This window comes from Trachinotus anak, unplaced genomic scaffold (assembly GCF_046630095.1).
Source record: "Trachinotus anak isolate AG129_WGS33_773 ecotype Australia unplaced genomic scaffold, CSIRO_AGI_Tana_v1 ptg000019l, whole genome shotgun sequence".
Lineage (NCBI taxonomy): Eukaryota > Metazoa > Chordata > Actinopteri > Carangiformes > Carangidae > Trachinotus > Trachinotus anak.
The window spans coordinates 8,652,866-8,724,954 of NW_027273870.1; the positions used below are offsets into that span (position 1 = coordinate 8,652,866).

At 40.0% G+C, this 72,089-nt stretch overlaps 3 protein-coding genes across 6 annotated transcripts in view; 2 read left to right on the forward strand and 1 right to left on the reverse strand.

The window, feature by feature from the left end:
- Positions 1-13,784: 13,784 nt before the first annotated feature.
- On the forward strand, positions 13,785-20,165 carry LOC139635993 (plasminogen-binding group A streptococcal M-like protein PAM). Its single transcript, XM_071503619.1, has 3 exons — positions 13,785-13,863; positions 16,984-17,118; positions 17,787-20,165. Exons 1-3 carry the CDS (start codon positions 13,785-13,787, stop codon positions 18,365-18,367), a joined length of 795 nt encoding a protein of 264 aa, XP_071359720.1. The 3' UTR covers positions 18,368-20,165.
- A 23,666-nt stretch (positions 20,166-43,831) lies between these two features.
- Positions 43,832-56,631, forward strand: lrpap1 (low density lipoprotein receptor-related protein associated protein 1). Its single transcript, XM_071503916.1, has 8 exons — positions 43,832-44,133; positions 45,474-45,618; positions 47,808-47,938; positions 48,674-48,794; positions 50,493-50,648; positions 51,470-51,552; positions 52,087-52,263; positions 53,696-56,631. Exons 1-8 carry the CDS (start codon positions 43,972-43,974, stop codon positions 53,762-53,764), a joined length of 1,044 nt encoding a protein of 347 aa, XP_071360017.1. The 5' UTR covers positions 43,832-43,971; the 3' UTR covers positions 53,765-56,631.
- Positions 54,538-72,089, reverse strand: part of dok7b (docking protein 7b) — a 28,199-nt gene continuing 10,647 nt past the window's right edge. For 2 of the 4 annotated variants that reach the window (XM_071503914.1, XM_071503911.1), the window contains 8 exons: positions 67,413-67,532; positions 63,898-64,008; positions 62,454-63,337; positions 58,314-58,385; positions 58,035-58,083; positions 57,162-57,305; positions 56,798-57,022; positions 54,538-55,875 (listed from right to left, as the gene is read on the reverse strand). In XM_071503914.1, coding sequence (XP_071360015.1) covers positions 55,748-55,875; positions 56,798-57,022; positions 57,162-57,305; positions 58,035-58,083; positions 58,314-58,385; positions 62,454-63,337; positions 63,898-64,008; positions 67,413-67,532 — 1,733 coding nt within the window. In that variant the 3' untranslated portion in view covers positions 54,538-55,747. The remainder of the gene's footprint in view (positions 55,876-56,797; positions 57,023-57,161; positions 57,306-58,034; positions 58,084-58,313; positions 58,386-62,453; positions 63,338-63,897; positions 64,009-67,412; positions 67,533-72,089) is intronic. The other 2 variants (XM_071503912.1, XM_071503913.1) reach the window with 2 other exon arrangements.

Consider the following 72,089-nt stretch of genomic DNA (forward strand, 5'->3'; position numbering starts at 1 on the left):
TGCTGCCAGCAAGGGATAAACTGGTATTTGTTATGTCAGGAGCTGATTTAGCTCAGAGTTCTCCAGAGTCTTAAACTGTTGTATCCTCTTCTCCTATCGGCATACAAAGAAACATCCCATCTCCAGTCTGTTGCAGTCCTAATGGCTTTTTAATGACAAACTGTATAAACACTGGAAAACATATTTGAATTGTGTTATTACCATTACTGATGGGTGAGAGAATGTCAGTACTGAACCATCCAAACAAGAAAAATCAAACAATAACTTTGGTCTGAGTCTCGGTTCAGTGGGTCATTATTGTGCGAGCGCTCTGCACTTCAACACAACAGCTTAACAGAATGAGAAAACAGCACCGCAAACTAAAGTGAGTTGACAACAGGGAGGCAGATGTGGCAGCGTTCCCCTTGTCTGTTTGACAAAAACAGCAATAACAAGCATCAGTGTAAACAATGAGAAAACAACACACAGACGAATGAAAGTCACCCACAGGGGAACCTTAATGACTAAATAAACAAAAGGAATGACAAGAGATAAGAAAACAACTACCACTGGGACAAGCTGGGATGACTGTGTGTGTATGTGCACATTATGCATTAGATCACATATTTATAGGGTGTTTTCAATCATGTATGCACGCTCATATGTCTACAGCATTACACTTCTTTGCATTTGATTAAACAATTATATGCTCCACAGCACAGGGTCAGAGTGCAGTTGAGTGTAAGTGTTAGCAAAGGCAATGCACACTATTGGCCTTTAATATACAAAGGAGCATTATTCTGCATTTAATGCAAAACCGGCTCTAAATGGAAATTTCTGTGATGTTTAAGATGGAAAGCATTATTTATTATTATTATTATTTATTATTATTATTTTTCAGTATGCCATTTTCAATTGTGAGTAATTTAACTGTCACAACAATGTGGTGTTGTTTTTGATTTTTTTTTTGTTTGGTTGTATTTTGCAGAAGGGCTAAAGATAAGGCAGGTATGTACTGTAAGATGACAACAGAATGAGCAGAACCCATATTAGAAAATAGAGCTGTCAATCACTTTCTCAGTAAGTTGTATGATATTTTTTTAGAAACCTTCCATTATTTTTTGTTTGTTTGCCAACTTCTCTTATTCTCTCTGGTGTGACCTCCCTCAGCAGTACAATCTGTCTCTCTTATTCTCCCTCCCACACTACCTCCCTCCATCTCTCTCTCACCCATTTAATTCACTCACAGGCTGATTGAGGGTTGGACTGTTTAGGGGTTGGTAGTCACTATTACAGATTGATTAAATCAGTCAAACCCACCAGGATCTGTCCACAATGGCCACAACGGCCAGTCCAACTCTGATGCCTGGAGCACATTGGACAACGCCTAGGTGCTAGCTGTTAAAATTAATCGAAACTCTCTCTCTCTCTCTCTCTCTCTCTCTCTCAACCATGAAAAGCTAGCAGGCTCAGAAAGTCTGTCTATGGATCTCCGCTGCTTCATTTAATCACATTCTACACGTTTCAGACGTCTAAGCAATCAACATCTCTCTCTCTCTCTCTCTCTCTCTCTCTCTCTCTCTCTCTGTCGTTGAAATCAAAAATCCCAACCAAAGTAGGTGAACAAAGCAATTTAACTGTGACTTCAATGGTAGTAATGTTTGAGAGGTCAGATCAACGTGTATAAAGCCACCACCCTCTGACCAATCAAATTTCTTGGAAAATGGCATCACCATTCACAGACGACCTCGTGCAGCTCGATGCGCAGATTATTAAAGCATCTCTGAAGAAGGCAAAAGTGTTCAGAGACAAGCATCTTGGGCCGTATGTTGCCAGTGCGACACATCAGAGAAAGTAAATATATGTTACTTATTCCCGCTATAATTAGTACATTTCACAGTTGTGTTTTATAAGCAACCCAGTAGTTTAACATTAACTCACTGGCGTATATCCTGCGCAAATGCGGCCTGTTGGGAGCTGCCACTTCCATCAGGGTCTGATGAGACACCCCCTTCCACCCCTTCCATTAAGAGACGACCCTCATTATTGCAGAGGGACAGCTCCTCAGCAGGAGTTCGCTCCAGTGTAGTAGGCCACCTGCTGTCTTCTTCATTTCATTAGTGTTGGCTGCAAGCACTGTCAAAGCCTTTTCACTATGATAAATTTGCATACTGATATTTTACTTATTAAAGCCTAATTGAAGCAAAAAAGCCTTTTGCCTTTTTTGACATAAGATATGAAAGCAAGCTTGCTTAGCACTTTGAATTATGTTTTTATATTTATGTTTTATTTGCAGCTGAAAATGACGTAACCCATAGGTTTCAGAGCAGCAGTATTGAAGCTCAGAGTTTGCTGCTCTGCTGTCGCCATCTTGGCAGTGCCTGCCTCCGCCTAACTGCCAGCTAATTCAAAAATGGGCAAAGAGGTGGGCATGTGTGGAGCTGAGACTTCGGTGCATGCCCTCAATTATGCAGAACTTGAAGCCTTATTGAAAATTTAAAGGAGTGAATTATATAAAAGTTCACTCCTGTACAGTTGTCATGAAGGGGGAAATTAGCTGCAGAGACCATTTTTAGCACAAAAGCCGTATATCAAAAATGAAGCAGCACAATGATAGCTATCAACAAGTCTTAGCTGAGCTTCACTAACATTATCAGCATCTCATTCTGAAATCAAACTGCTGGAAACAAAATCTTTCGGAACCGCACAGCACAGTTTTCTATGAACATTTCTTAAATAATGCCTCTCTTGTCCTTGGCTAACATACTGTATAAATACCACAGATTGCATACAGCTGCACTGTTGTGCAGCAGTATGCCAACTGAGTCTGCTTGACGTACAGTACTGATGTCACATTTTCACACGATACATTCCCCCTCACACGCTCAGAGTGACAAAACAAATCTGCTGAGGCCACTGCTGAGGAGAGCTGTGATACTGATTGAAACTCGCATTCCTAACATATACATGTATCTTACGTTGACTCACAGCAGTGCAGATGAGCACTATTTCTCAGAGCAGACACTTGGAGTTGTCATAGCAGGAAAAGCACAGGTGGTATGAATAAAATTAATGATGGCTCTGTTCCATTTAAGTGTCCAAGTCTATATCAGTGAGCCAATAGCAAGGTGCTGGAGCAAGCTTTGTCATCAAAATGAATTGCAGCCCTGCAGCCATCATTAACATTTTTAATTACACCTGTGCTTCTCTTGCTGTGACACATCAGAATGGAAAGGAGCTCTTGCCAAATTGCAGAGGCGCTTCTGTTTAAACTAGAGCAATATGCAAAAAAAAAATGGCACCTGTATGTTTTCTATGCGTCTTAGTCATTTGCACAAACAGCATTTTAGCATTTTTTTTTAAAAGCTTGTTTTTCATATGAATGCACCCTGTAAATGCAGAATGTTTTCAGTTAAATTATGATGAAATACAACATTTTGTAAAATAAACAATATTTTTAATGGTTTCTTTGACATTTGTTTCTATCCACTCAACAAAACATATTCCACTCAGTTCCAACTTTATCTCTGCTTAAGTGTTTCTTTTTCCATGTCTGACTGAAACTTAACATTCATGTAACATTCACATTATTACTCTTAACAACATTAAGAGTAATAACATACTATAAGAACATACAGTGACATATAATGTCATTCTAGGAACTTTATATATTCACTGGAAAATAGCAGCGCTCCTGTCTAGCACAGCTGCTTCAGTGCTCTCAGCTACCCTTTAACATTTATTAATAAAGCATTAAGGTTTAATTCCTCGGGGGAATTGAACCGATGGCCTTTTCAGTCACAACCAATGTGCTCTGTTCCAACCTGCAGTACACTGATTCAAACCTCCAGGGACAAAAGGTAAAGAGCACCTCAAGGGCAAGGACTCCAGCTCCTCTCGGCCTCATGAAACTGTCATGACTTATCCCTTTGACCACTCTTTTTTTGTTTCATCCCCTCCACTGTTCAGCTTCTGTCCTGTCTTACCTGTCCTGTCCTCTCATCAAATGGCTGCTCCCGTTGCAAAACAACCAGATCAAATGAGCTCCCCAGACCTCACTCCTGAGTAATTCATTAAGTGAATTTACAGAGCCACCATTTGATTAAACTGTTTAATGGTCACATTAGGAAATAAGTGAAAATAATCAATCATTATGATAATTAAGAGAGGAACCCTGAGTCTACACATGGCGCAGGTTTGTTTGCAAAATGAAAGGACTAAGAGATGAGAGGTTTTTGACGAACAGTATTTTTTTTTCATGGCAGAAATAAATGTAAGTTTGAGATGAATTAGATTAATGACCTGCTTAATGGCGTCTGCTCTCCAGGCAGATTGTGGCACTGATATGTTTGAACAGCTCATATGCTCCTCTCTCTCCTGTCTATATTGTTCGTCTCTTTCAGGATTGAATTGGATTTTTTGAAATAAACAGCTTTCAGTGACTTTCTGTTATCACTCTCACTCAAAACGCGGTGGAGATGTCAGCCGTTGACACTCGCATGAGTGTTAATTGGATGTGTGTTGGAGGAGCTGCACTGTAAATGTTAATTCCTGCTGAGATGACAATCCAACCAAGACAAGTATCTCACTGTCCAACCTCTGTCAGCTTATTTAAAGCGTAAACCCTGCACTGTACTGCATGTCCTGAGGCCAGGGTTTAGACAGGAATAATGCATTACCAAGGCAAACACCACACACCACACACACACACACACACACACAAGCTTTACAGGATGTCCAACCACAGAAACACACAAGATAGCGCTACTCATGATTACACTTGTAGGTGTAGTGAACAAGACAGATGGTGTGTCCTGAGGATTAAGCAAAAAATATATACTGTGTGTGTGTGTGTGTGTCCGTGCTCATGTTAATGTAAGTTGTGTTAAAGTTGTGTGTAGCACTGTCAGACAGTGATATATGTGTGCCGTTTTCATGTGAGCAAGATGTTTTGTGGAGATAACAAATTCACAACAATGACACTGCCTAGTCATCAGATGGTATTACTATGAATTATGGGACAACATCATGAAAGATTACACATTTAATCTATCTCCTAATATTTGGCAGAATGAGGCAGATGTAAAACAGATGTTGTGCTTATCCTCATCCTTGTTTAAAACTGACAGCTCTGGTGAAGGCATCTGCCAAGGTAAGTATGTGTGTTCCATTACATTTTAGAGATTTTAGGTGGGATTTTTTAGGTTTTTTTTTTATATTTATCTGAAGTTCTATAAGTGATGAAATGATTCAAATCCCAATCAGCATGTTAAAAATCTTACCAGCTGATCTCCACCAAGCTCTTTTTAGTAATCCCCTTTCTGCATTTACATGTCGTGCATTTAAGAGATGCTTAACCAGGGTGACCAAAAACTTAATCCAGGAGCAAATTAATCTTTGCAAGAAAGTACAAACCTTACATTTATGTATGAGGAACCTCATTCTGATGTTTCTTCCATGGCAACAAGACCTACTCCAAAAACTATGATGTCACAAAGGTATACCTTTAGAGACAGAAAACTAATGGGAGACTGTGAATTAAAGTATTGGTTGTCTGAACACTTACAACAGCCTAAAGTGCATTCAGAAAGTGTTTAGACCCCATTAATGTTTTCACATTTTGTTATGTTGCAGCTTTATGCTAAAATAAAAAAAATCCAAATTTTCCCTTATCAATCTACACTTAATACCTCATAATGACAAAGTGAAAATAGAATTTTAGAAATTTTCTCTGGAGCTCAGCCAGAGTGACCATCAGGTTCTTGGTCACCTCTTTTTACCAAGCCCCCTCTCCCCCTAGTGCTCAGTTTGGCCAGGTGGCCAGCGCTAAGAAGAGTCCTGGTTGTTCCAAACTTCTTCCTTTTAAGAATTATAGAAGTCACTGTACTCTTCGGAACCTTCAACCATCCATCCATCCATCCATCCATCAGCTATACCGCTTGTCCTTTGAGGGTCACAAGGGGGCTGAAGACAATCCCAGCTGACATTTGATGAAAGGTGGGAAATATACTGGACAGGTCACGACTCTATTACAGGGATTGACAGCTGTGAGACCTTATAGAGACAGGTGTGTTCCTTTCCAAATCATGTCCAGTCAATTGAATTTACCACAGGTGGACTCAGAAACATAGAAACACCTCAAAGATGATCAAGAGAAATGGGAGGAACCTGGGCTAATTTTCAAGTGTCATACCAAAGTGAATATAATCAAATTGATTATTTAAACCTGTATATGAATATTACCCGATATTACGAGGCTATCAAATAACATATTAAGAATCATTCATTTGATCTAGCTCTGAGAGACAGCACATCTAGGCAAGGACTCAGTGTTTAACTGGAACTGTTTTCACTTTGTCATTATGGGGTATTGATTGTAGACTGACAAGGGAAAAATTGAGTTTATTTTATTTTAGCATAAAGCTGCAACCTAACAAAATGTGAAAAAATTGAAGGGGTCTGATGACTTTCCTGACAAGGGACCTCTTGTGGTTGTGCAAACGATGACTGTCCTCTCACAGAATCTCCAACCTCCTGCTGCCATCAACAGTCATTGGTTTCTTTTAACCATAACTACAAGCTTTCCCTATTAGTTGTTGTTGATTACTGGTATTCTGCACCCCTGTCAAGTTGCTACTGTTGTCAATTTCTTACTTTTTGATGTCACTGCACTGATATCAGTGTGTTTACAATTTGACTCTTGAGTTGAAGAGGAGCCACAGCACATTAGCTATCAGGGTCTTGCATTGTCAATTCTGCCATGAAAGTGGCTGTGTATTCATCTCAGCACAGACTCATGAAATAGATTTTTATCATGGCCCTAAAGTCTCATATCACATCTACTGTATCACATCTAACTTGGGCAGTGCATGGAAAGGTAAAATTGTTGGGATTCTAACACATCAGCTACCACAGTTGTTGTGGTGTTTAGTTTCAGACCATTTCTTTCTGATCTTCTACTTTGATACTTTTTGGAAACAAACCTCATGAATGCTTCTTCTCTCAGCTGAAATCCCTGTGGACAGATGATGCAATCGTTTGAAAATATTATTTTTATGATAGGCTTTAATCTCACCTATGAGACTGCCAAATAAAACTGTTGCCCTGCAGCAGAAAAGATTATTTACTTCTTTAGTAAATTTCTGGGCCTTAGATCTCTGCTTGCATGCGGACCGTGCAAAATTTGCTTTCTCAAACCTTCCTTTGAATACTTTAAAACACTTCACTGTACTTGTAATTGTGGAAGTGATTACACACAGTTCTCACTACATGGTTTCCTCTTACTGAATGCAAAATTAATTTCTGCTTATTTTTTAAGGTAATTTCTTAAATAGATTCAGCAATATACGAGCCATTGAGTGTAGAAATCTAACACATGACCTCACTATTGCATAGGCTAATCAATCTCTGCGGCCGCACAGTCACCCTGCAGCCCCCATCGTTTTACTCTCTTTTCTCTTCCCTGAATTTATCTTAATTGAATGATCATGTGTGGTTTTATGGGGGGTTGTGACAGTAATTTCCTAGAGTCTCCAGTAGCAGGAAGTTACTGCGTCTTCCTGGCTTCTGGATGTAGTGTCATATTTATCATACAAACATGAAAATCTTCTCGCACTCTTGGCCAGGGCGCAATCACAGTGTTTCTGAAAATGTTTAACTATCCCTTTAATCTTAGAAAAAGCACTCTTCTCTCCCTCACTCCTTTCTGTGCTATTAGTAGGGCTTGAAATTAATTTTAGATTCAGTGCCAGAGACTGAAAACTGGATAATAAGGCCGTTTGCTGCCATACAGTAACATTAGCTTGTCACTGAAGTGAGGCAGTGCAGGCCCCGTGAATGAACAAAACAAACTTAAATCTACAAAGCAGTTTAGGAGAGGTTATGTGGGCTGTGTTTGAACTAATATAGACAAATGAGGTGTTATCTGCGGGAGTGTTACCTTTGATCTTTTTGGAAAAGTGACAGCCAGAAGTTACTGTAGCTTGTAGTTTGAAACTGTCATCATCCTCTGGCTGTAATGCACATTTCAATCACGCTGTCCAGCCACCATTAATGGGCTCCTCAACACAACACAACACAACACAACACAACACAACACAACACAACACAACACAGGAGAAACAACTTTATGCAAACTACAGTATTTTGATCAGAGGCAGCAGAGAGATAAATCTACTGTATTCTACTTCAAGTGGACACAAATCCTTTTTTACAGTTTGTGTATCAGCATTTTCAGTATTCAGCATCACTGTATGGCAGATACACAGTCACCCATCAGTGAATCTCTATTTCTGAGCTCAGTCACATGTATTGACCTTTTCACTCAATCAAAGCTCTCCATCCTCCATTTCCCTCTCAGCTTCCTCCTCCTCTTCCTCTCCCTTTTTTTTTTTTTTTTTTTTTTTTTTTTTTTGCAGGCACATTCAAAGCAGGAGTTTTACTGTGTTTAAAGATGAATATTTTACAGCATGGAGCTTTTGAAAAGAACAGCCTGCAAACCAGTACTCACTATATGTAGCTCATGCAGTTCACAGCTGCTGATAAAAGTGGATCATGTGGGTGGGGGGGGGTAAAGTAAATAAAGATATAGACGTTTGCAATGAGGAACCCACAGGGGGACTACGCTTCTGCATTTCTTTTCTCTGACCAAGTATTTCCTCTGGCAGTAAATGATACTTTGTTAAAACACCAGTTTCTGGCGCTATTAGACTGTTTAACTGTTCAAAAAAACAAGTCAGTTTCAACATGAATGCAGCCAGTTCTAAAATCAGGTTTGATAGATTCTTTTTTCAGTAATGTCTTTAGTTTAAGTCCCGTATTCAGCCTTGTAATTTGATTCTATTAAGATGCTTTCATTGCAAGTCTATGATGCATATGATCACATCATTTGGTCGGAGGATAGTGAGGGTGGGAACATGTGATGAAGAATACACAGAGATGCTGTTTGATATGCTGTACTTGCAAACTTATTTCCAGATTCAGACAAACAGATACCCACAAAGGACACTGCAGGCATTACTGTACATGAAATAACAAATGACAAAAGACAGTGAAGGAGTATGACTTTAATGCAAGGTGTCTCATGGGGAACATACACACAGACACACAAATGTGCATACATAATGAATTACTGTTGAATTCAGCAGAGAGTTGACAAAACAAGGCAGGGTTGATTGCTGTACATGAGCTGAGAATGAAAAGCGTTAAATTAATTTTGCATCTACAGCCGGGGGAATTGAATGAGAAAGTCAGCAATGGCAGAGAGAAATTTGGTTAGAGGAGGAAAGCTTCAGCAATCACACGTCTCCCGCTGCCACTCATGCTCCATTGTTTCTCTCGTTCTTCTTCTACTCCCTGCACATTCCGAATCCATTCCTCCATTTGTGCAGTGCTCCATCCATCTCAAAAAGTCATCCAATTTTGCAGTTATTTCTGTTTTCACACTCCTTGATCTCAGTGTCAGCGATCCATTCATCCACCTCTTACACAAGCACACACACAAACCAAAACTCCGCAACTGTAGTGGATCAGCATATAGTTTCTGTGCACTCAGCACAAGTTAAGTTCAGTAGGGAGCAGAGGGAGTGGGCAGACACACTGAGACACACTGACTGATATTAAAATGCACAGACTCATTTATATGTGTCTCACATCTAAAATATATTGAAGAGCTATCATTTTCAATTATATCGAGGTTGTTATATTTATCAGTGCAGTCTTAAGGCTCACAAAACAAAGTCTAAATCAGGTTTCATGGTGAGATTTTAGTCTGGAAAAGATCCACTGGTAACTGATTGTCATGCTCACCGCTCACATATGATAGTTTACAGCATCTGTGTTGTCCCTGACTGACTGACTGACTCATCATCATTTCTGTTGCAAACAGGTTCTATTAGGGTGGTGTTTATAGCCCGCAGTGTTGTCAACTTAGCGCATTGTTGCTAGATTTAGAGTCTTTTTTTAAACCTGGTACATGCTGGCCCGAGCCACTCTGGTTTCCCAGCTGCTCGGAAAATGCAAGGAAATGGAGGAGCGCTTCCAATAAACTCAGCATCACCTCCATTACGGCAAATAATGTACTTTTAGTAAATGTATTACTAAAAGAGGCTGAGTAATAACTAAACATAAGACACTCTGAGCAGAGAGAGCAGGAGAGAGGGAGGGAGAGAGAAGTTATCTGTAACTGCTAAAGAATAGCATGTCAACAACAAAAACACCAGCAGCCCGAAATGAGACATTACGCTTACTACAGCACAGTAATAAAAGCCCTATTAGAAATAAAGGGCTTCTGTCCACTGAAACGCTAAAGGTCTTTAAATTTTAAACAATTACAGGAAGTCTTGAGTCTATATTAACGCGTAATGCAGTTACTTTAACACAGCAAACATACTGATGAACCAGTGCCTGTTCAAATGTGAATGGTACTCGACCTTAGTCATTAACTTGATCAAGTTTACATCTGGACAGCAAAGAAAACACACTTCACACATGGGACATGCTATATATATTCTTCACATACAGCAGTGCTGACTTAAAGGCTGTAAGGTTACATTAAGGTAAGGTGGGGTGTAAAAAGTGAGCTCGGTTGAATAGACTTTTTTGCTCCAACGGATATGTGAGGAAATGTTAACATGATACCCTCTGCCAAATGAGGTTATGCTGTAACTTACACTTTCTAAGGTCTGCATGATTTCATTATAATGTAATGAATGGTTTAAAAGTTGTCACTAGATGGTATAACTTTCATGACAAAGGCTAAGAATATATACTTATTTACACTGTACAGAAGGCCTTCTTCTCTTCCACAGGTTTTATGAACTCTGAACTACAGTTCTCACACGGCTGCCAGGACCCTCTGTCACTCTGTGCCACACTCTCATTGAGTTCTCCATGTTCACTCTGAGGATGTCTGTCAGTGGTGCTGGCGCTGGCAGTAGAGGACGGACTTGACACTGGATGATCATCTTCCTTCTTAAAAGAAGCATGACTTGTCTTGCTAATAGGAGGAACCAGCAGAGGATCTGGCTACACTGTGTGGCTTTGATTCAAGTTGCTGATCTACATCATTGGGCTTTAGCGGATCAGACTGTCTGTGAGGGTGTACCAGAGACTGGACACTTTACTCCTTGAGGAAGGGAGACTGTGGTGGAGACTGGGCATCAGTCACTTTGGAGAGGTTGGGCTGGCCATAAAATATATCTGCATCGACATTCCTTCTAATACATTTTGACCATTATAATTGACAGTGGTGCTGTAACATCTTCCATCATTCCATTTGGCCTCAGAACATCAAACTGTCCAATGGGGACATCATCTGCATTCAGAAGGTCACATGGTTTAAAAATTGTTTCAGTGTAGCCATCCTCAAAGGTGACAAATGTGAAATGCCCTAAAATAAACCACAACAATGCAAGTTAGCATGTCATTCTTCTAAACAATATATTTTTACAAGTAAACAAGATATCTCCTTTGATGCTGCTATAAATCCTGCTCTTGAAGATGTCATGTTTTCATTGGCATTATCTTGTGAGAATTAAATTCACTGTAATGAATTTTATTTTACCAGTACAATTCCAACGTTCCAATCATTAGAATCCCACCCCCAGATATTTTTTTTAAAAAAGCTTTTAAGCTTATCTTAATTACACTACAAAAAATAATTAGACAGTCACTACCCTTTAATTATTCAGCACGGGGTTGAACAAAATATAAAATAAATAAAAATACAAATAACTCACCACCTGCTGCCTTCTCTGCAGTTTCCAGCTGTACATCCCTCATTTTTGTTGAAGGGAAATGCAGTCTTTTCGTTATGGAACCAGACATCCATTCAATATTTCTAATTTATGATGTTAGCAAACTAATATATAAATCATAAACAAGATAACCAAAGATTATAGATGGTTAAGTATGCCTGGGCAGAAAGAAATGGGATACATATTTATCTTGCAACTCAATGGTTGACAACTTTAAAGATATTTATTTACCCCTAATGCACACACATACACACACACACACACCACTGAACTTGAACCAATATCTAGCTAGCTACACAGTAATTTCCCTACAATTGTACAGGTCTGCAGAGACAAACCACCAGACATCAAAAAAATATATATTTACCCAATTAATATGCACTTATTCTCTTTTAAGGTTGTGTTTCTATTCTGTCCTGTGCTCTATTTCACTGTGTGCCTTAACTCCTCACCACAAATACACGGAGCTCAGTGGCACAGAGATGGAAGAGGTTGACTACTGGCCTGGGTAACTCTGATACTTTAGGTTAGGGTCAAAGTATGGCCACTTAAGTGCTTGTTTTTTTCCATTGATAGGTTCAGATACCTGTCGGAGACCTGCCGCCAACCCAAATCAGTCTACAGGGGGAAACATTACATCTTTTATAGTCTATTGTCTATCTTATGGTCTTATTGTCTATTTCTTTATATTTCATTTCCTTTTTTTAGAAACTGCCATCTTTGGTTTCAATTTTCCTGCAATATTCTTTGTCTTTTAAAGCCAAAGAGGTTAGGAGGAGTTGAGAGGGATGTCCAGTCCCCCCAGTTCTCTTAAAGAGCTGGTGGAATCATTTCCATGCAGATTTTCTTTTGGGGTTTTTCTGAGCCCCCTGCATCTGCTTGTCCAGACTAATGAATATGTCTGTCAGTTCATCCATGCCTTTATCTTTCTCCTTCTCCCTCTCTTCCAGAACTGCTGCCTTCAGATGGGAGGTTATTTGAAAGTCACAAAGTCACACCACTACTACTGGATGCATCATTAAATGACAACTTTTAGCCCTCCACTTTTGTCTAACCTCAACTAAACTCACAATAACCCATCAGCTGTCTCATTTGCTCTATGTTTAACCTAGTTATGATTTTTTATTTCCTTTTAGTTTTACATATTTTCCTAATCACTCTCCTTTTACAGTGTATGTTTGTTTAATTGTCCTTCACTATTCTGTATTTGATTTATTTCACAGCTGTAATGCTATGTGTCTAATCAATATCCATCATTGTCTTTTATGCCTTTCATTTCACTCTCTCTTTTATTCCTCCAATATGAAGTGTTTTGAGCTACATTTATTTATTAAATTGCTAAATAGCTTGACATTTCAAAATGCTGTCGAAAGTGAAGTAGAAAACATCTCCAGATCAGCTGCAGAGATGCTTCATACAGGTGCTTCAGGAGGAATTAATTATGGCTTGAAGAGATTTTAGTTTGATTCTACAAAGGCAGAGTGAGGTCATCCCACTGTCTGTCTGTGCTCAGCCCAAGTTCCACATTCACTTCACAGTGAGTGCAGACTAGCTAGACATGTGGGTCTTAAACTATATCGTCACATAATGACATGTAAGATGTGCCTTGTGTCAAAAACATTTGAGAGCACTCTTCTTCATCAACCGGAGCTTGTAGAGGAGTCAGTGCAACAGTTTGACTCATCCACTGCTACAGCAACAGGTGACTCTTCCTCCACCTCCTCTAGCTTCACTTGTGCCTCCTTGCCTCCTTTGTTTTAGAAAAACCTTCTTATATTCACAGCCTTAGCTCGTTAGCCACCACCAGATGCATCAGCCCCGTGACCGCTTTGCTCTCTCTCTCCCTCTCTCTCTCACACTTGTGATCACACAAATTGTGTGTCTGCCAATGCATGCCAATATATAATATATATATATATATATATATATTATATATTGGCATGCATTGGCAGACACACAATTTGTGTATGTATATATATATATGTATGTATATATAATATATAATATATGCTATACTCAGGACTGAGACCTGCCCTGCCCTTTGATGCAATGTTTCCTGCTGCAGAAAACAGATCCTCTGATGGCGTGGATGTTGCAGGAATACAGAGGGACTTTGCCAGCTTTGCCAGTGTGGATAACGTGATGCATTTGTTTTCCACCATGAAAATGCATTTTCCTTCTTGGATGTTGCAGACGTTCTCCAAAACACATCAAGTCCTCCTTCTGCACAGTTTGGTTTAACTGCTGCTCCTCATCTTCTTCATCACTAGGGCTGGAGTCTGATGATGACCGCTGTATATTGTTGAGGAATTATGTTACACCCTTGACATGCGTGACATTTTCACTTTTTTTGTACTGTGGTTTGGACCTGGAATACTTCATCAGCAGGCAAGAACTTCAGTTTTCTAAACCGAGGATCCAAAGCAGCGGCTATTAGGAAGGTGTTTGGACATTCAGGTTGAAACACTGTTAGTCTTTGCCATCTTGCTGTGAGCTGTTCTGCCACATGCACCTAGATAACCTGACTGGTCCAGTCTCAAAAGACGAACTCTCTATGGACTTCTTAAGGCTTAGCACTAGCTGTGGAAGGGCAGAGAGTGTAACATATTGTTGTCCACTGAGACAGACCATAGCTCCTTCAAATGGCTCAAGGGCCTCGCTCAGTTCCTCAGTCAAGTTCCACTGTTCAGGCTTGAGATGAAGGCAGTGGTGTTTTCCTCTCTGCTGGGCCTGAGAGTGTACCAATTACTGGCCATCTTTGTTGCACTTATGTCTTGAACCTGCATGTGCTGTGGCGTGCCCATTTGCTGCTGCTTTTCCTTTAGTTTGGTGCTTGCCAGCTCACTCTTCTTAAAATTCTTCAACTAGACACCCTGCAGCAGCCACACACTTGGAAATAACTTGGTGATACTTCAGAGCGCTTTGCACAACCAAGTTCAGGGTGTGACCTGCACATAGCACCCAGTCATGCTTGCCTGCCAAAATCTTCACTGCTGCTGTCACACTGGCACCATTGTCATGAACAACAGCTTTGACTTTTTTTCTGATGGAATGTCAAATTTGGCTATAACATCTTCAAGCCACTCTACAATATTTGCAGCCCTGTGTCTCTCTTCAAGGGGCATTGTTGTCAGGCTGTGGGACTCCATTTCCCAATCCTCCCCAAGAAAGTGGCATGTTACCCCAGCATACGCCTCAGTAGCAACACTCATCCAAATGTCGGTTGTGAGTGCAATGCTGTCAGTCCCCTTAAGAATGTTCTTCGACTTGCCTTTGATTTCTTTGTACTTTTTCTCCATTGCTTTTGTGAAGTAGGTCCGTAAAGGGACTGAATGAATATGGACTGAAAGTGGAAATCATCTTCTGAAAGCCTTCATCCTCCGCCTGCTGTCCATGGTGGTCCATATATGTCACAATCATGTTCAAAATGCTATCTGTGAACTCAGTTGCTTGCTCAACTGAATATGGTGCTGCTGTCCATAATAAACTGTCCATACGATGCTGGGATTTTACTGAAAGAGAGGAAAAATAATAATTATTAATTATATTAATTATTAGGCCTTAAATATCGTTTGACTGGCAAATGTACTTTTATTACCTATGTTGAGGGATTGCCCTGCACCTACTGATGCTACATACTGCAGTCAAATAAAAGGAATATTTGGTTTTGCTGATATTTTGGTTTCTAGGGAGTCTCTGTGAGAGGTGTGTGTGTGTGTGTGTGTGTGTGTGTGTGTGTGTGTGTGTGTCTGAGTGGGAGAGAAAGAGAGTGAGAGAGGTGCTTGTCCTTGAGCAAAACTAGGCTAACACAGCTACATCATAATTAGCCACCACATTAATAAAATGTTAGGTTCCTAACTGGCCATTACATACAATTAACGTGTATTCTTTACTAGGATTAACTAGCACAAATAGCAAATGTTGTTGACTTTTCCTTTTATCGAGTCCACTCTGTGAAGTTGATGCATAGACTGGATGCTTTCTGCTCAGATGCTGTAGCATTGACGTTGTGCTATTGTGGTAGGCTAATTCTGTTTTACAATAGACACACTGAATAGAGTTTTCATTTGTTTTGAGCTTGAAATTATCCAAAACTTCAGACAGTTTCTGTCATTTTCTCTGGCCTGTCTCTTCACCTCGCTTTTTTCCCTCTCTTTCTCCATTTTCAAAACTACTCCATCAAACCATGTCTGTCTTCACTCACATATCAACAGTGTAAGCATCTGGCGTAAGCCTGTTGTGCAACAGTAATAATCAATGGTGCAAAAACCATATGGATTAAATGATGCTTCGAGGAAAAGAATTTGCCTCAATGACATTTATTAATGGAGTTAATCTAGTTGCTCGAGGAATCGTTTGCCATAGTTACATGCCTCCACCACTCAGACTAGTTTCACATTACATCCCTGTTTATCCAAAGTCATATAAAATAATAACCATTTTGTGAAATTTTGTCATAATTGCTTTATTAAGTCTTGAGTAATGGCTAAAAAGTGTTTTGTGAGGTCACACTGACCTTGACCTTTGACTTTTGACCACCAAAATCAAATCAGTTTGTCCTTGAGACCAGGTGAACCATTTTTACCAGGTTTTAAGAAATTCCCTCAAGACATTACTGAGATATCATATTCACAAGGCCAAAACTGTGTTTTGTGAGGTCACCACAACCTTGACCTTTGACCCTTGACCCCCAAATTTGATCAGTTCATCCTTAAGTCCAAGTGGACATTTGTGCCAAATTTGAAGAAGTACCTTCAAAACCTTACTGAGATATCGCATTCACAAGGCCAAAACTGTGTTTTGTGAGGTCACCACGACCTTGATCTTTTGACCACCAAAATCCTCCTCCACCCCATACCAACATATAACAAAACCACAGTCATAACACAAGCAATCTACATCTATGACATGAAGGCGGGATCCTCCCTGATCCCTTCAAGTTCATCTTTAAGAATGGGGGTTTGGATTTATTTGGACTTATTTGGCTCAAAGAATATAATCCTCACGTAACCACTTTTATTCTACTTCCTATTTTAAATATGGACAAGCTGGTTGAAAAGGCTGGGTCTGTGCTTGGCAGGAGTCTGGACTCACTTAGGACTGTTGTGGTGAGACATATGCACTTTGAGATGCAGGCTTTCTTGGACAATACCAATCATCCTCCACACATCATACTTGTAGGCCAGAGAAGCAGCTACAGCTGCAGCCAACATCTCATCTCATCTCACTGTGCTGCAGGACTGAGCAGCTCAGGAAATCGTTTGTTCAGACTGTTCAACACCTCAAACACCTCTATCTATCTATCTATCTATCTATGAAATCTCCAATCATTTAATTTCTGAACATCCAACTGAATCAACTCTCATCTCTCACTGGAAAAAAGGTAACTGAACATTTTGGTGTACCCAGCTGGATTTTAACAGATGTGATGCCGACAGTGGTTTGACTCAGTGATTCCTGATGCAGCCCAGAAATCAGACTGGAGCAGGATACATCTAGCTTTGTTTGTCAAAATATGTACAAGAATACAGAACATTTACAAAATGTCATATGCTCATATGAAATGTATATTTAATGTCCATGCAGGTGATGGCTACTGATGTATATTTATTTGACATTGTGTATTTATGAATGTTTGTAATTGGGATACACTGCCTTTTCAACCCTATTCACAAAATCCTGCTGGAAGGTGAATTTCCATTTATCCAGCAATATTTAAGATACTGTGTGAGTGGATATTCTGAACATGGTCTAATTTTTCATGCAGGGTCAGACAAAAAAGAAACAAAAAGAAACAAACACTGATAAATAAATAAATTTGAAAATAAATAAATTTGAATATAAATTATAATACAATATTCCATTGTAGAATGTAATGACATAACTTTTTTCTGTGGTTTTGTTATTGTGCATATAAGAACTCAATAAGCAGCAGAATTCACTCAGAGATAAATTCACAGAGTGAACGCAACATCTCAGTATAGACACGAAGAACAAACTCCAACACAACTAAAAGCAACACACTTATCCTGCGTTTAAATTTTGCTGCAGTCCAGAGTGCTCCATTAAAAGAGCACAAAGAGAAGGGACAGGAGAGGAGCAAGAGAGAAGACCAGTCTGAGGTCAGACCCAGTAACACTGGTAGGGATCTGGATTTCACCGACCAGACTCTCCTTCAAATTTCCAAGAGAGAGCTGAATCAAATCATGGACAAGAGGGACAAGAAGATTTCAATGCTGGAGGAAGAACAGCGTGTCCTCATCCAGGAGATCGAGCAGTTGAAGCATGAAACAGCTGAGGAGGAGAAGGAGAAGGCATTCATCGAGGACGCACTGACCAACTCCACAAAGATAAGAAAGGAGGCTGCCCTAAAAATACAAGAGCTGGAGGAAGCTCTTAGAGCTGAAACTCAGAAACAGCAGGAAGCTGAGACTCGCCTCATCAGAGAGACTGAGGAGACCTCCAAAGTCCAGCTCGCATTGGCCCAGGTAGAATACAACCTGGAACTGTCACGTCGCCAGTGGGAGGAGGATAGGTCTCATCTCTTGGGTGAGCACAGACAGGAAACCTCCCATCTGAAGGCAGCAGCAATCCAGGCACAGGAAGACCTGGACCAGGAGAGGCTCAAGTGACACAAGGAGAAGTCCAGCCTCATGGAGTCCTTCAACAACATGAAGCAGGTTCTGGAGGAGAGGGAGGAGGAGAAAGATAAAGGCATGGACGAACTGACAGACATATTAATGAATCTGGAGAAGCAGATGCAGGGGGCTCAGAAAAAACCCAAAAGAAAATCTGCATGGAAACGATTCCTCCAGCTCTTTAAGAGAACTGGGGGGACCGGACGTCCCTCTGACCTCTAAAGCTTCTCCTAACCTCCATCTTCTTCTTCCTCCTCCTCTTTCTCTCGCCTCTCTTCACCCTCCGTAACCCCTCCCTCATCCTCTGCACCCAACAATTTCAAGTAAAGTAGAAGTACTTCAAAACAGTAAATAGCAGATAGCATGTGGTGTTTTATGCTTTAACCGGTGTCCTATATCTGTTTTTCCTCCTGTATATTTTATCTGGTGTTTTTGTATTTTTTGATTTAATTCTTTCATTTGGTTTTATTAATTTGATTGTGAAGCAATTTGTAACAATTTGTTCTGGGTCCATCAAAGAACAGAACTAAGTTCAGACTGTGTAAAGCAAAGTAATTTAACAAACCACCGGCCCCAACAAATACAGAACAAACAGGGACACTGGCTGATCAGACCAGTTGTACACAAAGGGAGATAACATAAAGACTAACACCTTAACCAACAACAAAGAAACACAACAGGACTGTTAGTCCATAAAAGATACTATTGATTCTGCAAAGCCTGAAAAGAAAGCCAGGAACCATCTCAAAGTTGTGTCCTCATCTTAAATTACTGAAATTAATCTCCTGTTAATCCTGTAAATATACATAAAAGAAATGGATATAGTACTATATACTATATATTTGTATATTATGGTCTTATTATATTACACAAAACTGACACTTTCCGCTATAGTTTCTATGTCTAGGCTGAATCTGAATATGTCAGACATGAAAACATATAAAAGCAGTAGCATGTGTAGACAGTGACATTTTAAAGATGTTGTCTGTTTAAAAAGATCAAAATTCATTTAAAATACAGAGAAATCCAACATTCGAGTTTCCTGCAAACTGCAGGAGTCGAGGCTTCGCATTGTAATACCACTATGACCAATTCTACGCATCACACAGAAGGAGTTAGACATAAAGACCTGCCTCTAATAAATGCTAAACTATTGTGGCTGAAGCTGTGTGAGAGACAAAATGGGAAAGGTAGTCTGTCTCAGGGCACCCTGGTAGACCGCGTGCCATCTGAGCTTACTCCTTACCCTAGTCACACAGGTTCAAGTCCAGCCTGTTTCTTTCCTGTCTTTTCTGTCTCTCTCTCTCCCACTATGACTGGATAAAGGCAAACGCCTGAAAAAAAACTAAAAAAAAAAAAAGATATTTTGTCTTTTCTAACTTTCTCTCTGGGTGATCATTTTATAAGTAAATCACAGCACAGTCTTTTTCTCTTATATTTTGATTGGTGATTTTGTCTGCTGATGTCACAGTTATAAAATCAGGATTTGACCATAGGCAGTCCAGCCATATACTAGTTTTGACCTTGTGATCAAGTGTGTCTGCAGAATATAAATGTTATTCAAGTCATTAATAAAGGATTATGGGTTTTTCAGTTTCTGATAAGCCATGAGCCATGAACAGTTGGTCAATTACCTGCAATTACAATTCTCTGTAACTGCAGACTGTATCAAGTCTGTGGTTGTAAATGTTAATAAACTGTTTGGAAATAAATTTTGGTCTGGAAGCTCAGCCAGAGGTGACATCTGAGAGGTTTCCCTTAAAATATAAGCCACCCACAGAAGGGATTTATTAACCATTACCCAACTTTGATACAATCCTGACAAACCTTTTAATTTGATAGGATGAATACACATCCAGCAGACATAGAGCAACATTCGCCTTTATTTTCACTAACTGCGTCTGTCTGCCACTTGGTGCTGAGCAAGTAGCGTAAACTTGGTTTGTAGAGGTTGTTCACTTAAACCAACGATGCCAATAAAGTGATGAGGGCAAGTTGGCAACCAGAAAACCAAAACAATGAACTTAAGAGGAGCACATTCAGCCAGAGCCTGGGAATGACTAGTTCTCCACTGAACACCACAGGGGGTCCTTCGTTCCTGTGGCCAAGCACTGTATTTGGATAGCTAATCACACTGGTCTGACTGTTCACCTGTCCCATATGTGTTTTCTTAAGTTTCTAAGTACTCTGTTGTTTTGATTCTGTCATGTTTGGATTAAGACTGTGCACAGAGAGGAGGGGCTGTTCACAGACGGTCTGTTGTCAGTGTGTTTGAGAGAGAGTTAGAGAGAGAGAGAGAGAGAGAGAGAGGGAGAGAGAAAAGTGGCTGGCCATGTGTTTCAACTACACCATTTTCACAATAACAGCAGGGGTTGGGGTATCAGGTGACAATTTTAAATGAATATAAATTGTATTGCCAGGGACATAAGTCAAAAACTAAACTGTTGCACTTGATCCTATTTAAGGGTTGACTATAGATCTTTGTATGAGCTTAACATGGAGCCTCCTGGGCCTTAGGCCGGGGTCATCATCTTTGACTCTGGCAAGCCTCTCTGAAGGTGTTACTAAAATATCACGTATAGCAGGCTTAAACAAGCATAGATACAAAATGACAATTGATTTTGCAGCTGCATAACCTGTGTTTCATTGTTTTTAATGGATAAAAATTCGCTTTTCCTAATTCACCACCATGTTTAAAAATCTGACAGCCAAGAGACTGGTGCATTTTTCCTGTCAGGTGGAGGACACACTCATCATAATGTCTCAGAGAAGGAGAGCAGCTGTCACCCAGTTTTTTAACCTTCCTGCCATGAACCTGCCTCAAGCAAATGACAACTGAGCCATGGCAGCCCACGGCGAGCAAAGTGAAAACTTTGTGAGGAGATTGAATTACAATCAGGTCATTACAGTTCATCCAGAAAACAACATTCGGTGTTGATAGAGACTAACTTAAATGCGTGTGTCTCCGTGCATAACTGAGCCTTGTTTAGTTGGCAAGCATAGATGGTTGCCATGTTCTACCTGTATGGACCAGAGAACGTGAACAGCAGGTACAGATGGCCGGTGGGAGTACATGGCACCGTGCTGCAGATTCACACACATGCAAGCATGCACACATAAGGGCAGATTCAGACGTTGAGCTCCACTCAGTCATTTTTTTCCTTATTAATCCTCAAATCCCAGCTATATAATTATCATACGCACAGGGATATATGGAGCGAGAGGTAATAAATATGTTAATCATGGTATGTCCACCTTTTTAATATAAAGCACAGATTGCGACTGAAGCCAATGTGTTTCTTTACACTCCCTGAATCCTACAGTATGCAGAGCACTATCAATTTCCTGATGTAAAACAAGTACTTTGCATACTGATAAATGACAAAGACACCCATTAAGGTGTGAACTGCTGAATCAAAATTATAACATAATAACTGTGTCTCTAACATTACATAATGTTAAAAGAGAATCATCATGGTCCCAATCCTCTAAACCCTGAGCTTTCACACACAGGCTATATCAACCCACCCACAGTCATTTTCTCCATCTCACTCTAGTCCAGTGATTTTTTAAGGAATCATCAAAGGGGATGGCACTATCAAACCACACACTGTGCCAAGAAATCATGTAAATGGGAGAGCTGCAATGCACCCAGCTTTCTTCTGGGGATGGGTGTGAAAATTAATGAGGGGCAGTGAAAAGAAGAGAAGACTTACAAAACACTTTGGGATGTCGTCAGGTTTCCGGACATGACTGCCATTAACTGATGATAAAAACAAATGTTCTTAAAGGGGAATCTCACCTATTTTCCACAATAAAGTCTGTTCACAGGTGTCACATAATGTGGAAAAGCATTATATAAAGCCTTTTGTAGCTCTGATAAGCTGCCTCAAGTAATGACCCTGGAGTCAGCACTGGTCTGAAGAATACAAGAACAAGACTGCAAGAAAAAAACCTGACAAGGTGGAGTTAGAAAGGAGTGTGTTTCCTAGACATCTAGAGCCCACAACTCGTCTCTGCTTGAAGCTACATTAGTCTCTGCTAACATAACAGATCTGAATTGCTGTCAGTTGTGAGTTCTGTAATCTTGGCATCAGATTTTGACAAAGAAGAAGACAATGTCTCTGGTTTGGTTTCCTAAAAAGTCGCTAAATGAGACAACAGAAGTTGTTGTGTACCTTCAACGTTCCCAGCAGCACTCTATTATGCTTCCCCAAAGATACACATCTCAACAGACCTATGCAGAGTGGTGTTATGGGTAACAGTAGGTGGCAGAGGCTCACAGAGGAGCCAACATGCACACCTCTCATATCTCAACAATATATCATGTGGATCTGCGCAGCAAGCAAGCTGAATAGCTGATTCAACCCCTGCCATGAAAGTTTCAAACAGAGACAAAAACAAATGTACTACATGTAAGTAGAAAGAAAAAACGAAAGAAACAGCCACATAAACTCCTGTACATACTCCTCTTTGTGCAGCTTGGAGAAGTACAACTCTGATATAATGAAAGATGGAAATGCAACAGAATAAAAAATTATCAGGTCTCTATCATTGAAACTAAAAGTAATTCTAACAGCTAATTGTGTGTGTGTGTGTGTGTGTGTGTGTGTGATAATAATGTGTGTATAAATGCAGAAAAATTGTATCCACATTGTTTATTTACGGATGTATCTTTGGTTAAAACCTCAAGTCTCCTCATCCGGTTTTCCCACCTCCAAGACCAAACTCCTTTGGTCTTTTAGCTTGTCTGAGGCTAGAACTCTGAAGAGTCTCAGTCAGCTCATGTAGTAGACAAAGCTGAACAAAGCTGTGAAGACTCCCTAATTTAATTACCATTATTAATTATTTCCAATTATTTCCCTGTGTGACCATTAAACCGTTTAATCAACGCGTGGCCCAGCACTGAATGAATCTCTCGTGGGTGTGATTGTGTATGTGTGTACTAATTTGACATGGTTGTTTTGCAATGCGAGCTGCCATTTGATTCTGTTGTATTATTTAGCCTCGATAAGATGTTAATGAGGTCTCTGTTTGTCTGATCTACAGATCAGGCAGCAATAATCTGCTTCAGTTTGATCACTGAGAGAAAATCTGAACCACCGGTACAGCCATTATGAGGTGCAGTAGTTATATAGGAATCTGTGTCATGGATGTTTATTTATAGTAAAAACAAAATGAACAGCAGGGAGGTGTTAGAATGAACCAATGCATTACATACTGTAGATACCAAATGATTCATATCAGTCTATGTGTATTCAGTCTTGTAGTCTTAAAGAGAAAAGGAAGAGAAAGTAAGGATCTAGGCATGGGCGTATTCAGTCATTGAAATGCTCCCTTGTTTACTTCCTCAATCTGTTATCCAGACAGTTTTGTACTCTGACCTTTGACAGAGTATTCACTCTTTTTTACAGAGTAGCAGACTGTCTCATATTTATGAGCACAACACCAAATGGCAGATTTAAAGGTGCCCGAGCTGCCGTGAAAAATTAAATTCATCTAAATATGAAATAACCTCATACCTCATGCACGGTCTCACATCAGTGCAGGCAAGTGAGTGTGCCCTATCTGTTTTATTTTGTCCTTCACTTTTCTTTCTCCCTTCCTCTCTGTTTAGTACAATGTCACACAAGGGCACATACACAAACACACTCAGATGCACATTATACTTTGTGGACACATTCATAAATACACACACATAAACACTGCTAATCATATTGCAAGAGAGGATTCAGATGTTTCAAATGACACAGTTTGAGAATTAAAAGCAAAATAAAGAAAATGTATGGGAGGAATATAATTTCTCTTTCTCTGTGAATACGACTGAACATAACCACTGTCTAATGCAGTCTGAATGCACTGCATTTCACTGTATTAAAAAAGTTGCATGCAAAAGTATCATTATTATCATTATTATTATCATTATTATTATTATTATTATTATTATTATTATTATTATTATTATTATTATTATTATTATTATTATTATTATTAGTATAGAAATATCAAAACAGTATATGAACAGTTGATATATCGCTTGGTCTCAATGCAGTTTGGTAAAAAAAAAAAAACTCACGAAACATATCATACAGTTCATCTATGATCTATATGTGTTCTCGTACATAAGGATCATACAGATACACACACACACACACACACACACACACACACACACACACACACACAGTCACAGATGCAGGGGACCTGGGAACTGTTGACAGATGTACTGTTCTTTCGCCCCAAAAGCCCAACTGTTAGCCTTCTGTTGTTGGCTGCACTGCACACACACATACACATACACACTGCCTTTTCTAGCTCACATTCCGCCTCTACAGTCAGGTGACACTAAAGCCCAAATAAATTAAAAACACCCCAAAGGACTGCATAGTAACCATTTAGCCACCACAACAAAATCAGTGCAGTTTCTATGTCCTCATTACTAGACAGGGAAAACTTCCATGCACAGCAATGTAAACTGCATTGGGCAACTGCACATTTTTATCAATCCTGACAATATTATACCTGGAGTGTGGGACTTTTACATGTAAATCAATCATATACAGTAAATGAAAACATCCTATATTCAAGCCATTTGCCAACAAGTTCACACAATGCTGATTAAGACTATCAGCACCAGATAAGTTTTGACACAGTGGAATTTTAAATCTGGTGTGTGTGGCGACACTCCTGCACTGATGTGTTTTACATCAACTTGCAAGTGGCCAGAGCTGATGAGGGGAGCAACCTTAGTGATGGACAGAGTATGGCAGATTCATGGTGAAAGAACCAAAAATATGTCCAAGAAAAGTTTCTAATGCTCCAGATAATAATTAAATGCAGCATTCAGAGGAAGGATTTCAATCTGAAAAACAAAGTGATCAACAGTGATGACAAACACCATAGTCGGATGGCTGGGGGGGGTGTTCTGGTCTCATCTGTGAGGTTGTAACTAATCTGTGATTGACAGCACATTCTTTCATGTGCACCCCAGATGACAGGCACACAGAGAGGGCTGGTAAAGAGATGGGCCAGATAAAAACATACCAGACTTTATGGATTTTTTGACGACCAACTGATGTTGCAGCCCACAGGGATTTGTCTCCATACCAATGGTCATGGGAGACAAAAGTTCAGCACTTCAGGTTTAAAGCTTGTGAACTTGAAATAATTACTCATGGTCTCAGAATAGCAAGTTTCCTCTCCATTATCCACTCAGCAGTTTTGTTTTATGATATGTGATGATCATTTTTGCTTGATATTTTAGCATTTTGTTTCAATTGAGGAAACACAGGAATCAATTTCAATGATTAAATTGGTTTTAATGGTTTTGTTTTCACTGAAATCATTTTGACAAGATGCCCCCTTCCAGAGATCCTCAGAGGAGGGTTGAATGTTTGTCTTCTGCACTCTCAAACTCTGTGAACCAGACACAAACGAGATGGAGAATTTCACAATCTTGGTGCAGACACCCACAAATACAACAGGAGATCACTTACTGTATGCATAGATTGCATATCTTTCCAGGTTTGAAAGAAGGCAAAACAATGTGACCAAATGTGAGGTGCAACCATTTACAGTTTACTTCAACAAAAATAATACCTGGATGTTTCACATCTTATCTGCATCCATTGATCTTTACATGATTTTTTCAGTTTTTGTTGACCTAAAGTTTTTTATTTTGTTTTTTACCTTAGGCAGTTCACCACCTTTGTACCATTTAAGGTTATTCACTGGATTTGAGCTGCTGAAATTTCAGTAAAAATAGAAAAATGGGGGTTAGGGTTAGGTTGGTTCTAAAACTAGTAAATCACATCATCTAATTTTTTTCATTTGACAATTGTCAAATACATATTCCATTTATTTGAATTTAAAGAGAGCATTTTTAGTTCATTGTTTCTGTTTGGAAATCCTGGTTGTACTGCATTTCATGCAGTTATTGTGCTTTGACTGGCAGACATTTATCCTTGTGTTACTCGTAAATACTGAGCAACATTGAAAGTTGAGTGTCTGCCAACCGTCACAAATACAGATGTAAATATAAATATATTTGTGACCTGATGTCACTCTAATGTGTTGCTCCACAATGGATGTTTGTAGGAGCAGCTGTTGTCACATTAATCAAACAAACCAAGGACACGGAATTACACTGATTAATTCATCCCTCATGCAGCACCTAACATTGTGTGTAGTATGTAATGCATATAGTACATACTATATCTCCAGTGATGTGTTTTTCCCAGGGTTTAAGAGTTGGGGGAATAAACTGTGAATTCAGTCATCTCCTGAGACAAAAGTTACAGAAAAAGAGTACAATAATGAGACGTTAACAGGGAAACCGAAACAGAAATAATTGGATGTCTTCACCTCAGGGATTTATTTGTCTGATTTTATTTTAGAACATATCGGTTTGTCTATGGAATGAGGCAGAACCCAACTGTGCGCAATTTGCAGAAGGCTGTTCATAGCTTCAGGGTTAACACATGGCTACATAACAGAACATCGGTGACAGAGTCTCAAGTGCTATGTTAGTTACACTAACACTCACAGAGAAAGGAAAGAATGCAAATGACTACAGACACAGGCTGTGGGTGAAACACTGTTTTGTTGTGACTTATCACACCACAGTAAATACACAGAAACAGACGTACATTTCAGGTTGAACATTTGTTTGTACTCGGCATCTAGTCAACACCTCCAAGATGTTTGGACAGGATAGTCAAATTCTGTTATGCACTTAAAAACAAAATGTAGAGTTTTCCCATGAAACCTAAAGGAGCACTCCAGTAATTTAGTTCTAGACACATGCATGCACAGCCACGGTAATGGTTGTGTGAGGCTTTAACTTAGCAACAGCACTGCCTGAGCTAAATGCTAACATCACTGGCTAATGTGCTCAAAATGAAAATGCTAACATGCTGATGCTAGCACATGCAGGCTAGCTTCTGTTTCACTAGTTTCTGTTACTCAATGCAACCTCTCACTCAGCATTTCTTTCATTAACTTTCTGAATGAATGGCGTTACTGTGGTTTGCTTTCCATATTCTAAGATAATTCGCCATCCACTACAACAGCTGCTGTGAGGAATCTAAGCCTTGTTGATTGAAACAACCATTAGTCTACTTTGTGAGCAAAGAAAAAAACTGACCTGTGCAGGAATGACTAACCTTCTTCTCAAAGCCCTCAATGATGGTAAGTGGAACGTCGTAGCTTGGCAGTGGCCAGAGGAGGCCATATTGGTAGATCCAAATTTTGAACTTCCCTGGTGGCCCAAATATGTCCACCACTGCTGGCTTGGAGTAGTGCAGTGTCCCTCAGGGTGCAGTCAAAGATCTTTCCCAGGCCCTTAACTGGATTATCTGTGATAAAAGGTATCTGGACCCCTCTTAGCAAATAAACAGAATTTGTCCGTTACTTTCCTCTTTGTTACAACCAAGGATCAGGACTTCTGCCAGCTTGAAGTCCATCCAGGCCTTGATGAATCACTCAAGACCTAAGGTCACCTCTGAGATGATAGTCATGTCCTTTGTATGCACATCATCCAGACCAACCACCTCTTGGCACTGCTGGTAATAAATATAAAAAATTTAAAAAAAAAAACATAATCCAGCTATTACACTGCCAAGTGATTGGGAAAACAGTTTAGTATTATTTGAGCATAACTTCTGGGTGATGCCGCTGGTATGGCTAAAACAATTGGTCAAAGTCCATCAAAGACACTTTACTTCCAATAAGGCAACTGAATAACATATTTTGTTGGTCCATTCCTGCCTGATAAATACCCACTTTTTCAAAGTCTATCCCCCCAGTGCAGACTTTCTATTATTATTATAAGTCTCTATAAATAAGTAGAGATAACTTCACTACCACAGGATTGGATTTATCTTTCCAGACTTGATAAATTGTGATACTGTTTTAACAGGCTGACAACAACTGAATTTGTTGATTAAATTGAACTTTATGTATTAAATGCCCCTTTAAGCCATGAAGCCAAATGCTCTAATGTAAAATAAAAAAGGAGGAGTATTGCACAAATATGACTGCACCCTGGAGGAAACCACTTACCCACCACATGACAGGTCAACTAGTCCTCTCTTTGAGCAAGGTCATCCACTACTGAGCTGTTTTCATTTCCTCCCATCCTTTATTTCCCTTTGCTCTTGTTGTTTGGCTCTCTCAGTCTCTGTCTCTTTCAAACATTATGTTCAGTGATGGCCCTGCTCCTTATGAATTCAAGACAGTGAATTCAACAGTTTCTCCTCACTCCAACTGTAGTCTGCACACTGTTTAACATCTCCAACAAACTTTTAGACGAACTCTTGCTCCAAAACTCACATATATTCAATAAGTAATTCTCTCTATGCCTTAGCATCTAAATGATCATTTCCGCCACCACTGTCAATAGATGGGTAACTGAAATTGCTTCTGATGTTCATTGAATGACATCTACAAGTAATAAACTGGGAAATTGGATAGTGTGAGCTTTTGAAAAAGCTGTTTTCTCAAATGGCAGCATGCATACCCACACAGCTGAATCAGGTAGATGAATACTCTGAGCCCAAATTCAAAATTGAACGGTGTGATAAGTTTTTCAATGAGATCTGTGGTCCATTAAAATGGCTTGGACTCCTTCCAGAAAGACAACATCTCTATCTCGGTCTTGCTCTATCTTTCTCTTTCAACTTTGCCTTTGTTCTCTGCATCCCTGCTTTATCCAGGGACATTTATCTTATTCACGTTGAGATTACAACTCACCACCAATTTATGATTAATGTAGAGGAAGAAAGCCCTTCGACATCTATGCAGATATTGGCTTCAAATGAAATACTATTCCCACTTAATACCTGCAAGTGTCATGCATTGTCGCTGTATGGAATATGCAGTACATTTTGAGTGGTGGCATAAACCTTGTTCTTTTCATTTTTCCCAATCCCAAGCTCTCCATGGATCCCAAATCCTTTGGTTCTCACTGACTGATTCCCCAAAGAAACTTCACAGCATCAGTCCTTTGTTTATCTGGCACCTGGCAGCTCACCAGGACCCAGGAGCTTTCACTCTATATTCTCCCCCTTTTGAATTCCAAGGGCGCATGTATGGTAGGGCCGCATTTATTCACATGCTTTACTTCTATAAATAGAGCCTAATGCCTCTGTACATGAGATCCATGGTTTATCAGGATACCTGAGGCTTTTGCTGTCAGAAAAATGTAAAAGGTACTGTGCAGGTACAGGCACCATGCTGGGATCAGATCACAACAGTGATTTAAATGGGGGTGGTACGTGTATTTTTTTTCCATAGGCCTGGTCATTTATCTGACAAAGAAAAACATTCATATTCCAAAGATAACACTGATGTAAATTTATATCACTTGGATGCAGACTTAAGAGGTTGCTCGTTTATTCAATCATTATTATTATTATTATACACTCAGCTTGGCCTTTTTTACTAATTTATGTAATTTTAAGGTGGCACTCATTATTTACTTTATGAAAGTAAACGTTTAGCCAACTACAGTTCTGTAGCAGATATTGCAGGGCAACTGTGCAAATTGTTGCCCACAGGCTGGAAGTAATTATGAATTATTCAAATATGTAAAAAAAAAGTTTCAGGTAAATCTCAGTAGGCTATTTTTTAATTGAAAATCATGTTGCAAGAATAAGCCTTTTTATTACCTTGTGCTGGAATACCTAGCCACAGGAGTTCATTTAGGCAAAATTAACAAGTGAACATTTACAACAGTTATATCTGATGAAAGGAGCTCCATGCTTGCAGCAGTGTGAGCACAGAAATCTTAACAAAACGCCATGATGCAACCCCCAAAATGAAAGTACAGAGGGAGGGCAGAATTCATTAATACCTGTCTAATCTAATGCCATCATTTATACTGTGACTATTTTGATCCTTTGTCAAGGTGTTGGGGGAAGTGGAGGGGAGGATGTCGGACCATGGAGCACGACTGAGGCTGGTGCAGATCCTGGCTGTGCCAGAGGCCGTCGGAGCCTGGCCTTGTGTGGAGTCTTAAGCCCATCCGTGAAAGGTGGGGTTGAGGTGATGATGGGTGCCGACAAGATGAGCAGGACAGAGACGGGTTGGTTTATGACTGCACGTCCAAATACTCTGCTAGACCAGAGTGAAAGGTACGAATGAACCTGGCTTTGTCAATTGACAGAACGAGGCAATGGCACTGCTGTGCTCTGAAATCCATTATTTCCAAGCCATATCAGTTTGTCGCTACACCTGCACTTAGCTCAGTGCAGCAATGCCCAGCTCTGTGAGTTCAAGCTAGTTGAATTTTAACCGCTGTGCACTGTAACGAACACCTGTGCGGCCAATAGGAACGAGGCATCCAGACAGGCATGGAAAACAAACAGAAAGTAGATCTGAAACCAGTTGCCATGGATGTTCACAAGCCTAAATTCCCCAAGCTGCTCTCTGTAGCTGAGGAGACTGTTCTTGCTTCTCCTCTTCTTTTTAGCTGGGCTAATGCTAACGCTTGTTTCTTAGCACTGGAAAGGTACATCTTTGTTGCTGGCAACAACACTCTCTACACACAGCAGGAGCTTCCCGCTTCATGGTGACGGGTCCTGCTAGTCCCAGCGGTCCCACTTTATCACCAGATGAAGTTAACCCAGTTGTCCCAGTTAAATGAGCGATCCAATTTCCCTTTTTTACCAAACACTTCTAAGTTATAATATTTTTCATTAAATCAAATCCCATTGTTGATAGTATCAATGGTCAGCATTTTTTACCAATAGCCATTCAATGTATGTGCATATTGAAATGACCTCTGTGTGCACTAGTATTCAATGTTAGTGGTAGAGTCTGCCATTCCCATGATGGATTCAGTGCTTTCACATGTACAGGGGATTCAGGGGAAATGACACCACGTGTAGTTCAGTAGTGCTGTGAGAGATGCAATTTATTTGTCAGCGAGATAAGCGCTGGCTGTGACTGTTCATAAAAAATTCTTCTACAAAACCAGAGAACGGTAGCCAAAAACTACAAACTCTATACGCACTGTTGGAACGTGCAATGTGTTGTATTCAACCGCATTTGCTGATACCTTGTCTGTCCACAACAGGAGAACACTGATCAACAGAAGCAAATCCTGGCTTTCAACATGTATCCATGCTGCTTTCAGTTCAACACAAGCAGCAGGGTCTGCGAGGTAACAAGAGAAACCAGATTTTCACTGCTGGGTCCGTGGAGTCAGCCCCGGGCCCCAGCTGGCCTTTGAGAAATAGATTTCTGTGGATGAAGATGCTCTTTTGGAAGAGTGGTCACGCTGTGTTGGTCTGTTCCTGCTTCCTTTGTTGTGTCAGCTCTGAATACAGCCCTTTACCCTCAGCAGTCAAGACATTTGGCTCTGGTCGGCTTTTCGTTATGAGCAAAGTACACACACACAAACACACACGCACACAGCCAAAAGGCTCATTTTCTCCTTCTGACTCACATGCTGCTAAATGCTTTTAGATTTGTCTTTGTCAGTTCATCCATAAGGGTCAGGCACCACAATGACCTTTGAATGTCTCAGTAAAATTAAAGCCTTACAGTTTTCATTTTGAGAAATTTTATGACAAATAGTTTGATGCATAAGAGAGCTGAAGCCTCATTTGAACAGATGGACGAGCACTGGAAGCATCTACTTTGACATTAACCTGTCAACACAGGATAAAAATCAGTGTTGGCAGTAAACTCCAGTCTGACAGCTGTTATTACTGGTTTATTTTATGATCTCACACTGAACACAATAGAATGATAGAAATCATTACATTTCTATTGTTTTTACAGTCAACCCTCCTCCATATTCTAGTTATTTGAGGACTTTCTCTACATTAATGCCACTTTATTCTCCAGCTCTACTACAAATACCTGTTCCAGTGGAGTTAAAAAAAAAAAATCAGTCAAGATCAAAACCTGTCAGAGTACAGATTATTGGTATTCCTTCTCCCACTCTCAAAATTACAGGCTTAAGAGTCCTGCTGCAAAGAGCAGGTTATTTAGCTGTCCCCTTTTTCTTTTTTTCCCCATTCCATTGTCATCTGTCTCCTCCCAGCTGATCTATATCGTCCTTCTTTCCTCTCCCCTCTGCACACAAAGCAATACCTCCAGGGAATAAATCTGTAAGTGAAGGTTTGCTTTGAAAATTAAAGTCTTTTATTGAATCAAATGAAGCATGGACTCAGGGAGGGAGGAAGGAAAAGGTCAGCAGACTGAGAACATTTAATGAATATTGAATTCGCCACCACTGTTCTCTTTCTTTTACACACGTTCACACAGACTCCTGCGAGACAGGAGATATATCAATCAGAGGAATTTCCTTATACCTAATAAGTATTTCTGTAAAAATGTATACATGAAAGCAATAATAATGTCAATAAGGTTATGTACTTGCAAGACTGCCAAAGTGAAAAGTGAATTATTTACAGCTTTCGTAACTTTTCTGTGAGAAAGGAAAGAAAGTGTAATTGCAGTTCTTCATTTCCTTTGAGACCATAAAGAGAGTAGCTGTTGTTTTTCTCATACAGGACTTTGATCAGTTTGAGATGAATGCATATCTGCAAAGGGTTTTGATAATGTCCAATCCAAGGAAGTTATTAGTTTCCCAGGCTGTGACCATAGACTGTACAGCTGTGACAGAACAGGAGAAGGAGGATTATGAACCTGCCTTGATGCTGTTTGGTGTCTTTTAGTCTTAACATTACTTAAGCAACATTTTTGTATTAACAGTGCACAGTGTTTTACCTGTTTCCAATTACCTTTGCCTCCTTTGTGCAGTTAGGTTTGTCCTTCCCTCAGTCTTGGTCACTTCATCTCTTCAGTCTCCCCTGAAGTTTCCTTGTGCTCTCGTCTTTTTCATTTCTCTGATGCATTTCCTGTCTGTAATTTTTTGGACTTATGTGTTCATTAAAGCTCCTTCTTGGAACACTACCCCTTTGTTGTGTGTGTTTGGGTCCAGTCACCTTTTGAACCTTGACAAATGTCACAGGCCTGTGACTATTATTTTTTATTTATTGTTTCATTAATTTCATCAATTTGTTTTCAGTTGCATACAGTGGCCCTGAGAGCTCGACGCGCTGCAACATTAAGAAATCGCATGTGAATAGAGAAAGCACAAGAAAACTGAGAAAACACCCTCATCAATTTGATAACACATTTGCTGCAAATATTGACTAAAGAACCGCGCTGACAGTAGGTACTCACAACCCAGCAGAAGTGTTTCCAGTGTATACAAAACAGTGATGAACGGGGTGTCCATGCAGCTCACCTGGTAGAGCATGCACTGGTAAGGTGTAGTCCTAACTGCAGCGTCCCACGTGGATTCAAAATTCACAAATCATTAAGCAAAACTGCTTGGCTGTGTTGCAAATATTTTCAGCACATGTGTTGTCAATTTGATGAAGATGTTTTCTCAATTTGCTCGTGTTTTTTTAAGTTGCAGAATGTTGAGCTCTCAGGGCCACTGTAGTTGTAGCAGGCAGCTGTCTTCAGTAAAAAAGCCTCCATATAAAACTTCACTTGTATAAAACTCCACTTGTGCCACCCGCTCAGTAAACAACAACTACCTGATGAACATAATGGATTCAGCAGCTAAAAAGCCAGATATTTCCCTCAGAGTTGATGGAGATCAAAGCAGAGCTAAAAAGAATGCTGTGGCTCCTTGTCTGTTGGATGTATAAATACCCATTTGTTTGTGAACTTGTTCACCTTATCAGCTTAGAAGGTAAAAATTAACTCTAGTTTATCCCCTCAGGATTGCACCCACCGCCCCTCAGGGGCCAAAAAAGTCTGTTATTGAAGGTTTAACTGATTAACCACTAATTTAAGTATTGTCCTCTTGGGTGATTTGATTGGTTTCAGTGTATTGGTTTATTGATGAAAAGGTGTAAAGCTCAAATGACAGAGGTTTGTTTTAAGTGCATGAATAGTCTGATGGATCTGGTCACGGCACCATCACTGTGACTTCACTTGTTTCAATTGTTTTCTGTCCTCTTATTTGTTTTTGTCTTTTTCAGTGACACTTGAAAGGTCCATATTTCTAATTTTCCCTTGATGACAGGCGCACAGTATCTCTGAGGAGTCAGTGTTTCCTTTTTTGCTATATTGTCTATTCACTTTTTGGGGGATAGAATAAAGAGGGTAATCTGACTTAACTCCTAAAATGTAACAAAATTATCATAGTGTCTGTAAATGTCAATGAGTCGTCTGCTCAGTTAGACAGTCAGTGAACAAAATACATTATCCCACCACATTAGCAATAAGAGGAGGAGACACGACCAGGAGCAGGTCATACTTTGACATTTAAATATCCCAATGAAACATGAGGCCTGGTTGACCTCGTAGATCTTAGCCATCCATATCGATTTCACTTTAAATGTTTTTGCTGTACCTCGACAAAACCTCTACCATGACCTTTACGAAATGCTTTTATCCACTATTAAAGTTTTGCTTGGTTACTCTCACTCTACAATAACCTCTGAGTGCTTTAACTTAACCACTAACAAAAGTTTCCACAAACTAGTTTGGTTTTCCAGATAATGAATATTAATGAACAGAAAGATACTGTATATGCAGTAAATAAGCACACAATATTTATCCCCAGCCTGCATGCGTGTGCTACACTCTGTAGATTTAAAACTATTTGCAAATATTGGCTGATATTTACCAGGTTAAGAACAGTTAAGGGAGTTGGGGGGATCAGTTGTCTCTCATTAATTGTTTACAATTAATTAGAAGCAATATATCCCTTATGCAAAGGATAATGGACTACTGGGGTTTAAAGGAACCTACCGGTGATTTTGCATTTTTAAACTAAATAACCACCACTCAGTTACACATTCTGCAGTCATTTCTCAGAACATGCAGCCTTTTTCAGCTTTTCTAACATTTTTAAGAATTCTTAAAAAGAAGCCTTTAAAGAAATTAATGTTCAAGTTTTATTTCCACATTAAAAGCGAATTAATTATTTATAGTACAAGGCCTAACCCATGGTAATCATGATTTTGCCTGTAGAACAAATCTTGGGACTAATTTCCACACCAGAGACACAGTCCACCAGCACAGTTCAGATGTGTTAAGATAAAGGTTATGATTAAGATTAAGATTAAGACAGCGTTTATTAGTCCCAGAGTGGGAAAATTTGCAGTATTACAGCAGCAAAGTGGACAGTGCAAGAGAAAAAAACTGCAAATATCAGCAACAGATACTTAAGAAAAAGGCAAATAATAGATAAGAATATAATAATAATATATACAATTAGACATTAACAAATAATATAGCAGTAGCAGCAGATTGTGGATATTGCACAGATTGGTGTATGAAGTTATTGCACATGGTGAGTTGTCAGTCTTTGGTGTGTGTGTGTGTGATCTACTGAGCGCCCTAAGATGCTGCTGGCCCAGCAGACCACAACATAGAAGATGGCTGATGCCACTACAGAGTCATAGAAGGTACTCAGGAACTCCCCCTGCACTCCAAAAGACCTGAATCTCCGTAGCAGATACAGCCTGCTCTGTCCTTTTTTGTAGAGTGCAGGACAGTTAGCAGGACAAATCTCTCATCACAGTCTCCGCGAGTTGATTTTGATAGTGTACTAAAATGAAGTGAAACAAATGAGCCCCTGGAAGGTACGGAAACTTTTTTAAAAAGTAATTTGACTTGTAAGCACCCAGGAGTGAGTGTACAAAGTGGTCCTGTAAGAGTGAGTAATGTAAAAACAACCAAACGACAGGAAAGTGCAGCCACACCTCAGAGAATTTTTAAACTAAAGTATAGCTACAGTAAATGTGTCTGTTGGTGTGAGTGATCTCAGTGATTCGCTTCAACTTCAGTGAAGCTATAAGGATGAAGGACACATTGCTGGCAGCACTGTACATGATATTACACATGCTATTAGGTGCACATCAACCATATCCGTTTTCTATTAGAAATGCATTGCCTTTTCGTGCCAGTAAGTTTTAAAATAGAAATCTTATAGCGGAAGGGGAGTCAGAGTCACCAACTTTAAAGAACAGAGTTACTTCCATTGGTTGTTTTAAAAAGTCTATAGCTGTCCAATTTAAAATTGTTAAATTAAAATTGTCACAGCAGCCAATCACGTAAATACACAACAAATAAAAAAAAAAAAGTGCAGATATTAAAATTGTAAAAGTCATTAAGTCCAGTAAAAACTAAAACCAGGTTCAGACAGCAGCATGTTGAGAGCATATGATTAAACATGGAAAGATCAAGTTAGATTCTCTTCTGTGAGCCCAGACCTGCTAAAGGCGGAGGAGTTATAAAGTCTGATTGCAGCTGGCAGGAACAACCTCCTGTATCATTCTGTCATACAACGCTGTTGGATCAAAATACTACTGATTTTGCTTTTTGATTTGTCCAGTATTTCCTGGAAGGGCTGGGAGTCATTTTCAATAATTTTAAACAGTTTTTCCGACAAGCCGCCCTCGACCACCTCCTCCAGTCTAGCCAGCTTCATGCCAATGAAAGACTCTGCCTTCTTTATGAGTTTATTCAACTTATTGGCATCCTTTACCTTGATGCCTGCACCCCGGTACACCACAGCAAAAAAGATTTTATTACAAGCATTTTATTAAAGGTGTTATAAGACCTGAGCCTCCTCAGGAAGTAAAGTCAGCTCAGGCCCTTTGTGTAAACGGCCTAAGTGTTTGTGGACCGGTCTAGTTTGTCATTAAGCATCACACATCAACATCACACCCACTGATGTGGACAGGGGAGAGCAGGGGTTTATTGCCACATTCAGCTGCAAATGATTCTCCCCACACCATCTTACAAAGTGGTCCACAAAGCCCCTATACTCATCCTCGTTTCCCCCTTCAATACAGCCGACAATAGCAGTGTCATCAGAATATTTCAGTAGATGACATGACTCAGAGTTATATTTAAAAGCTGCTGTATAGGTGCTGAAGAGGAAAGGTGATAGCACAGTTCCCTGGGGGGCACCGATGTTGCTCACCAGACGCTCTGACACACAGCTTTATAGCCACACAAACTGACATCTACACGTCAGGTAGTCCTCAATCTATGAGACCAGAGGTGCATCCACATGCATGTCCTCCAACTTCTCCTTCAGCAGCCTTGGTTGGATGGTAAGTTGAAGAACAGTATCTTTACAATGTGGTTGGGTTTGTCTAGGGCGGAGTAAGCCCTCTGCAGCAGATAAATAATTGCATCATCAACACCGACATGGGGCTGATATGCAGACTGCAGAGGGTCTCGTGAGGGGTTCACCAGGGTTCTTCATTACATGGAAGGTTAGTGCTATGGGTCTGTAGTCGTTCAATGAGTTGATGATGTGAGATGCTCTTTCTTGAGCACCGGAACCAGGCATGATGTTTTCCAGATCATCAGGACTTTCTGGAGTCAAGGCTGGCTGGCACATGCCTTTAACACACAGGGACTGATACCGTACCAGCAGCTTTGCCCTGATGTAGCTTCCCTAACTCTCTCATCACCTGGCTGACTGTGATGCAGAATCCATTTGGAGGGGAGGGGGATGGGGCAGACATTGTGGAGGGAGTCAGCGGATCAGAGGTGGATGGGAGTAACCCCAGTGTGGGCGAGTGGGGTGTGCTGCATGGATAAGTGGGGGGACTGTGGGAAATAGGAGAGAGTCCTCAGGTTACAACTGAGTGGGACTGTGGAGGGGCTGCTGGAGGTAGGGGAGCTAAACCTGTTAAAAAACTAGTTCAGCTCGTTTGCCCGTTGTATGTTCCCCTCAGCTGCATCACTGCTTTTATACAACGTACCTCTTTGACAGAGTATGTCCATTTTTACCTCTTCACAATACTTGTCTTTTGGAAAATAAAATAATTTAATTTCACATTGACATTTCAGGCTGGAAACTGCATCAAAGCTGTCAGAAGTTGAACTCCCCACTGCTGAAAGACTGAAAAAAGATTTGTAATACTCAAAATGAGGACAAGTGAACCTGCACACTGTGGGTATCAAGAAAAACTCCAAGCTGCAGGTAACCAAAAATAGATGCTCTTTTATTTTTCAGCCATGCTCTTAAATTAGCACACGCATTTTAATCACTGGATGTTCCTCATGCATCTCTGGCACACATTTTGTTATGCTTATAAGCATCAACAAAAGCAGATAGCATTGTTAGGAGGTAAAAAAATATCTGGACAGCAGATGCACAGCTAACAACAAGCTCTTTGATATATTCAGGCCAAAAGGGTCAGTAAGAAAAGGTGGTGGATGAAACACTGACAAATATGTGAAAAACAACGTAAAAGATGTACAAATATTTGTGGCCTAAAATATTAAGTGTCATAGGTGCACAGGATCCCTGGTAAAGGAATCTTTCTTGGCACCCCATTAAATCAGTAGCAGCTGGCTCCCAGGAGGACTCTGGCTCCTGCTGAGCCGTACTGATGAAGCAGGGACAGTCAGTCCAGCTCCATGTCGGACATGAGTCCTTCGTAGAGGATGAGCCGAGTCCGGTACCTGGATATCTGGCACAGTTGGACAGGATGTAGCAGTACTGAGAATAGCGGCAGCAAATTCAATCCAAGAATTTTTTTTTCCCCTCTCGAGGCCTCTGGAATATCTTCCTCATCTTTTTCAAAGGCCCAGGTTGGGCTAGTACAGAGAGAATTTGATGAAAGAAGCAGGGCAGAGACTTTGAAAGTTGTACAACAAATCTGCATCTACAGTGTTTCTTATGGTTATAACTGATATTGGGTCCAGATACTCACTGAACTCTGCCAGATGTGTATCACACTTTAGGAACAAATTTGCATCTCTTACAAATTACACTCACTTAGGTTCTGTTTCTTTTGTATTGAATCTCTCCTACTTCTTCAGTCTACAGTCTGGTCCTGTATCAAACCAAACTACACAATATATTTATTTATTTTTTACAGAATGTTAAAAGACTATGATGTCCTCAGAAATCAGGGGGTTCATCTGGTTTGTGCAGGTGACAAGTAAATAAAAAATGAATGGAAGGTTAAAGTAAATTTTCCTCTTTTCCTTCATCAGCTGACATAGTTAGTGTACGTGCAGTCATTAAATATGCATTCAGATTTTAAAAACATTTTCTGCTCCACCACCGAGCTGCTGCAAAATGTAGGCAATCTGCTATTTTTTATAACCTGCTGAAACTATTCCCAGCTCGGCTGAAAGCACCATGAAGTAGCTGTTAGAGGATTCAGACATACTGAGGGTTCTGTTAGTGAAGAGCTAATTCAAGCTGAGCCAGACTTTAAGTTAATGTGATGTCTGCTCCTGTTGTTCCCCTGCAGTTAAATTAGCACAAGTAATAAGATGATCGAAGCCTGTTTATCGCAATCACTTGCTCATAATGACTGTGTTTGTTCATGGTCAGTGATTGAATATATGCTTTATTTCATTAAGACTCTCCCGAACACAACCTGCTGAGAAAGCACCTGCTATCTCAGTCTCTTTGTTTCTTTATTCCTTTTGTCATTTTCATTTTTTCACTTCTCTTTCCCCTGTGTCTCATGGCTCTCATACCCCACTGCTGCCAGTTTCCCCTTTTCCACCTAATGGAATTCAAAGGGAGACATAATGATGCCGTCATCAAACATGGTTTATATAACAGTGGTGGTGCTGTGGGCTGTTTGCTGCACTATAGCCTCCCTCTGGCCTAATATCCCTCTCTCTGTTTTAACTTCTCACTCCAGAGACTCGCTGGCAGACACATATTTGTGCAGGCTCACGCAGCCAATAACAACCAAACCAACAGCAACAACACTCACTCACTATTTGATCACCTATGACGTTACAATTGTACCCCACTGATTTTTATCTACATACACGTCAAATAATCCATAGTAGTGCAGAGGTGTCTTTAATAAGTCTACAGAGAAGCACATTTCTGTCCGAGACAGCAGAAACAAATCACTAAGTTCAGATGTTAGACGCTGTTTCTCAGTTGCAACTCAGGACCTACACAACAGTGTTACACATCTTTATATTTGGCATGGTTTCTGAATGCTGTTTCATGCAAAGTTACATAATATACAGCCAAATTATAAAACTTGTTGAAGTGAAAGTTCCAGTTAATTTTTTATCAGCTGTCATGATGCATATTTAAATGTCACCTGCAAAATGAGAAATAGTCTTTCATTTATATGAATAGCAGTATATATGAATTGTACTCAGTGATAAAGGAATACTTTATATATATATTTTTAGCTATTCATCTGATAAACATTTCAACATTGCCCATTGTCCCCTGAATGTGCACGCATGTGTACATGAATCTTGCAGGTGTGTTGGAAGCTGAGATTGATGTGATGGGACACCAGAAACACCTCTGCCAAGGCGGTGTTGACCTTTCTTGAAGTGCAGCTTGGCTGCATCAGCAGCAGATCTCTGGTGGACATCAGCCAAAACCTGATCTTTGCTGGTGCAGGAACAAAAGAAGTATCACAACTAAGAGGAAGAGGGGAGTTAGATCAAGTAAGTGCTGTAAGTACTGAGGTCAGGGCTGGACTATTTTGCTATCAGTGGTGGAAGAAGTACTCAGATCTTAAGCAAAAGTAGTAACACCACAGTGGTAAACAGACGGCATATATATAGCGCTTTTGTAGTCTTATCAACCCCTTGCTTTACACTACAAGTCATATTCACACACACATAGTCATACGGTGCCTTTCTTTCTACACAGCACATCTCTATCACACACACACACACACATACGCCAGTTTGGGGTTCAGTATACCCTTTGCCACACAGGACTGAAGATGCATTGCCTCTTTTCCCCCTGCTCAAGGGTATTCTATTGCAATAATCATTGTAAGTCCCACTGAAACATCAAAGTAAAGCCAAATCTTTTAATGAAGACATTTGAAGTAGCTTCCTGAATGAGTGCTGACCACCCAGTGATAAACTCCTGTATGTTTGTTAAGTTGCAAATATCTGAGCTCAGTGACCCCTGAGGAAGCATCAGCCAACAATGTGTCCCCCTTCCTCCAACGAAGTCCTGTGGCCAGTTGATAAGCACTGCATCTCCACAAGCCTGGAATCTGGTTGACTGAACAAATTCATCTTTGTCAGGAAAGAGTCTACAAGACAGTCCTCTCTCAGTCTCTATGTAGAGAGACGTAATAGAAATGTGTTAAATTTGTTTGACCAGAGAAAATGTCCCCTAAAATATACCTGCCAGTCCCTACAATATCTGTTTATCGGTCAATATTGGAGTTACAGACAGTAATAACCAGGTGACAGAGATTATGCAGCTAACTCATTTTGTTACGTCTCCTATTTCTGTGACATATAGCTGCATTAGATAAAATAAATATATATTGAACTGCTTGGTAAAATAACACAAAGCTGCAATCACTGAAAAAAACACACCAACTTATATATAGTTGTTCTACTGTGTCTTCAAATGTCAGACAAATCTAATTCATTTATTTCCAGATGATTGGACTGACTTCTGCCTCAGAGAGACTTGTTTTCAAACAATGCATTTTAAAGTCAAATCCTTTTTAAATAGTGGTTCTAATCAGATTTCTATTGTCAGGTGAATAATGAAGGATTTTTATGAGAAAATCAAATTTAAAACACTATGAAAATTATGTGATTTGTTTGTGTCTATTGTTGAGTGGTTGTGAATTGCTGCATGGCTTCTACCCACAAGTCCATTATTCATCCGCCCTCTCTTTCTCTCTCACTTCAATTCAATGCCATTCACTTTCAGTTGAATGAGATTTATCGATGTATTAAAGTTCTAAAACAATATTATCAAAGTGAGGCAGGACAATATAATGTCTTTCTGTCTCACTGTCCGTCTCTCTTCCTTTTCCTCGCTCTTTCTCCCAGTTTAATATAGTTTAACTGAATCTAGTCCAGTTATTGTGGTGTATTGCCATGAATGCTGTATAAACAGTTTTTTTAAGGCGACCACTTCAGCAGATCAATAATAAAAAAACCTGCTCTTATTCTGTCTCCTACTAAATCCAATTAGCCTGGCTGCCATGAATATGTGATGAACAGTATTAATCGTTAATTCAAAATGGTGTTTGTGTGTTTGTGTGTGTGTGTGTGTTTGTGTGTGTTTGTGTGTGTGCTTTCATAGATTATATGGACTATATAATGTAGATATTATAATATCTACATACTCCTATGCAGGTATCTGCATTAGAGTACGCTGAGGGAGAATCTTCATTGCCACACATTAGAATAAATATCCATTAACATTAAAACCTTGAATATTGAATAAAGGGCGACAACAGCCGCCAATTTAGAGTCACCAGTTAACCTAATGTGCTCTGGACTGCTGGAGGAAGACCGGAGTATCCGGAAGGAGCCCACGCAGACATGGGGAGAACATGCTCCACACAGAAAGGTGGTTTGAACCCAGAACCTTGTTGTGCTCAACTGAGCACAATGACACAATAGTAGAGAAAACAATAACAGCGATGGCAACAGATTGAAATATGAATTCAATAGGCTACACTATTACATCAGAGATCTACTTCAGTAAAAAAAAAAAAAAAAAAAAAAATATATATATATATATATATATATATATATATATATATATATATATATACTTGAATACACACGCACGCACGCGCGCGTGCGCGCACACACACACACACACATACAATGCAGAACAATATATGAAAAAGAAAATAGTATAAAAATAATAAAAACATTACAAAATATATTCTCAGGATTTAACATAATCTTCACAATATTAGTTTTTAAAATATTGTGTTCTTTTGGTTTTCATAAGTTACTTGAGGTTTGTTCATGGTAAATCAAGTTTCAGTACAGCTTTAAGGGATTTTTCATCATAAATGAAGCATTTTTTGCAAGTGCTATAAAAAATTTACCAATGATTCAAGTAATATTTAGCAATTTTTAACATATTATATAACAAATTGAAAAAAACAAGTAAGCTATCGTCAGTTATATGAACATAAAATGGATTAAGACTCTCCAAAGAGCTTTTCTTTGTGTCATCTTTAAAAAACGAATGACCGTTTCTTTTTCTTTTAAACAAAATCCTTCAACAATATACTATGAAGACTTTTCAAGGGGATTAACCAAGATATCTTCTGTTCACAGTTTTAAAAAACAAAAACAAACAAACAAAAAAAACAACTATATATGAATTTTACTGAAGGCCTGAGTGTATTATAAGGGAGCATTCCTGTATCCTTGTTGTTAATAAACTGACAGTGTCCCACCAGGACTCCCTTTAAACTCCTCTCACAGGCGAACAGCCCATCATCATCATGCTGTGCGTGAGGATGTGAGCAGCATCCAGTTACGTAAACGCGTGGAGCATTTCTATTTGCTCAGAGTTTTTGCAGCCGTCGTTGCCAGGTAACGACGCAGAACTGCATTTCAAGAATTGTAGTTCAAAGAAGATCGTTTCCGCTTTACTCGTGTCAAAAGAGCTGGGAAAGAAACCTACATATCCCATAATGCAAGTGCTAAGGAAGTACCCGCCCCTTTTGGGCACATGACTTGTGATACTCCGGTGAGCACAATAACAGACAACATTAACAGTGTTGTTCGACTAATTTTCTTTGCCTAGCTAGTGTTTTCGGCCTCTTTTCTTTCGCTGGTTGTGTAGTGTTATTGTTAAAATGAAGCTGCAGTGTGTAGTCGTCGCTCTATGTCTCAGTGTGGGTGTAATGGCTGGGAAATACACCCGGGAAATGAACGAGCCCAAGCCGAGCGGCAGTGATGGACAGACGGTGGAGTTCAGGATAGCTAAGCTGAACCAGGTGTGGGAGAAGGCTAAAAGGGTACGTATATTAAATCAGAAGTCCAACGTTAGCAGCTGTTGCAACTGTGCGTAGTAAACTCAGCTACACTGATACAAATAACGGTTGTTGGTGGTCAATGGAGCTAACCGGATTGAATTAAATTTACATGAATGGCCCTTTTGAAATACAGTACAATGAGATAAATTATTAGCCTTAAGATAGGATACTCGTTAACGTTCATATACAGGGTCTGAGCCGATAAGCAAACTCATTCATGAGTTGTGCTGGTACTCTTTGTTCAGTAAGCTCAGGTAGAGTTGTTTACAGCCAAGAACATGGATAATCAAGCTTGGTACTAGAGGGTTGTTGGGAATGCATTTGGACATGGGGGGAAAAGAATGAGTTTGATTCTTCTGTTTTAAAATAACCACAGCTGAGGGACTTTGAGGTCACCCGGTTGCCCAAGCAGACCTCAGTGGTCCCCAGCAGCAGGGCATCGCTCTGGTGGTGGAAATGTGAATGAAGATGAGTAGTTCCTGAGTCAATGTTCAGACAGGAAAAGTGTATTACGCAAGCCTCCTAACTTCCCCAAATCTTAAATAAACTCACCTCACTTTAGATGATCGCCAAGCTGTCCTGATTTGAACTTTTCCACCACTTAGGGTTCTTTGAGACAAAAAGTTAGTTACTACATACAGGCTATCTTAGCCCACCCTCTCTTTTATCTCCTGAGTTAGTGTTGTTGTTGTTTTTGATCCATTTTTAGTAAGTTTCAATGAGAAATCTAATGGGTTGCAAAAATGTCACAGTGATATGAGATGAGAGAAGTAGCGTCTGTAGCAAGGTAACAGAAATAAAAGTTAATAACTGATGTTGGATTGAGTATTCAGGATGTCCTAACCTGAGATAAGATAGAATGAAGTCAGATAAGATAAGTTTTCTCAAGATAGTTGGGATTTGCTTCTGTAATACCAAATAGGGAAACATCCTATCTTATACTCTTCCTATACTAATTTAAGACTTAAGATGGGAAGTGTCTATGGCCCCAGGCCTGTTTTCAGGCCAGTACAGACTGTGATCTTGGAGTCTGTCATCAAGGTCACAAAGGGATTATAACTGAGCTTTTAACTGTGTTGTCTGTTTCCAGCTCTGCCTGAATAAAAGTTTCTATAGGAGCTGAAGTTTTCCATTTTCATTCATCAAACAATCTGTAGTATAAATAACCTACCTGACTTAGTTATTATTAATAAGCAACTGTCACAGTGTTTTTGCTTTGTTACTATTTCAGCCTCCCTTTGTAGTCTGGTTTTTCGTCCTCAAACTTTCCCCCTCCTTCTGTTCCACTGATGTTATGTTGTCTCTTGTTCTGGTTTTGACAGATGCAGTTGTCCCCAGTGCGACAGGCTGAGCTGCACAGTGACTTGAAGATCCAGGAAAAAGATGAGATGCAGTGGAAAAAGATGAAAGTGGAGGGACTGGATGAAAATGGGGAAAAAGAAGCCCAGCTCCGACGCAACTTCAATGGTGAGACAGTTACTGCTTGCTGGTGCAGTCAGGAATGGGTTAAAACGTGTCCTCACTTTGATCTAAATTCACTATGGAGACACTCTGCTATGAATATTCTATCACTGATCTTGGCAATGCCACTGAAAGATTTTTTGACAAATAATTGGACAAGAAATTAACATCATTAACACCAAGGAATGGCTGGTAGAAGAACAAATGTTCTACCAGCCATTTAAGTCGCAGAAGAAATGTGATTTCTCATCCCTGTCAAGGTTAGACTGTTGCTATAGAGTATTTTCATCTCCATGTGAAATGAAGACTGCAGCCATATCCATGTACATGCAGATTACATTACATGATGTGTGAGCAACTAAATTTAACATGTGGAAGGTATAAAAATACATGAAACATTCGTAAAGAGAAATAAATTTTAATATGGGCCTCATGGTCATGAGAGGATGTAAAATCCCATAATTCTTTGCACTTCATTGAGCTTGTAGAAAGCAGTCAGGGCACGTTTTCTAAATATTAATGGGGAATGAAGTGGGATTAAAAGCATCAATTTCAGATTCAGTATATTTTTTACAGTTTTATGATAAAATGTCATCCAAACCAGCTACAGTAGAATTACTTTCCTGATTGTTACAGAGGCTCACCCACACACAGATGTGTAGAGCATGCTGTGATGAATTCAGACACACATCTGTCCCTGCAGCTTCCTCCGATGGTAAAAGGTCAGGAAAGGCATACTGAGACAATCAAATCCTTAATCAAATCATGATTAAATCCTAGAGCTGGAGGTGTATGAGTGTGTGAAGGGATCTCCACCTCAGAAACTGCAGGCAAAGACCCAGCCACATACACCAGTGTGTTTAGCATTCTGCCACCAACAGCCAATGGACTTCCATTACTGTGGCAGCTCAGGCAGCAACCCCCCTACCCCACCCGGCTCTCCTTCCTAATTCCCCAGTGGTTGAGAGACCTTCCAGCTCTAGGCAGAGTACAAGAGTCACCTCCTGCTCCTTTGTAGGCTAAATATAAATCAAATCACCTTCTCCCCTCTGCATCACACCCTTCTCCTCAAGTCATTCTAATTGGGCTGAAAAATCATTTGTCTGTCTCCGTGTTTTTTTCCTTTTTGCTGATGCTCTCAGTTTGAGATGCCAGGAGACAAATCCTGACACCTCGCTTGTTGTAAATTGGTTATTCTGGGAACGTAAGCTTATTTCACTGTTTGCACTCATTGTAGCTGAAAGGGTCAGAAGCCTCAGATGAAACCATAAAGTGTGAACTATACAAGCTCAACAGTACCTCAGAGATTGTCATCAACTTCTTGCAGCCTGTTTATGAGGATGTTAAACTCAACCCTGCATGTGGACACTCTCCTAATCGAGAATCAGCAGTTAATAAGTGACACTGATGGGTTACTACAATGTCGAGATGCTGCTGAATCAGCTGCTGCAGTAACAGTTTACTGGAGCAGAGCCACTTCAGAGCAAAGTCCAAAATGTTGGGACATTACTAGACTGATTGTATAACAATATTTTTGCACATAGCTGACAAATATTCAACAAATTTGACAAGATCATCAGTCATCTGCCTTGTAAATTTTTCATCCCTGCAGTTTTTGGATGCTTTTAGAATATTTTCTTCTTTTATCTTCTTTTGTTTCCTTGTATTTGCAGACATGCTGCCAAGGCTGTGTAAGGTGTTCTGTTAAGTGAGTGAGTGGGAGGGTGAATGAGCATTTTCCTCCTCTCTCACACTCACCTTTAAATATCAATCTTTTTGACAATAGAAGCAGCATGATAAAGCTTGGCATCTGCATCACCTACTGTGTGCTACTTATGTCAAGAAAAAAAGTGAAGGTAGTTTGTTTTGAGAAGCTCCTCAAATCTAAACTCTGTTTGCTGGCCTGTTCAGTTTTATTTTCAGCATCTGATTCATTAGGGATGCTAGTCATTTTCTATTCTCTTTAAAAGATGTGGTGACTTTGTAATTAATGACTTGCTGTCAAAGGTTTTATGCTTCTGGGTAATTTTGATGTGAAATGTTTGTCTTGTTTAAATGATAAATATGTATGTGTCACTTTAGATTCTCTAGGGTATCAAACAGCGTCTTCTCATAACAGCCTCAGTTACAGTTACAGGCTCATGTCAGCATCATTTATGGCGGTGCCAGTAAAAACTCTCTGCTCTGGTACACAGTGATCCTGGCCAAGTATGGGATGGATGGGAAAAGGGACACGCGACCACTGGAGAGCAACTCCCTGAAGGACCATGACACCAAAGAGGGAGACATGTTTGATGATCCCAGGCTGGACAAACTGTGGAACAAGGTCTGTGTTTGAAAGGAAGGAGGAAGAAGATTAACGGAATATATTTTGGGAGTGACAACTTTTTTTTTTTTTTTTTTTTTTTTTTTTTTTTACAGTTTTGTTGTGATATTTTTATGCACACCCTGTTGCTGCTGCTGTTTAAAAAATGACTACAATGGTTACATACAATAAAGACATGAACCCCAAATAAGCTAAAAAAATCCTTATATGAGCATAGAAACACACTTTTTGTTTTTCAGCACAGCCCATTATTTTTAAAAGCTTGTGATTTGGCAACTATGAAAAAAGTTTAACTCCAGCTCTATCATAATTACCCACATTACACAATTTACATCTTCAGTTGCTGAAGGACCAGAACAGAAAATCTATCGTAAGAACTTTTTTGTGAGCACAAACTGTGCTTGAAAAAATTTACCATTGGATTTTCCATTTGTGTAGAGTGGGGTTGAAATGCTTCAGCACAATTCATATATCTGTCAGCAGCAAAAATAACTTTGTATGCTATATTTTAGATGCCAAAGAAAATTTGATACTTTCTATTCACCATGTGTTCTATACATCCTGTGTAAAATGGTGCTGTGGACCTTTTGTGTTATAACAGTCCATTGAGTTTATAGATTTTCAAACATATGTACAACTGGTTCATGCCACCATCCTCCCCACCCAGAATAAGCCTTTTACTCTGCTGCGTTTTAGACTAACTCCTTCTGTCTTCAATGACTCGATCTCCACCAGGCTAAGAGCTCGGGGAAGTTCTCCAACGAGGAGCTGCTAAGCCTTAAGAGGGAGTTCCAGCACCACAAAGACAAGATCCACGAATACAACATCCTCATGGACACCGTCAGCAGGACAGAGGGTGAGCTGTGTGAATCGCTCCCTTTGCTTTGTGTCACGCCACCTCTGCTTTCTTGCTCTGTTCTCCTCTCTGCTGCTGTGCGTGTTTTCATTTTTCTTCATTTCTCATGCAGATTAACCTCCAAATGACATTTATATATTTATTACATAATATAAAGTAACGAAAGGCACGCACAAACACACTTTATTAATGTAAAGATGAAATAACAAACAGTGCTGCGGCTCTCTCCTGCTCTAAGCCCAGTCTGAACAGTCAGGGTGAAAGCTTTACACTCCACTCACGTAACACACCTGCTGCTGTGAGAGAGCGGGGACGATAATTACGCACTGTAAAAGTCCCAAAGAGCAAGCAGAGCAGGAGAGGGAGAGCAAAATAAGTAATTGAGCCATAGCGGTGAAAATACCACAACGCATGAGTGCACACGGCAGGTGTACACACACACACACACACACACACACACACACAGTGAACTAATATTGGGAGAGCAGGAAGGGACCGTCATTACCTGTCATCGCACACTGTGTCAGTCCAAAAACCTCCTACAATAAACTTTAAGAGAGCCTCAGTATATGATGCTGCAGGCGCAGGTTACAACAGCTTTTTCACCATATGTAATAAAAAGCCTACAATGAACACTGTAAGTGGACTTTTTGGTTCCTATAAACAAGCATTTGTATGGAATGATCCTGTCACAAGCTTTTTGATCCTTATAAGCAGCTGATCACTGTAAACATCTTCTCAGCTCTCAATAGCTCTTCATGCTATTCATATGCAGGCATAATTATGATTCTGATATAGGTCCGCTCTTCAAATTAACATAACATTTACATAAAATTTGGAGAATTTTGCTGGGAAAAAGGACAGATTTATATTTTCTAGCCATCGGGGCAGTTTTCAAAGCAAATGTATGCGAAGAACACAAAGGAGGGTTATCCAGAACTCTCTGTCTGTTTGTTCAGTCTGATGGTTGTGTACATAGGTTGCAGGTATCAGACAGCACATGTCCACCCACTGATCAGTGCTTGTCACATCACATCAAGCTGTGAGTTTTCAGCCGAGCTGACTGCCGCGTCTCTTTTGGACTGGACTGACACTTAGCAGCTGTTTCGTGCCAGAACTTTTCTGTTAGCACTGCACAGTGCTATGTTATTGCTGAACAAGCCTGCGGTATTTTTCTGCTTGTCTGATGTATTTAAATATTGAGCCAATCACATGTTGCCTGGAGGGGAGTCTCCATGCATCTCCGCAGCACCACCACATCCACCTCCGTCCTCTGCCTGTCGAGGTTCCTCAGTCTTCATTTCGACTCAGTTTTGCTTTTTTTCTTTTGATCCAAATGTCAGTGGTTATCATTGAATTAGTGTGGTGCTGTCCAGTTGGCCTTTGTTCACTGTTTACCCCCCCTCACCTTTTTCAAGGGTGAGTCAGACTGGAATCTCAAAAGCAGGCTGATGACTGAACAATAAGATCAGGCTCACAGGCTGCTCCACTTTCTTATGGAAAAACAGATTTGATATATGAAGAAAAAGTCAGCCCTGTGAAATGTAAGATTTAATTTGAATGGCTACTGCTAAACTCTCCTTATTAAATGCTCCTTTTCTTTCTCTCTCTTCTTCATCCAACCAAACCCATCGGCTACTGACTCTGAACCTGACCTGTCACCTCCTCTCCTCCCGTTCTTTCTCTCTGTCTCAACAGAAATCCACAAGAATGTGATCTCTCCCCTGGAGGGCGACACCAAAGAGCACGTGCTGCACCAGAAGCACACGGATCTGAAGCAGAAAATGAGAGACCTCAATCAGGGCTTCGAGCGCCTCCGCAAGCTCAGCCACGAGGGCTTCACTGAAGACAGTGGTGAGGGAGACAACACACACACGCACACAAACACACACAGCTTGTTTGTCTCTTTCTTTATCTCTGCATTTATCTCATCAGTGTAATCACTGGGATTTGTAATCATAATAACACACTTTGCTGTATCGCAGTTGGTGTGTGATGATACACTAATGGCACAAGCATTTTGTGCTTTTACTTTCAAATGGAACATCTAAAATGAGAAAAAGACTTTGAAAGAGGGTTATTTAAAGCACTCCACAGTGCTGCACCCATCCAGTGATGTAAACCAACGTGTCCTTGTGCCATTGAATTTGGAGAAAACATTCATTACTCTGTCGTAATTGAATATTCTTGTAGTTTTTCGTCTTTTATCTCTGTTATTCTGCTGCTTTTGGCCAATTGTGCTGGAGGTTTTTGAGGTATGTGAGGTTTCAGAGGGAGTCTGTCGGGAGTTTAGGTGAAGACAATGCTCTTTCTGCTGATTCATACTGACTCTTTACTTGTTCTCTATTCACTCCCCTCCAGGTTGTTTCTCACTCAACCTCTTTCTCCTTACTCCTTGTCTCTTAATCAGTTTTCTTCTGTTTTCTCTGCTGTTTTTTATTTGTAGTACTTAATCAGTGGCAGAAACTCAAGCTGAGATGTGAATGCGAGCAGTCTTCTATTTCATATTGTGTTTATACTAAATGACTGCGTACCCACGGTGGCTTGTTGCTGGTGCTCCTGCTCCTCTTCAAAGCTCCCTCCCTCTTGAGCGTGCGAGTATTGGTGAAAATCCAAACTGTCTCCTCAGACTGTTTATCTCTTCATCTTCCTCTCTGTCTGTTCCTCCTCTGTAGAGTTTCGGGAACCCCGTGTGATTGAACTGTGGGAGGCTGCCAAGAGAGCCAACCTCAGCGAAGACGAGCTGGACTCTCTCAAGGTAGCTCTTAAATTTCTTATGGCAGTTTTTTGGACACCACTGTTCTCAGTTGTTTGTAGACACGGCTTTTTGTTTTACCAGACTGCTGCAGTCGAACTTGTAGAAACTTTTTAATCAAGTGCTCTTTTCGTAACAGTATTACATTTTGTAGTGTACTTGGTAGCTAAGTACTACTTGTGTATGGTGAGTCATGAAGCAGAGGCTGCACCTTATTATGAGCACATTTCATGCATTACACATTTGAAATGCACAAGTATTCTGCTCTCCTGTCACTGCCTCGTTCACCCTTTGTCCCATGAGCAGATGAATGCAGTGAACAACTCAATTTAAATTTCAATATTTTAAAACACATCTGGCTTCAAGATCAGATGTATCACAGGGAAATGTTCAGCTACAATTTTCTGTGTGACATTTCCTCTGTAGTCACCGTTTGAGATGCATATCAGCTCCCCTGTGCAGCTGTGCATGTACTTGTAGGTGAACTGAACTTGCACTCCTGTCGTATTCGCTGCCCTGCTGTCCTTGTTCATTTAGGAGGAACTGCGTCACTTCGAGACCAAGGTGGAGAAGCACAGCCATTACCAGGAGCAGCTGGAGCTCTCCCACCAGAAGCTGCAACACGTGGAAGCTTTAGGAGATAAAGAGCACATCAAGAGGAACCAGGAAAAGTACCACACGCTTGCTGAGAAGACCAGGGAGATGAGCTACAAGGTAAGGAGGGATAACAAAGTGTCGATTAGCTTTCAACTCCACACTCTGCCAGTGTACACGACACAGTAATGGCTAACAGCTGTCGAGAAATGAGAACAGAATGAAACACTGATAAAGTGCTGGAAAAGGCTGTTCCAAAGAAATAAGGGACAAAGGTTAACAACACATCATATTGTTCCTGTTGAAGAAGACTATCATTCTGAAGTTACAACACAACAGTCATTGATAATGTTGACGAGCTCCGAAAGGAAAAGCTTTGATCAAACCTCACACTATTTTCAGCCTGTTCTAAATACTGTGTATCCATGTTTACAGGTATCATCAGAAACATAGCATGCTGAGAACCAAATGTACTAAAAATAACTAGAATAAAACCAAGCATGTACAATATGTGCATTAGATTGGATAAATTTGTATTATAGCAGGTAGAAACAACATTTGTTTTCAAAGCTGGAATTTCAAATGTGGGCTACAGCAGTGGTTCTCAAACCACTTTTCACATCAAGGACCCTAAACTGGCAAAAATTAGACCACTGACCCCCATCTGATGAGACTGTTGTTATAACATGTTTTATTGCAGAAAGTGAAAAGCATGACCAAAATAGTGATATGTCTGTCTTTGTGTTACTTATAGATGGAAATATAGTGAAAATAAATGATTCTCCCTTTTTGCGGGGGACCCCCAGGTATCCCCTCAAGGACCCCTTGGGGTCTCTGGACCCTACTTTGAGAACCATTGCTTTACAGTACATCAGCAGCAGTGCAACTGGTCATTTTTTATTTGGTGTACCAGCTAATGTTACTATAGTATAACAGTAGTATATGTTGAGTAAATTGTGATCAATAAATGTGCAGGACTTTACCACATCTTTTTAATGTGACCAGTGGTTGATGCTAAATAAAAATAGGCCCCCTCACTCATCAGCATGTATTGTTAGTTCATTATAGTATTGAGTACACATTTGACTTACTACATATACAGTAGTAGTAGTAGAATACAGTCATAGCTAACTAGCATTACTTACAGTCTCTGTATTTTTTTTTTTTTACAATAAAACAAATGCATTAGCTGTACCCGGAGATACAGTATTAACATCAGGGAACAGCAATCTGAACACAAACTATTTACATTATTATTGTGATCATAATAAATGTAATTGCACATGGTGCTAAAGCTCCTACATGCCCACAGTACATTCACACAGGTGTTTGTCACTGAATGAACTTTTCTCAGTATGCTTGACATTTAACATCTTCCTGTCAAATGTGTTTCACCTGCTAAAGTGGAACAAATTCAATTTTTTTTAACATATATACAGGAATTTGTATGCCATTAAAGTGTGTGTGTGTGTGTGTGCTTTTATTGATATAAAGAAACAAAGATGAAGAAAAGGGAGACAGTGCTGACACTGATTCTTTGTCTTGATTTCAGATGAAGAAACACATGCAGGATTTGTCCAACAAGATCTCTCGTCAAGGACTCCAGCACAATGAGCTCTGAGAGACTCCCATCTCGGTCGTTATGTCAGTGAAGGTTGAATGAACTGAAATAACTCCCTTTATCACCACACAACATGCGCTACATTCCCCCATTCCCTTTCATCTACTGTAAAAAGAATCTGTCTTTTCCATTGAAGGTTTTCTACTTTTCTAGAGTTTTGATTTTAAAAATTGCAGAATTAATGAATTGCAGGTCGTTTGTACAGAGATATTTTATAGATCAGCTGGATTTATTGTGAGAATTACCTGCTCAGATTATCAGTCAAGGTACAGATAAAATAAAGATCAAATAGTTTAAATACTAGTCTGGTACTCTGTGGCAACATTTATTTGTACAACTACTGGCAGGCAGGTGTGGGACAAATGTCTGGTTGTGGTACATAAACTGGAAATGTGGCTTTACTCCAAGAAAGCCAAATCTTGTGGAGGTGGTTGTTGAAGGATGGACAGGAGCAGCTGAGTCAGCCCTAACCAGATGATGTAGTTCGGCTGCTGAGCAATGATGGTTCAGGGCCTGGAGGGCAGCCAACTAACTGCACACGTACTTCATCTTGTCAGAATATTGGCTAGTTGGTGGCCAGACAGTTCTTCCGCACCCCTCTGTCGTTAGCTGTGCTAATAATAAATGCTACGTCACATAGGCTGTTACTGCTGTAGAGACTCATACCATGGTCTGCTGGAGTATTGTAATGTTACCGCCTTCATACGATCAATAGAAAATGAAAAACACTTTGCAGATTCAGGTAAGAAGCACTGAAACCATGAAACCTGAAAATGTAACAGCAATCTTTAATATTCAGTAAAATACAAGTGCCAACAACATACAAACAGTAATAATTAAAAATATAGTTTCATGTCATTCATATTGTCTTGGCTTAAATAAAAGCAGTGACTATTTACACGTCCTGTAGACAAAAGCAGTCCCTGTAGAGACATTAACCAGCTGTTCTTGATAAAAATTTCTTATGCCTCATCCTCATGTTTCTTAATCCTCATCTCCTCCTCTGGCACCGGTGTGGAACTGCCACCATAAAAACAGATTACCGTCAAATATTGGACAATTTGTCCTGATGATATCAAGAGGAAGGTGAGAAACTGGAACACACTGCGCTTTTCCGTTCATCAATTCTCGCCCTCTCACAGACCAGAAGCAGAGACATTGATTGCTGTGATGAATAATGTTACTGGCTGACTGATTACTCAGTCATGTCCTGCTCGGGCCACATGGGCCTGGATTAATGTAATTTGCACCCAAGATATATCTCTAAGCTGCTTATTTCAGTCGAATGCTTTTAAGCTCTTATGTGGAATGATTGCCAAGCAAGCTGGGACTCTTAGCAGTTGATTGTAAGTTGACAGTGTGATGAGAAGGGCTTTATCTCATTATGTGATCATACTATGCCCCAAACCTGTGATTAAAAAGTATGACTTTAAACAGTGGCAGTTGAAAACTTTTAGTGAGAGAGGTAACAACAAATATAGCCACACCCCAAACAGTCTGAAGAAGGTGAATCTAGAATCTAAACAACTGTTTATCTCCCATCTGTAATATCAGTGGAAAACATTCGTTTTTGGTGCCGTTCCCTCATCATTTAACAGAGAGTATCTTAAAAGAGGCACGTCGAGAAAGGTTCCTCCGTCAACAGTTGCCTCAGCGTACTTAAGTGCCATGCAGCCAACAAAAAGAAACATTTCTAGAGTAAAAGGGCAACACTAATTTAAATCTAAGCATACAAGAAATTACAACATAGAAATAAAACACATCCATGATGGCAGCTGCATAAGAGACTTCCCAGACATTTCCTTTTTTCTTCTTTTCAGTGGAATGGATTGTTTGCGGGAATATCTGTACATGTGCACAACTGTGTGCGTGTGTTTAAGTATGATGATCAACTGCATTTGAGCATTTTAGCTTATTCAGAGAGATGGACAGAATCCGCAATGAAAACTATTCTAAAGTGTCATAGAGTTGAGTGTCACAGAGTCATTTTGGTGGCCCTCTCCGCCTGTTCTCCACCTGAGTCAGTCTGCCCTGAACATGCTCCGCCCCCACTCTGTGAGCCGTTTCCATGGCAGTGATGTCGAGGTGGGCGTATCTGACGGAGCCCTCTTCTGGGTCGGGGGATCAGTGATAAAGGGGGAGATGAGAGAGAACATAAACATGTTCTTTAATTTAACATTGTCACATACAGGAAAAACATGCTGTGTAATGAAATGCTCAGTTTCTTTAACCCTTTAGTAACTCAACCTTACACCATTTTCTAAAGGACAGCATTTTCCTAACTGATGGTGCTGTTGATATGTCTGTAAAGCGATCATTTCATCTGTCATTTAAAAATCCATAAAAGTACTTTAAATGAGGATGTTGCCTTTAATTTGCCAGTTCACAGCTGAGAATTTTAAAATGTAAATACTTGTCACTGTATAATTGCTTCATTTTCACCATCCAAAAATGTGTGATTATGCCCCATAAATTAGGCTCTTTAGTAGCAATAAAAAAATTAATTCCTGTCTGTTTGCCATGAGTAAATTGTGTCTGTACTTAGTAATAGTTGTGTGTAGTTGTTGCAAAAAAACACATTTTAATTTCCATACTTTTTTTTAAAGCTGATAGAGATGCAAGCAGAAAAATAAGCAGCAGTTGCAGGGTACTCTCAACCAAACCAAAGTAAATTTGTTGCTGGAATAGGTAGCAACTACACCATCCTCTCTAGTGACCAGCAAGTACATAAGTGAGACACACTGATGATGTTTTAGCCAAATTAAACAGATAACATTGTTGGAAAATGTTTTTTTTTTCTATATTGCAGTAATGCTTTCCTCAGCTGTGCTTATGTTAAATCTCCCTCAATAAATGTAATATACAGTATGTCATATACTTTTACTACACATCTTGCTGTATATGCTAATAATGCATCCGGCAGGAACATGGGATGCAAAAGCTGATGTAAAGCCATCATCACAGAGAAGGAAGAAGCACCAGGACAAGACATACAGAGATCTAAGATGGCCATTTAAGGCTCGGTGTTCTTACTGGGTCTGCAGAGTTGCAAAGTGTTACCTCTGACAGTACTATGTGGACTGGAGACTGGAGCTGAGCATCGCTCCGGCAGGTCCAGCTCCGTGTACAGGAGCTCTCTGTTAGTTCTAGCTGGCAGGGGGCTAATGGGGATGTTGACATAATTAATAGTGCTGTCACTATGGAGCCCAGCGTCCAGGAACACAGACGGAGGAGCTTCATGGGGAGACAGGAACATAGCTGAAGGAAAAATCCAAACGGAGAGCTGTTAAAGTGGCTGCACAGATGATCCTGAGCCAGAGCGATGAAAAGAAACCTACCTGAAGAACATCAGAACAACAATTACTGTTATTAATCAGAAATTATGTAATTCTCTTACCACCAGCTGATGTTGGTCTAAATGTGCTCAGTGTGATAGGCAGAGGTGGAGGGGCAGAGGGAGGCCGGGACTTCTTCAGACCTGCCAACTTATTACCAACATCCACATTGTCTTCATGTTCGTCTCTCACACAGAGAGGAGGATCTGAGAAGCACATGAGGTTTTGACACCGTTTCACTTTAGTTGACAGTCACACAGTAAGACCAGTGATGGAACTACTTAAGAGTAGTGATACAACAATGTGTACAACACTGTATTCCAAGAAAGTTCATTATTCAAACTCTCGCTTCAGTAGAATCTAATCTTTATAAAATCTAATTATTATCAGCAGATAAGAGTAAGGTTAGAGGCTTTGTTCCACTCTGAAGCTCTCAGCTTTACTTGAAACCCATCATCAGGAAACCACAGCTACATTTCTACTGTATTTTATCAGCTGGGCTGATACCTCCGTGTCCAAGCCTACACAGACTGAAAGATCGGACGTACACAGACACCTGATGATGGTTTTTAAGTGAACCCAAAAACTCGTCATTTTTGTTCTGGTCCTGGTCCATTATCAGCTAAATATAAATTTGAACTCTAAATATTAAGTACTCATCATGCACAAGAATGGCCCCTGTCAGTGTTGGATGTTATTTGATTATTACTCGCACATAAAACAGCACAGATCAATTTAACTCGTTTATACTGTTTTATCTATAACACTGCATCATATTTTACACTGTATATAAAAATTTTATTTTAAATTAACATTACAGCTGTCAAATGAGTGGAGTAGAAGCATTAAGTGGCATAAAATGGAAATGTTCAAGTACTCAATCTCCTCAGAATTTTACTTAAGACACGAGCACAATTTTGTATTCACAAACACACCTTGTGTATCTGCAGGAGGTGAAAGGCCTGATGGTGTCGAACTGGCAACCTAGAAAATAAACCAACATTATTTCAAAGATTTCATCTTGAAGCGCTCATGAATTTGCTTAAAGTGTATGCAGTTTATTCCTTCTTCTGTATCATTGATCTATTTCTTCTGAATAGAGTTTTTCTTTTATTTTTCTTTCAAATGTTACCTAGTCTTGCTTTACACATACAGCAGCTCTCCTTTATGGCTCCTTCCTAACACAAGCCAAAACAGGCAGATAAAAATCTCACCTGAGTCAAGCATCTGTTCCTTGCTGACCGCCACTGCTCTGGTGTAATGTAGTTGTCCAAACTATGATTGCACTAGGCGGAAAGACAAGAGAGGTTATCGTCAAGGCAGGGTTAATTGTTTTTCACTGAAACATTCAACATTGTTACCGACTAAAAAGGAAAACTGCAATTTTTCAGCGGTGAAAAATAAATTCTCAGCAGCTGTGGACAAAGAGGCGTCTTAGAGAGGGACTGATGAAAAAGAAGAAGGACGGGTGGTGGGTGAGGGAATGAGGTGAAGAAAAGAGGGTGATATAGAGCCGTGAGGACATAGCTGACATCTTAAGAGGTAGCAGAGAGGAGACAAAGAGGTGGCTGGCTCAGACATGAGAAATCTCTGACACCATGTCCCAATTGAACATTTTCTCCTGCCCACAGCAGCTATTACCGCATCAGGCTGGAGCTTCAGGAACATTATCTGTCACACGGGCTGTTTAAATGGACATAATACAACTTGGGGAATCCAACCCGAGATGAAAGGTACGTCGCTTTTGCCACATTGAACTGCTGACACTTCAGAGTTGAGGTATGATGAATAAAGAAAACTCATTTGTGTTTCACACCCCAGGATTCTCTTCTCCGAGGGTTTCTGTTGGTTTCATCACTACTCGTTAACTTTCTTGGTTTCCTTTTGCTCTCCCTCTTGCCAGCACACACACACACACACACACACACACACACACAAGCTGTCAGAAATCACAAGACATGCTGCTGCTCCCTCTTCCGCTCTGATTATACTCTGCTCCCTACAAGGGGGAAGCACTTTTCACAACCTATCAGAAAATTAATTAGACACAATGTGGAGAAGTCTCCTCTGAGAGCTTTTGAGGTTTCAGAATCAAAGGGAAAACAACACCCGCTCTAGACAGGTTTTTGATGTAAACCCACACCTGCTTTTTTTTTTACAACTGTTGTTTTCTTTTTTTTTGTGCTTCTGTGGCTCAGCAGGTGGCTTTGTCACCTCGCAGTGAGAAGGACTTGGCTTTGAGTCACTGTCACTTCTGCCTGGTATTTGAATCTTATCTCACCATTTTTCCACGCCCTGTGGGTCTCAAACCAAAGACGTCCACAGTCACTCGGACTGGAGACTGAGCTGCCCATATGGAGGAGACTGAGCAGGCATGCTGTGATTGCAGGAGGGCTGCCACCACAGTGGGCGACACTGTGGATGGTTGCAAAAAGGGATGGTTGCAACAAGTCTTATTCCTCCAATGAGAAACATGCTAGAGTGATAATACTCATACAGCACAAGCTCAGTTAGAGGTATTTTTTTTAATATACTGTCCTGACATTTTGTATGAATTACTCAAAACATACTTAGTTTGAATCATTGATGTGTTGCCATGTGTCAAGGCCAATGTGTCTAGCTAGCACATGATGTTCTGTCATGGCTGATAGGGTGGGGACGGTTGTAACAAGTCATTTTAACTGTCCCCCGGCTAAGCAGCCATATAACAACAGACCACAAAACAGTATTTTTCAACATTTTTAGTTCATAAGCCAAAATATTCAACTTATTTTGTCCCAAAGCACCATAAATGCAACAATAATAATCATTTTAACATGAATTAAGAGAATAGAAAAAATATATTTTGGGAAAATATTATATATATACACAAGTATATATATATATATACACTTGTCCCTACACTGTGAGGTAGTATGGGCTTAAAAAGTAAGATAACACATGTCAAGGAAAGGATTTCCTCTTAAAGTACTGAGGATGATTCTGAGGTTGAATCACAGAACAGTATGTTTTATAGAGAAATTATTATATTTCATCTTTTCTGCTCCTGTGGTAATCCCTGCTCAGCATTTTGCTGTGTTATCACCTTCTACATGAGCCTTGAAAGCATTGACTGTTGTAAATGACAATTACAACAATTAGGCTGAATAGCAAGTAGTAGTGTGTATGTGAAAAGGGCAAATAATTGCTGCTTGAACTGCTCGTGCATCAGTAACAAATACTGCAGAATTATATGACGAGGGCAATGATTAAAATGACTACCAAGTGCATTAGAAAAGTAAACCTTTAACACTTAAAGACACTACTGTGAAAATGTTGTACAATTTACACTCCAACCTATGGCCTTAAAAATGACCACTGACGTAAACCCACATCTCTGACATTATCAACAAAAAACATTGCAAACTTCATTAAATCAACATTTGCAGGGATAAAATGTTGGAGTCATTTTGCCCACACTCCGTACAGTATAGAAACACTGAGATATCATTGTTATAGTTTATCCTCTGTTTTTTTATATGTTCCTTCTGTGGAGCTTCCTTTGTATGTGGACCTGGGGAGCTACAATTATGAAGTGCATTTCCCATGTGTTGCATGACATAGTGCTGTATTTGATGTTATTATAAACTTGGAGATTTCCTTTTGTCAAACATTTTCCCTGATGAAGGGAAAGCACTTTACTACTTCAGAGAAGAATATCCAGTACATTTATCTTCCATCTACAGCTACCAGTTTCTTTGTTAGATCAAAGTTTTACATAAGAACATCTGATAAACTTAAAATGTACTTTAATTGATAATACCAGTGCTTCCAAAACTTTTTGACTTGTGGCCCCTTTTAAAACCATCAGTGTCTAGTTGAGGCCTCATGCCCTGCTTGAGATATCTACAAGTGACTTCCTCTCTAAACTTTTCAGATGCTTTCATCATTCATCTAAATAACTGAAACCCAAAGAGGTCAAATCATCTCATATCTCACAAGAAAGCAAAGGTAAGAACCTGTTTTTCCCCTCTCTTATTATCTCTTATTAATCACACAATCAGATTTATCTTGTGACCCTCATAAGGAGCCAACCCTGGATTGGGAACCACTGGATTAATCTACCTCTGCTGCCGCTAGCTCCACCAGCTACAACAGTAAACTGCTACTTACCATTGATGGATTAACACTCTAAAAATGTAATATATAATAATATCAGTCACAGGGGCCATTTTCTGCAGATCAACTACTTTTACTTTTGATACTTTTAGTACATTTTGCTGAAAAAAACTTTGCATTTTTACCTAAATAGGATTTTGACTGCAGGACTTGTACGTGTAATGAAGTATATCAGTACTGCAGGTCCACAGGAGCAACTCCAAAATCCATCCATCAGTTTTCTAAACCGCTTATCCTGGAGGGGACTGCAGTCAATCCCAGCTGACACTGGGTGAGGAGGGGGTACACCCTGGACAGGTCGCCAGCGCATCACAGGGCTGACACATGGAGACAAACAACCACACACTCTCACACCTACGGGGAGAACATGCAACTCTCCACGGGGAAAACACACTAACCACTGCACCACCGTGCCACCCCAACTCTGCAAAAACATATATCTTGATTTTTGTTGCTGAGTGAGAGCAGAGAAGGACACAGAGGTCTTGCTCCATGATAGTTTACTGAGGTTGCTTGGCTCCAATACAACAAAATGTCTGTGACAGCAGGAGCAAACTCAGTAAGCAGCGATATTACGTGTACCAACCCCTGCTCTTTTCTCATCCCTCAAGATCCAAAATACAATTTTACCAAGAAACTCACCCTAGCTTATTAGCACAAGGGATCATTACACAAAATCTCCATTTTATTAGCACAAGGAATAAAAAAATACCTCTGTGCGCTTAGTAAATGCGAGACACACTGAAGACAGATAAGCATCTGTGGGAGCATACCCAAGAGCGGGAGTAAGTGATTAGCATAATGATTTGCAAACATTTTGTTTCATTTCATTACTTAATGCAAATGTTAGAATGGAAACAAAACTCCTACAGATAACTGGTTTCTCTATAGTGCTGAGCTTCAATGACACAGTCTTATTCATTCATTCAACATTGTTTACATTGTCTTGGATTAAAATGATTCCCCAAATCCCCTCAGGATGATTAGACTCTAGAATCTTATTTATTTTTAAATCTTCTTTTCTCTGGTCATTTTAATAGAGGCTGAGTAAAACATCTATAACTGATGGGATCTTTTTCCTGAACTGGGGTTATAGATTCACATGATTCTCCCACTGATGTGCACCACTCTGCTTAGCTGGTTGACTGTTTGATTGATTTATTGATGTACTCTATAGAGTGTGAAACTTCCAGTACCTGTGTTTCTTCGCAAGCCAGGCCTCCAGGTACCACCAGGGGTCTGGGTGTGGACCTCCCCTCACTGTCCACAGAGGGCGCCCTCTCACTGCCCCATGAATGCGAATGCTGCATCACGGCCTGAAACTGGGCCCTCGGTCCTGTGGGGCTGCTGCTCAACCCTTGACTACCCCCGCCATCCCCAATGCCCAGCTTAGGTGGGGTTCCCTGGGCTGAGGTTTCCCTCAGGGACAGGGTCTGGAGGAGACTCCTGGGGGTATCATACCGCAGTTTGAGCAGGCTAGGGGTCTGGTACTCCTCATTATGCCTACGAGATGCACATAAACTAGATTTGGAGGCACAAGAGCAGGAGGAGGCAGCACAACTGTGCTCTGGGGTCAGTGTGGACTGAAAAGGAGAAGAAGGAGGAGGAGGAGGAGAAGAGGGGGGGGGAGCAGAAGGAGGTGAAGAAGGAGGAGGAGCAGGTAGGCTAGCCACAGAGCCAAACTCCTCCCCTCCTCCCTGGCTGGCCGTGTCCAGACTCCCCGTACACGACGAGCAGCTCCCTGAGTAAGACGACTGGCTGCCTGTGGCTATCCCAATCCCACTGTCTAAGGAGCTCTGCCGCCCACTGTCATGGAGACCACGAGGATGGGGCTGGGCGGAGGATGGACAAGTCCCAGAACCTCCCATCACAGCAGCGTAAAGCCGTTCATCTGAACTGGTCAAAGCCTTCAGTGTGGAGGAGCTCGATGCCGTCTCGTTGGAGAGGTGCGGTCTAGCTAACGGCTCCAACCGAAATGGAATTCTGCTTCCATAGCTCGTGTCTGATTGGCTGGAGGAGGAGCTGGAGATGCTGCTGTGGTCGTCTCCGGCAACAGATGTGCTGCAGCTGTAAGTGGAGGCTGAAGAGGCAAGAAACTTATAATATAACTGAAGAAACTGAATATACATATTTTATGTGTTACACACCAAACAGAAATTTTAACTGTTGTATACAGAACATTTATTTAGTTATATATAAATCGTGAAAAATGTTATGAGAGACTGGGAGATCAGTTTAAAATGAATTCCTATCATCCTCTTCGGTCTACATGGAGGTGTTTCTATGCAGCAAGGACAGAAATTATGAAGTTTTCTCTCTGAGTTTTAGAGTTAATCAGCAGAAATTAATCATGGAGCCTCTGACTACACTGAGCTTCACACTTGTGAATGATATACTCACATAATTATGACAAAAACTTGCCCTGAATGTCTTCATAAATACACACCAGTGATTCAGCCTGTGTGTGGACAGTGCCTGCCAGCCCGAGCATACAGATGAGTGCAATGATCAGTAAGAAATTCATGATTTAAGCAAAGTGCTGAGGGCCCCGAGATAAGGTATACTATCACTTTGATACATTACAGAGAGCTCATGAGTGACTAACTTATACCCTGAGGTGAAGTTTATAGAATAATGTACCTGTGCTGCTCGCGAGGCTGCACTGAGACAACATGCTGAGTCTTTTCTCCAGCTCTGACGCCTCCAGGCTCATTCGTTCCTCTGCTGAAGCTGGGTCGGCACTGGGATCTGCTGTATGCACATACAACACACCATACATAAATAAATATACAAACACACAAAGAGCACAAACTGTCATGAGACCATCAGAGTCTTGGGGACATTACAACACAATGTCCATCGTTTTATCTGAATGATGACATAGCTCCCTGTTTAAATGATCTTTTTACATTTTAGATCAAATTATTTTATTTATTTTATTCTAATAGGCTGTGACTGTTTCATATCATCATTTCACCCCACACTTTTGTGTCTATGCTGAAGATGAACACAATGGTAGGCGTTTCCCTATTGAACACGATTCAATAACTTTTAACATTACAGTAGAAAATACTAAAATTAGAGATAACACATTATTTATCCTAGAGGTGGTGTGATGCAGCAGTATAAAATATTTTATTTGTAAAAATGGGAGTAATGATAAAATACAGTATATATCCCTTATTCAAACACATACACTAGCATACAGACAAACTAAAATGAATATCCATGATAAAATATATAGCATAATAAAATATAGTACAACAATAATCTTTGTAAATAAAAATGTGACCCTGACTGTAGCTGAAATGGTCTTTGAAATATGAATGAATCCACTGCAGTTTTTTTTAATAAATACAGTATGATGAAAACATGTTTCAGTATGACACAGTGTCATTTAGAAATACACGTCTCACAAAACCAGGCCAGGTTTTTTGTGTGTGTACAAATATCAACACAGAAGTTATAACAGAGCTACTGTATTCATCAGCTTCTTCTTTAAGATGTCTGCCGTGTGTGTGTGTGTATGTGTGTGTGTGTGTCCAACTGTTACACAAGCTTGTAAATTTAACATCTCCCAAAGGAGGCTACAGGTGCCTTGACTATCTGTTTGACCATTAATTTACTGTAAAATCCTGCCAATTACACACTTAATGCCTGCTATATATACATGCTTTAGGGGTGGGTGAGTGTAAGGGGGGAGGCACGGCTTTGAAGGTTTGCATTTGCCAGTGTGCACACTTTGCAGTGGGTCAGGGTGTTTGTGTGTATAGGTGTCAACAACCTAACCCTTGGATTGCTGCCTCTGGATTTCAGCAGCTAATGCTAACGTGCAGATGCCAAGTTTCTTCACTACGCTATGTGAGGTGTCAGGTAACATTTGCTAACGTTGCTAGTCTACACTAATTATAGCTGCTTCACAGCACTGAATGTCGTGGGGTTACAGTGGGCCCCAGTGCAGACTGACACAGGTTGGCTCACAGTAGAATAAATGTGTGAGGGAAGCATACAGCATTTTCAACCTGTATGCTGTTTTTATTTTATTTTTTCTCATCAATCCTGATGATTCTGATCCACTTCTCCTCACCTTTGTTCGGCCATGTTTATAGAGGGGCTTGCATATCAATGCTGCCTGCAATACATACATGACAACGCCATGCATGTGTGTATTTTCTGCTATATTTTTTACATTATCATACACTATACTATTGGCTTATTATTACTACTGCATTAACATATAAACAGCATTTTCATATAAGATTGTTGAGACAGAGTTCATTTAAAGTATCACCATAGGTTCATAGGTTTTGTGTGTGTAAAATCATTATCTGCAAAGTAACTACTAACGGTAGCAGCAGCAGAGTAAAAAGTACAATACCCTTTGAAATGTAGTTGAATGTAAGTACATGTAGAAGAAAAAGCAAATACTTCAGTGCTTTAAGGTACCTTTGTGGAGTTTTTGACCATTCACAGTGCTATGGAGGAACATTTCTATGAGTGAACACCTGTTTTGTTTGTCTCACGCATTCACACAAGGACACAAATGCACATGCGCATTCCTGCCAATGGTTTCACAATGCGTTTGCAAAAAGCGAGGGAGAAGAAGAGCACTAGCATGAAAACATGTGACAAACAATGAGAACATTTCCAAATGTTGGAAATATAATATTCAGATGTTTTATGTGGAACGAAATGCATTCAGCATGTTTGTCAGACGTCAAGGCTACACACAAAGTGTTCTGGTGAAAGATACGGAGTGTAAACGGAAAACTCCACAGTATACCTTTAAAGTTAACCTGTGGAGTTTCCGAATTCTAGGAGCACAATGAAGCTGTTTATTTATGAGTGGGTGCCCGTTTGGTTTGCAGGTGCAAGAGGATGCACATGGGTGACACAATATACATTCCTGCCAGTGGTTTCACACTATTCCTCTGAACTATGGGTGGCTGTAATGCACCAAGAAACACAGCAACGTGTTAACAAAGGAAGAAGATGAAGAAGACTGCAAGCTAGTAAAAAAAAATTGTGAGCGATACAGGATTTAAAATGATAAAATAAATCGGCTTTGCTTTGAGTTTTGGTGTGTACGAGTGAATGTAAACATAACTTTTGTTTGTTTACTAGAAAACTCCACAGGTCACCTTTAAGCTTAGACCTTGAGTAAATTGAGTTCTGCACACAGAGTGTTTAGAGGTACCGAGTGACCCATCAGTGTGTGTTTGAGATGATTTTCTGGAGTCCCACTGCAGCAGAGAACCCCCTGATAAGCAATAAATAAATCATGCTACAGAGACTTGACTTGACAGGAAAGTCAGAATCTGTCAGTATGATGGAAATGGAAGGGAAAACTAGGTACAGGTCAAAAAATAGTCAAATACTATTATACCTTTAGAAGATATCTGACTGTGAGAAAGTGTTATGTGTAGTTCAACAGTGCCAGTAGCTGATGGCAGAAATGGTGAAGTGAATGTCTCTTCTTACAGTAGGCTGCAGTATTAAAAATTTAAAAGCTGTAGGAAGTTGTAGATTTTTCTCCATGTTGGCATCCATCTTTATCTTTAGCAATTTCATTTAAGTGCATATGTCAAAAACCAAAAAGAGAGCCTGAAGGCATGTGAGTGTAAGAGCACAGTCCCACGGTAGAGTGTGCTTAGCTCCATGTCTCTTCAAAGGTCTCATAGAGTTGTCAGATCCTCGGTATGTGTCCTGTACAACTTTTCTCTTTCTGACTGTCACTAAACCCTCTGTCTCCATATTTGTGGTCTCAGAAATGCCTGTGAAATTAGCAGTACGTTACAATAGCACACAAGTCACACACAAAGGCATGACCCCTTAATCCACACACTGACCCTTGGGGCTTTAAGCATGTGCTGTTTCCGTTAGCATGACGTCTGACACAAATGCTAAACATGCACACTAAACAGACAGTAAACCTTTCTCATGGGAGTCACAGAGTCACATACCAACACGATTGATCATTATAGTTCAGAACGATGGATGTCTACTGCAAATATGGTAGATACATCCTGGGTAAAGTAGCACAATTCCTGCAAACATTTTATTCTTGGATGCATTTCTGCAAATATTTTTTGCAAGTTTGCAAACTGATTCTGTTTGCCATTTGTGTGTGTCTATGCAAGTATGTGTGTATTCACCTGGCAGGGAAGGTCGCAGGCCATGCGGGGCCCTGCTGGGGTTGATCCCCCTGACAATGCAGTCAAACAGGAAACTGATCTGCTCTCCTTCTGAACAGGACAAGAAGAAAACACCAGCCCCTGGAAGAAAGATGGGGAAGAAACAAACAAAAAAGCGTCATGGTTCAGATATAATTAGTAGTTAAATTAAGCAAACAGTATGTCAGATGGCAGGAGTAAGGAAAAAAAGCTGTAGTAAATGGTGAAATATAGCGTAAAAGCTAATTTTTGAGTAAGGCCAAACAATATTTAATGATGTTGAGAAGGCTAGTGTAAAGGCAAGGCTGTTCTTTGAGCCAGCAACAACTTTTTCTTCTAAAGGTTACATAAAAAGTCTATCAATCCACCACCCCCCTCTCTCCTATCAAGCCCACACAGCGGTAGGAGTCTGTAAAAACAGAAAAAAAAAATCATGAAACATCAAAAGCTCACATAGTGGAGATATTGAAACGACAGCCCTTACTCATGAGCTCAGACAAAAAAAATGATCCTTATTCTAATGGAACTAATAAAAGAGCAAAACAGCTGAGGAGGTAGAAGATTGCTGAAAATATTTTTTTGGAATAAAAACATCTGATTTAGTATTTCTTTATTTTATTTTTGGCTTTTTTAATGTAATATTTAAGCAACTAAGAATATTATTTTATCTAGGTACTGAAAATGTGCCTCAGTTATTAATTACTTACATTACATTTATTTTTTAAACTTAACTTTACATTACAAACAAACTTTACACTGTATTTTTCTTACACTACTTTCTTTTATTACGTGTGCATCAAGTGCTTTTAAAATATGCTTTCAGGGTATTATGTAGTTCTTCAAGCTGAGTAATTGTACAGCTTCTGCCCTGAAGCCTCACTTAGGATTAAATGTAATGGAAACCTATGAGCTACATTAGCCCCCATGTATTTTATAGTATTTTCTTGAATAAGTGGAAAAGCTTAAACTGCTCATTGACTCATCGACCCAGTCACAGTTTCACAGTGAGTGGAGATTAAGTATGAAAAGAACAGATAATACTGATGCCAATCCATCAGCTAAAATGATACTGTACGGAATCCAGGGCTTTATACAGTGACCATTTCTGACACTAACTTTACAAAACTTTTTTTTTTTTTTAAAGGCAAAGATGTTCTGCTTCTTAATCCAGACAACTGATCTGAAGTGCTCAAGGGACTTTTAAGAAAGTGACAAATACAAAGCCCTGAACCTGAATCTCAGTGGGTCCAAGCTCAGCTCGTGATTCTAAGCAGTCACAGCTTTGAGGACTGGACAAAATGACAGAAACACTTTACAATCTAGTGTTATCTTTGACAGTAGAACCTCGACAAACATGACCTTCATGAATCCACATTTTGTAGACTGTCAGAGAGGTGTATGCGGACTCCAACTGTGCCCTGTATTACATCCTTATTTTCCACTTTCTTCACATAGAACCATGTTTAAAAGTACATTTTTATGGGTTTCACACCAGGTAGTTTAGCTGGGTGAGAGGTGTTTTTTAATATTTTGTCCACATCATTTACATCAATAATGCGTAATCGACACCTCTCTGTCACAGTTTCAACAAAAACTGAACATTATAACCTTCATGAAGGGAGGATTTGTTGTACGACTGCTGCATTAGTTTAAGCTAGGTGTACCATAAATTGCAACTGAATGTATGTGGGCTATGCTTGTATTGACATCCTTTTTCCTTTATTGTATGCTCAGGTCAATTACATCATGCCTTCATACCTGCAATAACTAATTTTGGCTACTTGAGGACAGCAGAAACAAGCAGTGAACGTGATATGGGGAAGATGATATGGGGAAGGTCTCATCATATAGTTACCCCTTTACAAATCCAGCAGACATGGAGCATCATTGTCAGACATTTTGAGTTGTTACTGTCTCCACTTCATGAATGTAAGGCAAAAAATTCCCTCTATTTTAGCTCTATTTTTGATCTCCACCAACTCCTGAAGGAAATATCTTATCTTCTATAACTTTAGCCGCTAAATGCTCCACTATGTTCACCAGCTAATAGCTAACAATGCTGTGAGTGCAATGCAGTGAGAGTGAACTAAAACAAAGTGAAGGCAGGCTAAAAAACCAAAACAATGAGCTGAAAGATGCTAAAAAGCTCAGCAGAGCTCAGGAGAATTGCGTTGTCAATACAAAATAGTGATTATAGCAGCTTTAAAGTTGCTATTTGTAAGTTTTCTCTGCCACTGAATGTGGTTTCTTGCCAGGAGCACATGGTGGTGATTGGTCACTTGGCAAGAGCTTCAGCCATCGTTGCGTTTACAAGACGAGGTTATAATACACTCTCTGAGGAAAGTGACAAGACAAGCTGGGGCTAGCTGGTTAGCGTGCTAATTTCAGTATAAGAAAAAGACGTGATAGAGACAAGAGTTGACGTTGGCGTTGCTTTCCAGCTCTTGGCAAGTAAACATATGAAGTTTGATGCAGAACTCTCAACGTTTCTTATAGACTGGTAAGTAAATAGCTGCTAATGCTAACGTTGTATAACTCCTTAATAAATCACTTTGCTCAGAAATGCTCAAGTTCAATTTGCCAACATTTCTGTTAGTACACAGCAGGTGAAATCAGGACCATAGCTCTTTCTGCTCCTTTCTTTTTATCTGGTGTGAACAAACATTATCAGAGGCCTTGAGAAGCTTTTTCCCTTCAATTTTGAAAACAATTTTTAGCCTTTATGGGGCAATGTCATCATTCTAGCATTATAAAAAGTAATGTTAGGATCTGTTGGGATGAAATACACTGTATTTGCCCATTTTCTGTCATTTTGTCAGATGGCACTTTCTGGCAGATATACCTGCATTTTTTTATTTGCTATGCACCAAGGGGCTGTGTTGGATCTGGACCTCAAGTATTTCTAATAAATATGGTTCAGCTGCAAGTTGAAAGAGACAGATCTTATTTTATTATAACTACTGAAGCAGTGGTGCAGCAGATTGAATACACAAATAAGTAGCTTTTCTGTCAGATTACACCAAGAAAACCAGTTTTCTGACTAGTGATGTTCATCTTATTTGTTCACACAGGCAACTTGTAATGAATCAAAGACAGGTGGAAGGCTATTTGGTTTTAAAGATGTTTCACCCCTCATCTAAGAGGATTCAGCTTTTAACAACAGGTGGAGAGTTGAGGCATTTTAACCTCTGTGGGTAATTCACACCTTAATGTCACACAAAGAAAGCCGCTGAGTCTGCCTTTTGCTTTGTACTTGTAGAGACCTTCTGATCTGGACGACTGAGATTCAGGATGAATAAAATGCTGCACAACATAAAGTGTAGTAGCGTAATAAAGCACATAGAAAAAACAGACCCACGCGTAAATCGGCATACTATTACAATATGAGATATGTGATTGTGTGTTTATGTCCACTGTGGGATATGGAAAGATTGCTGACATGGCATGTCAGCTTAAAATTGTTTTTATCTCGATCACAAGCTTTGACAGCCATCCAAACTCTGCACAGGATCATCTATTACTGTGTCTGCATGTGCACTCTGAAGCCCCCTGTATGTGTTTCTTTGTGTGTGTGTGTGTGTGTGTTTGTCTCTGCACGTGTTTGCATGCTGCAGGGTCGGCATGAACTCGTGTAGACCTGATAAGCAAGAAAATATTTGTCCTGCTAAGACACAGGCTGTGCTCCAAACATCATCCATTACAGAACACAGTGGCCTCATTATCACATCACATGGAAGGTGGAGCACTGATATCACTTTATACTGATACACACTGCTGAAGACTGTGTGTAATGGTACAACCAAAAGTACTTGGAACAGCAGACATCCATGTAGGCTCCAGCTCAACTGATTACTGCCTGGTAAAAGGCTTTGCACAGCAGAACAGTCCACTGTCCCACAGGACCAGTTGGTTGTCTGTCAGGTGGTATGTGTATGTGTGTGTGTGTGTGTGTGTGTGCGTGCATGTGTGTGTGTGTGTGTGTATCTGTCTGTCCATGGCAGTAAAAAGTCTTGCCGTGTCACTGTGGTGTACATCTTCAACTCGGCAGCCAGAAACGGTATCGTCTGAGGCGCAGCTGACTTTCAAAGTGCAGCTGCAGCAGAGAGCACTGCGGCAGTCAAGGGTAAAATATATTTATACAGCAGCATTAAATGACCAAGAGGCCCACTTACTGATTTGCTCGAGCAAAAAGGCCTCAAGGGAAGTTAGGGAGCTGAGAGGGTAAAAGAGTTATTTTATAAGACATTGGTTCAAAGTACTGCTATTATAATTATTCTGCACTATTCATTTGCACATCTTAGCTTTAGCAGTGATCATTGTCTGATCATCTGTTATATACATCTGTTATACACTTCTTCTGAAGCATGTTAACGCATGAGTGTTATTAAAGAAGTCCTTGTGCTCTGTTAAACCAACAGACTTTCTTTGCAAGCATTTGTCATGTAAAGCACATCAGTATGTGGCTTTCTATGTATTCTAATCTTTTTACATTAATTATCTGACCCTCCTCAGCTTCAAGACACAAACAGCAGCTTTGTCAGGACAGAGATTCACAATCACATGTTCACATGAGATATCGAAAGAAAAAAAAAAAAATTTATTTGATAGTAAACTAAATATCTCTGGGTTTCAGATGTCTGTTTTGACATTTTTTTATTA

Bases quoted from the DNA above. Each gene is read 5' to 3' on its own strand.
- LOC139635993 (XM_071503619.1), top strand. From the start codon at position 13,785: ATGTTTCCTGCTGCAGAAAACAGATCCTCTGATGGCGTGGATGTTGCA. The intron at 13,864-16,983 runs GTGTGGATAACG...AGGACTGAGCAG, and splicing joins GGACTTTGCCAGCTTTGCCA to CTCAGGAAATCGTTTGTTCA. The intron at 17,119-17,786 runs GTAACTGAACAT...ATTTTGCTGCAG, and splicing joins CATCTCTCACTGGAAAAAAG to TCCAGAGTGCTCCATTAAAA.
- lrpap1 (XM_071503916.1), top strand. From the start codon at position 43,972: ATGAAGCTGCAGTGTGTAGTCGTCGCTCTATGTCTCAGTGTGGGTGTA. The intron at 48,795-50,492 runs GTGAGCTGTGTG...CTGTCTCAACAG, and splicing joins CACCGTCAGCAGGACAGAGG to AAATCCACAAGAATGTGATC. The intron at 50,649-51,469 runs GTGAGGGAGACA...CCTCCTCTGTAG, and splicing joins GGGCTTCACTGAAGACAGTG to AGTTTCGGGAACCCCGTGTG.